This window comes from Triticum dicoccoides, chromosome 4B (assembly GCF_002162155.2).
Source record: "Triticum dicoccoides isolate Atlit2015 ecotype Zavitan chromosome 4B, WEW_v2.0, whole genome shotgun sequence".
Classification (NCBI taxonomy): domain Eukaryota; kingdom Viridiplantae; phylum Streptophyta; class Magnoliopsida; order Poales; family Poaceae; genus Triticum; species Triticum dicoccoides.
In genome coordinates this window covers 470969642-471041730 of record NC_041387.1, presented here as the reverse complement: position 1 = coordinate 471041730, position 72089 = coordinate 470969642, and the positions used below count along the sequence as shown (strand labels likewise).

The 72089-nt window shown below is 44.4% G+C and overlaps 2 protein-coding genes and 1 long non-coding RNA gene across 3 annotated transcripts; 2 read left to right on the top strand and 1 right to left on the bottom strand.

Moving 5' to 3' along the window:
* Positions 1-3378: 3378 nt before the first annotated feature.
* Positions 3379-6549, bottom strand: LOC119293757. Its single transcript, XR_005143204.1, has 3 exons — positions 6249-6549; positions 5671-5758; positions 3379-3555 (listed from the first exon to the last, which is right to left on the bottom strand). It is a non-coding gene; the product is annotated as an uncharacterized LOC119293757 (long non-coding RNA).
* A 27377-nt stretch (positions 6550-33926) lies between these two features.
* LOC119293756 (blue copper protein-like) lies at positions 33927-34826 on the top strand. The gene is made up of 2 exons (XM_037572121.1): positions 33927-34178; positions 34344-34826. The coding sequence occupies exons 1-2, from the start codon at positions 33929-33931 to the stop codon at positions 34697-34699; spliced, it is 606 nt and encodes a 201-aa protein (XP_037428018.1). The 5' UTR covers positions 33927-33928; the 3' UTR covers positions 34700-34826.
* A 4471-nt stretch (positions 34827-39297) lies between these two features.
* On the top strand, positions 39298-41069 carry LOC119292741 (F-box/FBD/LRR-repeat protein At1g13570-like). Its single transcript, XM_037571464.1, has 3 exons — positions 39298-40272; positions 40374-40517; positions 40617-41069. Exons 1-3 carry the CDS (start codon positions 39298-39300, stop codon positions 40989-40991), a joined length of 1494 nt encoding a protein of 497 aa, XP_037427361.1. The 3' UTR covers positions 40992-41069.
* The last annotated feature ends 31020 nt before the right edge of the window (positions 41070-72089 follow it).

Below are 72089 nucleotides of genomic sequence, written 5' to 3'. Positions count from 1 at the left end.
TGATGGAGACTATGATTTCCCCACAAGTCGGGATGAAACTCCGGCCTTTATGAAAAATAAAAGAGGCCAAAGAAGCCCAAATAAAAAAGGAGGCCAAAGAAGCCCACCAAAAAAATAAAAAAAATAAAAAAAAGAAAAAAAATGAGAGAAAAAGAGAGAAGGGTCAATGTTACTATCCTTTTACCACACTTGTGCTTCAGAGTAGCATCATGTTCTTCATATAGAGAGTCTCTTGAGTTATCACTTTCATATACTGGTGTGAATTTTCATTATAGAACTTGGCTTGTATATTCCGATGATGGGCTTCCTCAAATGTCCGAGGTCTTCATGAGCAAGCAAGTTGGATGCACACCCACTTAGTTTTCAGTTTGAGCTTTCATACACTTATAGCTCTAGTGCATCCGTTGCATGGCAATCCCTACGCACTCACATTGATATCTATTAATGGGCATCTCCATAGCCCGTTGATACGCCTAGTTGATGTGAGACTATCTTCTCCCTTTTTGTCTTCACAACCACCACCATATACCACATATAATGCTATGTCCATGGCTTGCGCTCATGTATTGCGTAAGAGTTAAAAAAGCTGAAGCGCGTTAAAAAGTATGAACCAATTGCTCGGCTCGTCATCGAGGTTGTGCATGATGGAAGCATTTTGTGTGACAAAAATGAAGCATGGCCAAACTATATGATTTTGTAGGGATAAGCTTTCTTCGGCTATGTTATTTGATAAGACATAATTGCTTAGTTGGTATGCTTGAAGTATTATTGTTTTTATGTCAAATGATAGACTATTGCTTTGAATCATTCGTGTCTTAATATTCATGCCATGATTAGACATATGATCAAGATTATGCTAGGTAGCATTCCACATCAAAAATTATCTTTTTTTATCATTTACCTACTCGAGGACGAGCAGGAATTAAGCTTGGGGGATGCTGATACGTCTCCGTCGTATCTATAATTTTTTATCGTTCCATGCCAATATTCTACAACTTTCATATACTTTTGGCAACTTTTTATACTATTTTTTGGGACTAACATATTGATCCAGTGCCCAGTGCTAGTTCCTGTCTGTTGCATGTTTTATGTTTCGCAGGAAACCCATATCAAACGAAATCCAAACGGGATAAAAATGGATGGAGAATTATTTTAGAATATTTGTGATTTTTGGGAAGTACAATCAACGCGAGACGTGTCCGAGGGGGGCAGGAGATAGGGGGCGCGCCCTGGACTCTCCTGGCCCCCCCTAAGGCAGTTGACGCTCTTCTTTTGTCACAAAAAAGCTAATTTTATGAGAAAGATCTGGGCGAAAGATTCACCCCAATCGGAGTTACGGATCTCCGGATATAAAAGAAACGGTGAAGGGGCAGAATCAGGGAACGCAGAAACAGAGAGAGACAGAGAGATAGATCCAATCTCAGAGGGGCTCTCGCCCCTCCCAAGCCATGGGAGCCAAGGACCAGAGGGGAAACCCTTCTCCCATATAGGGAGAAGGTCAAGGAATAAGAAGAAGGGGGGCTCACTCCCCCTTGCTTCCGGTGGCGCCGGAACGCCGTCGGGGGCCATCATCATCACCGCAATCTTCACCAACACCTCCGCCATCTTCACCAACATCTCCATCACCTTCCCCCTTTATCTACAGCGGTCCACTCTCCCACAACCCGCTGTACCCTCTACTTGAACATGGTGCTTTATGCTTCATATTATTATCCAATGATGTGTTGCCATCCTATGATGTCTGAGTAGATTTTCGTTGTCCTATTGGTGGTTGATGAATTGCTATGATTGATTTAATTTGCTTGTGGTTATGTTGATGTCCTTTGGTGCCCATCATATGAGCGCGCGCGTGGATCACATCATAGGGTTAGTTGTATGTTGATAGGACTATGTATTAGAGGGCAAGAGTGACAGACGCTTCAACCTAGCATAGAAATTGATGCATACAGGATTGAAGGGGGACCAATATATCTTAATGCTATGGTTGGGTTTTACATTAATGAACGTTAGTAGTTGCGGATGCTTGCTAATAGTTTTAATCATAAGTGCATAGAATTCCAAGTCAGGGATGACATGCTAGCAGTGGCCTCTCCCACGTAAAACTTGTTATCGGTCTAGTAAAGTAGTCAATTGCTTAGGGACAATTCCGCAACTCCTACCACCACTTTTACACACTCGCTATATTTACTTTATTGTTTATTTATCTAAACAGCCCCTATTTTCTATTTACGCGTTCTTTACTACCTTGCAAACCTATCCAACAACACCTACAAAGTACTTCTAGGTTCATACTTGTTTTAGGTAAAGCGAACGTCAAGCGTGCATAGAGTCGTATCAGTGGCAGATAGGGCTTGAGAGAGTATTTGTTCGACCTTTAGCTCCTCGATGGGTTCGACACTATTACTTATCAAAAGAGGCTACAACTATCCCGTATACTTGCGGGTCATCAGACTCCGACCACGAGGCCGGCCCGTCCAGGTATACCATGCACCTCACCTTGTTTGGCAACATCCAGGGCATGGGCTTTGACAAGGACGAGTTGAGCATGAGAGAGTACAGTGCCTTGTGTCCCCTGTGGGCTAGTCTGCGTCCCATTGCCTACTCTTCCTCGCCAACGACCGCACCTTCATTTCCCGGGGCTCACAGATGCCAGACATGGACACGGAAAGGAACTCGGACTTGGAGAACGTACGTCGGCGAAGATTTAGGCTAGTTTTACGTTGCATGTAATTGTATGGATTTTCAACATTTAATAATAATGTACACGGTTGTGGAAGCAGACATTTGAGGGTCTATGTTTCATGCATCAGAGTCAAACACTAGACAATAGGGTCACTTTGATGCCAGCTAACCGCCTATTTGAGGCTTTAGCGATTTGTATTCCTATTTACTTTGATGTTTATATAACACTAGGCAATAGTGATTTTTTTTTGTTTGCCAGTGAAATCAGATGATGTTTCTTCACGAAGAGGGTATTGTTTCTTCATAACACACGCTAAATATCAGATTGTCTTCATCGTATAGCTAATCCTTCTACCCTCTGCATTAGGCGAAGGCATAAGCCTAGGTTCAGAATATATTATTATATGTTGGACAGTTTAGTATTTACCATCTTCCTAGATTCTTCTATTACTGTTGACTGTATAATCATTTCTTAATCAGAATTAAGAAATCTTTCCGACCAAAATAATTAAGCATGTACTCCCTCAGTGGAGTATGAAGTACTCCAGACTAGCGATTTTTACATTTAAATAAAAGAAAACAATATGAAATTTTCATGTAACTGTTACCGTGTAACTAATCTTCATTTCTAACAAAATACGTATGATCCTTCCTTTCAAAATCTAAGGAGAAATTTTCAGCTAGGGAAAACGTAACTGTAATTTTACATGATACAAAAGGAAATTATCGTGTGCCAAGTATATACATGTTTAGCATTTTGTACATCGAATTGCGCACACACATAATTGTTTCCGGTAACTGTTCTATGTAAGGGATATATGAGGTCACCGAGGAGATCCTTACTGCAATCCCATGCCTCAACGCCCAATGGTCCTATAATTTAGGATGTCAGGTAGCATAAGTAGTACCCTATTAGTTGTTCACTGCAAAACATTCATGCTGGGATGATGCAATCTTGTACTTAATTTAGGATTTCTAGACTGCAATAAAACAAACTGATGAAGTTCGCTGTGAATAGGAATGTGCTACCCTCTACGACGGTGATGTAAGGGAGAAGTGGTAACACAAATGAGTTGTTAGGAGCGTTCTAGAATTTGCTACTCCCATTGCAACGCACGGGCATGTTTCCTAGTCGTTGCATAAAAACCTAAACATCGAGCAAAGGAAGGCCTACGACGATATCCTAGCCACGGTTGACCGCCAAAGAGGAGGTATATTCTTTGTCGATGGGCCGGGAGGCACAGGAAAAACTTTTCTTTATAAGACACTCTTGGCCACAATACGCGGACAAGGCAAGATTGCCGTGGCGACGGCCACTTCCGGTGTTGCTGCTTCCATAATGCCTGGAGGGAGGACTGCACACTCGAGGTTCAAGATTCCACTAAAAATAGATGATGGAGCTATTTGTAGCTTCACAAAACAGAGTGGGACAGCAAAGCTACGCCAAGCAGCATCACCAATAATCTGGGATGAAGCATCTATGACAAAGAGACAGACGGTGGAGGCGCTAGACAAAAGCATGCGGGACATAATGGATAGACCAGATCTTCCATTTGTTGGAAAAACGATCGTATTTGGGGGAGATTTCAGACAAGTGCTACCTGTTGTCCGAAAGGGAACAAGAACCCAGATAGTAGATGCATCACTACGCAGGTCGGAGCTCTAGAACTGCATGCGTCAATTGAAGCTTGTGCGCAACATGAGGGCTCAAAACGACCCATGGTTCGCAGAATACCTACTACGCATTGGAAACGGAACCGAGGAGACAAATGATGATGGTGAAATACTTCTACCTACAAGTATATGTGTGCCAAATAAGACGGATGATACCGGCCTGGATAGACTTATTGACAGTATCTATCAAACGGGAAATGCTTACCTAAAAGATCCAAAGTACATCACGTCAAGAGCAATTTTATCCACAAGGAATGACTGCGTAGACAAGATCAACCTAAAAATGATTGATTGCTTCCAGGGGGAGGAGATGGTGTACCACAGCTTCGATTCTGTAGAAGACGACCCACATAACTACTATCCACCAGAATTCTTAAACACCCTAACCCCAAATGGACTGCCTCCATATATGCTGAAGCTCAAAAAAAATTGTCCAATCATACTACTTAGGAACATCGACCCTGCTAATGGGCTCTGCAACGGCACCAGACTGGTCGTACGTGGATTTCAGAAAAATGCAATTGATGCAGAGATTGTGGTAGGGCAGTACTCTGGAATGCGAGTTTTCTTGCCTCGGATACCATTATGCCCATCTGACGACGACATGTTCCCGTTCAGTTTCAAGAGAAAACAGTTTCCAGTCAGACTCAGTTTTGCAATGACAATAAACAAATCACAAGGCCAGACAATACCAACTATCGGTGTCTACCTGCATGAACCTGTTTTCTCACATAGTCAACTATATGTCGCGCTTTCTAGAGCAACCGCGACATCAAACATAAAGGTACTAACAGGTACACATGATGTGAACAAGGAGACAAACAAGAAGAAAAATAAAGGCGACACGTGCACAAAGGAGAAGAAGAAAAGGAAGAATAAGATCACTACAAGCGATACATACACAAAGAATATTGTCTACACAGAAGTCTTGACTAAATAGGTAATGCAATATTTCAATTTTGTGTTTATAAATTCAGTTTGAACTTAGTACGTACATTCATGACCAACTTAATAATTTATATTACACATTGAATCTCTAATTTTCTAACCTTAATATTACTTCTTGCATTCTTCAGAACAATCAAGCTGTCAACTTCGGAGTTAAAATTCAGAACTACTTGATCGTCTTGAAGGAGGATGTCTTCATGTTCTAAACCACTAGCTCATTCATGGATATTTCTTTATATAATATGTCCAATAACTCATTAATTTTTATTTAAATATTTGATCACTTTGATTATCTCTATTATGGTTGTACAATCTATATATGCAAATTTACCAACGATGAGTAGCTAAGGTGAAATTGAGACTTACCAGTCAAAGTAGAGACATATTTCTCGCCTTGGAGCTGATGTTGTTGCACTGATTTTTCTAAACATCGCTTTATCTAAGTCCAAGAAACCTGAAAAATATCTGATACATTGTAAGAAAATACATATCAATTTCACAACTACTGGTGTACATATTAATAGTGTAGCGTTGCATATTTTTGAAGAAATTGTGATGCTCTGTTTCGTCAGGATTAAGGTGCTTGAACATGTAAGCAGTGTACTAGCGGCCAATAGAGAATTTTCTCATGGTGACTACGTGCTATCAATTGTGCCATACACATTATTTAGTAACTAATCAAAAAGTGTCAAAAGCTAACTACCAAAGCAAATGTGAATCTGCTAACTGTGCTACTACTGCCACAACTAACCAAGGTTGGGGCATAAGGAAGGAGCAGCTCCTCCACCAACCGCATACAGGGGGTGACGAGGTGGGACTGAAGGAGATTGGGAGATCCGGAGAGGTTCTAAAACGCTAAACCAGATCAAATATATAATTAATTAATCTCCATTGCAATCAAAATGAGGAAGAAAAGAGAGAAGAAGGGAAATGACACGCATTACCTTTGCAATATTGGAGGCGACGTCACGGAAGCAGGCGGAGGCGGAGAATGAAGAGGCAAGCGGCGGCTGTCGGAACGCTCGCCGGGATGGCAGCAAGGTGGCGGCGCACATGCGAGGTCGGCCAGGAGGACGAGCTATGCAAAGATCTGGAAGGAGGAAGCCGGCGCTATTCTCCATCGAGAAACGAATGCTGCAGCACCACACCCCAGCGGCGGCGAGCCCCGGCGTCGGACGGCGGCGGCGGCGGAATAGCCCTAGGCGAGTCTGCTGCGGCCGGTGTTGTGGAAGCGAGGAGGGTAGTTTTTTTTTTAGGCAAAAGTGAGGAGGGTAGTGCAAGAGGAAGTGCTCGTGGGCTGGAATGGCCAGATGGATTCAGTTCGGCCTTTTCATTTTCTCCACTCACACCGGGCAGACCAAAGTGGGCCAAGCAAATGTATATATCGCATCGAGCCATTTGTTTTCTTCTTTTTCCAAAAAGAAGTAATTCCCCGGACGCGGATATTTGGCTCTGGGAGCATATTCTCTGTAATGAACAGGAAAATCAAAATAAATATTAAATAAATTTTAAAAATTCTAAATTTTTACTACATGTTCATATTAGTGTAGCAAGCGTGCTTGACAATTTTCATGCCATATGGGATAATAGTGCCTCGTCGGTGAAAAAAAAATTAAGTGTAACACTTGGCGTTCGATTTTTTTCCCCACAAGTTAACATGCTTAAGTTTTTCCCCAGTAAGTTTGTATGTACCATTTGGGTGCGACAATGAACATATCTATCTTTTTTCATATTTTTGCATATTTGTAAATTTATTTTTGGCACGCAAGAGCATGTGCTAACTAGAGCCAAAATGAATTCCCGGAATTCCCCCAGCTACTTATCATCATCGAATGAAAGTGTAGAGCTGAAAAACATCCTAACGAACGATGTTAGGGAGACTTTTACTGAAAAGTGATACTCAAGGAAACATGTTCAGTGAAGTTAGTCAAAATTGAATATAACAAGTGTTGAAATGGACCGAATACTAGTCCAATAATATTATTTAAGAGGAAAGAATCTTGGTATAGATATAGATATAGATGTCAAATAATATAATAAAAAACTACATTCAAATACAAATCCAACAAAAAATATTTTAGTTGACATACATTAAATTTTGCTAGTCCAATATATGGTCAAATCTTGACCCAAAATACGATGGACTAATAAACTCAGACCGAGGTAGTACCACTAAGGCGACTTAGGGTATCTCCAAAGCAAACCGTCAATCCCCCTGCAACGTCCCAACCGTGTTGTCCAGATGTGTTTTGCCATTCAACACGGCTTTGTATCCATCCGCTAGCTCGGAAGTTCCTTTTCCCGCAAACCGAAAATAAACTAGGGAGGCTTTGCGGGAGTCCGGACAGTAAACATGTAGGACTCCGACACCCTCGGCCTACCAGAAACACTTCCGAACCCCGTGCCTTCATCCTTCCATATTTCTCTGCATTCGTTTTCTCTCTTGCCAACGCCGCTATTCCACCACCCAGCCGCCCCCGTCACACCGTTCCTGGAACTCCGCGGCCCCGTCACCTACACCGCTACAACCGGGCTTCACGCCACTTGTCCTACGCCGCCGGTCCACGCCTCTTCTCCATTCGCCTCATAGGTACCATCCGCCCCTACGGTAGTCACCAGGCCCAGCAAGTGTTCGGCGAATTTCATGTGCTAAATTTTTATCCCTTCTTCTTTGAAGCAATGGATTCAGATATGGAGTACATATACAAGCACTATGTCGATCGTCTGACGAGAAAGGGACTACATGGATAAGATGATGATGATGTAGGCGGTCCTTGCACGCGCGGAACATGCGAAAGAGCACTAAATTTCAAGGGATTGATCAGGGGTCATCGAGTGCTCAATTGCAACAGGGTGCGCGACCATTTGACGTTGATGGAGGACTATGTTGTTGGGAAACATAGCATGTAATTTCAAAAAAAATCCTACGCTCACGCAAGATCTATCTAGGAGATGCATAGCAACGAGAGTGGGAGAGTGTTGATGTCTACTACGCAACTTTATTCTTGTAGACATGTGTTGGGCCTCCAAGTGCAGAGTTTTGTAGGACAGTATCAAATTTCCCTCAAGTGGATGACCTAAGGTTTATCAATCCCTGAGAGGTGTAGGATGAAGATGGTCTCTCTCAAACACCCTGCAACCAAATACAAGAAATTTCTTGTGTCCCCAACACACCTAATACAACGGCAAATTGTATAGGTGCACTAGTTCAGCAAAGAGATGGTGATAAAAGTGTAATATGGATGGTAGAAATATATTTTTATAATCTAAATAAATAAAAACAACAAGGTAACAAATAGTAAACAGGCACAAAAACGGTGTTGCTATGCTTTAAAAATGAGGCCTAGGGTCCGTACTTTCACTAGTGCAACCTCTCAACAATGCTAACATAGTTGGATCATATGATTATCCCTCAAAGTGCAATAAAGAATCACTCCCGAGTTTCTATTAGTGGAGAACAAAAGATAGGAATTGTTTGTAGGGCACGAAACCAACTCAAAGCTATTCTTTCCGTTCGATCTATTCAAGAGTTCGTACTAAAATAACATAAAGCTATTTTTTCCGTTCGATCTATCCTAGAGTTCGTACTAGAATAACACCAAAGCAAGTTCATATTCATAATACTTAATCCACACAAAGAACTATAAAGAGACCCCAAAGTTTCCGTCGGAGAAAAACGCGCATCAACCGCTATGCATAGATTACCCCAATATCACCCCGGGAATCCGCGAGTTGAATGACTTAACACATATCAAGTGAATCAATAAGATACCTCATTGTCACCTCAAGTATTCATATTGCAAGACATATATCATGTGTTCTCATCTCTGAATATTCAATCCGACAAGACAAAACTTTGAAGGGTAAAGATTCAATTCATCATAACAAGAGTATAGAGGGGAGAAACATCATATGATCCGACTATATTAACAAAGCCCATGACATAGATCACGAGAGAGAGATCAAACACATAGTTACTGGTACAAACCCTCAGCCCTGAGGGTGGACTACTCCCTCCTCATCATGGTGGCCGTTGGGATGATGAAGATGGCCACCGGAGATGATTCCCCCCTCCGGCAGGGTGCTGGAACGGGGTCTAGATTGGCTTTCGCGGATACAGAGACCTTGCGGTGGCGGAACTTCTGATCTAGGGCTACCCCCAAGGGTTTTGGAATATTTGGGAATTTATAGTGCAAAGAAGGGGTACGGGAGGCCAACGAGGTGGGCACAACCCACCTGGGCGCGCCAGGGGGCCCTAGCGTGCCCTGGTGGGTTGTGCCCCCCTCGGGGCACCCTCCAGGTGCTCTCAGGCCCATTGGGTTCCTTCTGGTCCATAAAAAATCTCCAAAAAGTTACGCGGTGTTTGGACTCTGTTTGATATTGATTTCCTACGATGTAAAAAACAAGCAAAAAAATAGCAACTGGCACTGAGCACTGGGTCAATAGGTTAGTCCCAAAAAATGGTATAAAGTTGCCATAAAATGATTGTAAAACATCCAGGAATGATAATATAATGGCATGAATACGTCATAAATTATAGATACGTTGGAGACGTATCAGCATCCCCAAGCTTAATTCCTACTCGTCCTCGAGTAGGTAAATGATAAAAGAAATAATTTATGAAGTGTGAATGCTAGCAAAGTGCATAAGTTTGATCAATAATAATTTAAATCACTTTTCCTAGAATCATAACAACAATTCTTTCTTATAAAACTTTTCATGTTATAGTAGCAACCAATTCACATGTTAAGGTCCAAACAATGAATTCTCTTGAAACTCAACAAACTATATTCTCAGTCACCAAGAAATTGCAATTCAAATTATTTAACAGAGTCTAAGTAAGAGCTCCATATACTCAACCATCATATAGTCTTCTATGATTGCTAACACTCACCGCATACACATGAGCAAAACGTTTCAACTGGACACATAGAAAGATAGGGGCTTATAATTTTGCCTCCCAACGTATTCACCTTTGGGTGATGTCAACAATAATAACTCATGCTACCCATATTCAACTGGATATGTGTACCTAGATCTTTCCTCACCACATGATGATTGCCAAAGGAGGAAAATAAAAAGGAATAGAAAGAAAAACTTTTGACTCTTTGAATAAAAGTAAATACTGAAAAGTAAAAGATAGGGCCTTCGCAGAGAGAAGCAGAGGTTGCCATGCGCTTATTTGTTTGTATGCTCAACCCCTTAGTGCAAAAGAACGTCACGTTATATTGCCCCTTATGATAGCAACCTTTATTATGCAGTCTGTCGCTTTTATTCTTTGCCATCACAAGTACATACAACGGTCAGTTTTCTCTTACACTAAATGATCTCACATTATTAGAAGCAATTTTTATTACCTTATTGCACCGATGACAACTTACTTGAAGGATCTTGCGCAACCCTTAGGTAGGTATGGTGGACTCTTGAAAATAAGATTTGGGTTTAAGGGTTTTTGGATGCACAAGTAGTATCTCTACTTGGTGCAGAGTTTTTGGCTACCAAAGATGGGGGGGGGGGCAAACACCACATGTTGAAGGATCTATGACAATATAACTTCTATGTGAATATGAACAAACATAAATCATTAAGTTGTCTTCCTTGTCCAACGTCAACAATTTTGGCATATAATATTTTGATGGGGGCTCACAATCACAAAAGATTGCCAAGATAGTATATTTGCATGTGAAAGTTCTCTTTCTTATACTAATTATTCGTGAATTGCTTGTATGACCAATATTGTGATTGTCAAGCTTCAAAAGCTTTCACTTCCTAAACCCAATGTGAAGCTACCACTAGGCATGATATGAACATACAATTTCTTCATGATATTTATTTCATTCAACAATTTACTCAAAGGGTATAAGTGAAGCACAAGAGTAAATGACAAACTACTCCAAAAAGATATAAGTGAAGATCAAGCGAGTAGTCATGTAAATGGGTAGCTATTTGAGGACTCTCTTTTATTTAAAAACTTTAAGATCTAAGTATTTTGTTAAAATAGCAAGCAAAACAAAAAAATGACATTCCAAGAATAGCACAACTCATGTGAAGAAGCAAAAATTTAGGCTCAACCGATACTAACCGATAATTGTTGAAGAAGAAAGGTGGGATGCCTACCTGGACATCCCCAAGCTTAGATGCTTGAGACTTCTTGAAATATTATCTTGGGGTGCCTTGGGCATCCCCAAGTTTGAGCTTTTGTGTCTCCTTAATTCTTCTCATATCACGGTTTTCCCAAATCTCAAAAGCTTCATCCATACAAAACTCAACAAGAACTCGTGAGATAAGTTAGTATAAACCAATGCAAAAATCTTATTACTCTCTACTGTAGCAAATTAATAAAATTATTATTAAACATTGCATACTAAACCTCTGCATATATAATAGTCCTATCCTCAAATAGAATCATTAAACAAGCAAACATATGCAAACATAACAACAATCTGCCAAAACAGTACAGTCTGTAAAGAATGCAAGATTCATCATACTTCCATAACTCCAAAAATTATGAGAAAAATATTAAACTGTAGAAAATTTATCATATATTATTTTTAAAAAGTTTTAACAATTTATCATATTCTGAATTTTCTAGGGAATTTTTGCAACATCGATAAACTTTCTGTTTTCAAACAGCAACAAGTATACGTGCAAAATAAGCATGGCAAAGGCTGTCATTGCCACTTTTATTGAAATAAAAGATGCAAAACATTATTCTAAATAACATCAAGCAAATACTAGCAAAATAAATTGACGCTCCAAGCAAAACACATATCATGTGACAAATGAACACATAGCTCCAAGTGAGGTTACCTTTAATGTTGGAGACGAAAGAGGGGATGCCATCCGGGGCATCCCCAAGCTTAGTTGCTTGTATCTTCCTTGAATATTACCTTGGGGGTGCATTAGGAATCCCCAAGCTTAAGGTTTTGTCACTCCTTATTCTCCTCATATCGACATCTCACCCAAAACTTGAAAACTTCAATCACACAAAACTTAACGGAACTTTGTGAGGTAAGTTAGTATGATAAAGAGCAAACCATTTCACTTTGGTACTGTCAAAGACAAGATTCATAATTGTTTCCACACAATGCATACTGTATGATATCATTTCCACAATTTATATTGAGCAATATAAGCCATAGAAATAGGGAAACAAGCAAACTATGCATTGAAAACAGAATCTGCCAAAAACAGAACAGTCTGTAGTAATCTGTACTCAAACCATACTTCCACTACTCCAACAGTTATGAAAAAATGGAACACGTGATAAATTTGTATATTAATCTTTTGCAAAAATAATCAACTCAAAAGCACCCTTCTGTTAAAAATGAGAGCTATTTCCGTGAGCGCAAGAGTTTCTGTTTTTCAGCAAGATCAAATTAACTATCGCCCAACATGATCCCAAAGGCTTTGCTTGGCACTTTATTGAAACAAAAGAAATAAAACATGATTACTACAGTAGCCTAGTAATGTTAACACACAAAAATAGTAGATAAAGGTGTTGGGTTGTCTCCCAACAAGTGCTTTTCTTTAATGCCTTTTAAGCTAGGCATGATGATTTCAATTATCCTCGCATAAAAGATATGAATTGAAACATAACAAGAGCATCATGAAGCATATGACTAGCATATTTAGGTCTAACCCACTTCCTATGCATAGGGGTTTTGTGAGAAAACAACTTATGGGAACAAGAATCATCTAGCATAGGAAGGCAAAACAAGTGTAACTTCAAAACAATAACCACATAGAGAACAAACTTGATATTATTGAGATATGTATGAGCATAAGTTCCTCTCTCATAATGATTTTCATAAGCATCATGAATGGATTCAACAATGTGACTATCACACACAACACTCTTTTCATGATGCACAAGCATAGAAGATTTATTACTCTTTATGGCATACATGTCATCATAATAATCATCATAGATAGCAACTTTATTGTCATAGTCAATTGAAACCTCTTCCAAAATAGTGGATGTATCACTAAATAAATTCATGACCTCTCATAATACACTTTCATCAATATTGTAATAAGATTCAACACCCTCCAAAATAGTGGGATCACTACTACCTAGAGTTGACACTCTTCCAAACCCACTTTCATCATTGTAATCATCATAAATAGGAGGCATGCTATCATCATAATAAATTTTATTATTGAAAGTAGAAGGAATCAAAGGGTCATATTAATTATGCAAAGCATCTCTAAGCTTGGGACAAGCATTATTTTTAGCAAATAAATCTTCAAACATTTCATACTCATCAAACATAGCATCCCCAAGCTTGTGGTTTTGCATATCATCATAATTTTTCTTATCAATAGCATGAATGGCACCAATAGTATAACAAACATTATTATCATATTCTTCCAAGCAAGTGCCAAAAAGATTTTCAAGATCATAAAAGACATCATTGTCTTCCCAAGCATAATCATTACAACAAGTATTAGGCATCACAAAATCATACTCAGTATCATCATCCTCCATCAACATATTTGATTCACTTTCATGAGGCACAATGATGATAGGAGCAATATTACTTGGGAGAGTTACCTTTTTACGTCTACTTTTTCTTCTTCACCACCTCATGTCTGGGTTTAATCAATTTTTCTGAGCACCTTGTTGAAGCTTGGATAGGAAGATCCTCCTCGTTACATCATTCATCATAAGAAACACTAGGAGGGTATTGGGAAATATTTTCCCTTTCATTAATACTCTCTTAATATTCTATTTGTTTTATTTTCTTTATATAGTTGGCAATATAAGGATTCTCAAAGCAATTTACCGCACAAAACATATAAATTTCCTCTAGATCAAAATCAAGAATTCCCTCAAGGGCAAATTGTGGAATATCCTTAGTTATACGTTTCATTTCTTCATAGCCCAGAAGTAAACTAACTTCATTGTGATGCGCAAGGGAAATCAAGTCATCACAATTTTTGGACACGATTCGATCATGAAACAATTTGCATTGGGTATTTAAATGACCACGTTCATTGCAAAGTTCACAAGAATGGCTAAGAAAATATAAATTTTCAGCACAAACATCTAGCTCTCTTACAACCATTTAGTTTCTAAATACTTATGCCTGTTGCAAAATATATCTTCCCTTTTTGGTGTGTGTGTGCACTCCCAATTTACTCCGCAAAAATTGGCATTCTTATAGGAGACATCATTATCATGGCTAGTGCACTCATCATTAGCATTTTGGATATTCAAAGAATTCATACTAACAACATTGCAATCATGCTCATCATTCATGCCAATCATTTTATTAAGTTCTTCTTCTATCAATTGAGCACAATTTTCCGAACCATCATTTTCAAGAAAGATATTATAAAGATGATCAATAAAATGATGCAACCTCAATTCCTTTTTTTTATGTAGTTTTCTTTTATAAACCAAACTAGTGATAAAACAAGAAACTAAAAGATTTGATTGCAAGATCTAAAGATATACCTTCAAGCACTCACCTCCCCGTCAACGGCGCCAGAAAAGAGCTTCGTTGCCGGAGTGTGAGTGTCGGTTTCCTTACCTCCCTGGCAACGGCGCCAGAAAAGAGCTTAGTTGCCGGAGTGTGAGTGCCGGTTTCCTTACCTCCCCGGCAATAGCGCCAGAAAAGAGCTTGATGTCTACTATGCAACTTTATTCTTGTAGACACGTGTTGGGCCTCCAAGCACGGACAATAGCAATTTTCCCTCAAGTGGATGACCTAAGGTTTATCAATCTGTGAGAGGTGTAGGATGAATATGGTCTCTCTCTCGAACGACCCTGCAACCAAATACAAGAAACCTCTTGTGTCCCGAACACACCCAATACAATAGCAAATTGTATAGGTGCACTACTTCGGCGAAGAGATGGTGATAGAAGTGTAATATGGATGGTAGAAATATATTTTTATAATCTAAATAAATAAAAACAGCAAGGTAGCAAATAGTAAACGGGCACAAAAACAGTGTTGCAATGCTTTAAAAATGAGGCCTAGGGTCCGTACTTTCGCTAGTGCAACCTCTCAACAATGCTAACATAATTGGATCATATGATTATCCCTCAAAGTGCAATAAAGAATCACTCTCGAGTTCCTCTTAGCGGAGAACAAACGATAGGAATTGTTTTTAGGGCACGAAACCAACTCAAAGCTATTCTTTCCGTTCGATCTATTCAAGACTTTGTACTAAAATAACACAAAGCTATTTTTTCCGTTCGATCTATCCTAGACTTCGTACTAGAATAACACCAAAGCAAATTCATATTCATAATACTCAATCCACACAAATAACTATAAAGAGACCCCAAAGTTTTCGTCGGAGAAAAACGTGCATCAACCCCTATGCATAGATTACTCCAATATCACCGCGGGAATCCGCGAGTTGAATGCCATAACACATATCAAGTGAATCAATAAGATACCTCATTGTCACATCAAGTATTCATATTGCAAGACATATATCATGTGTTATCATCTCTTAATATTCAATCCGACAAGACAAAACTTTGAAGGGTAAAGATTCAATTCATCATAACAAGAGTATAGAGGGGAGAAACATCATATGATCTGACTATATTAACAAAGCTCATGATATTGATCACGAGAGAGAGAGAGAGATCAAACACATAGCTACTAGTACAAACCCTCAGCCCGGAGGGTGGACTACTCCCTCCTCATCGTGGTGGCCGCCGGGATGATGAAGATGGCCACCAGAGATGACCCCCCCCTCCGGCAGGGTGCCGAAATGGGGTCTAGATTGGTTTTCGCGGATACAGAGTCCTTGCGGCGACAGAACTTCTAGTCTAGGGCTACCCCCAAGGGTTTTGGGATATTTGGGAATTTATTGTGCAAAGAAGGGGTACGGGAGGCCATCGAGTTGGGCACACCCACCTGGGCGCGCCAGGGGGCCCTGGCGCGCCCTGGTAGGTTGTGCCCCCCTCGGGGCACCCCCCAAGTGCATCTCAGGCCCATTGGGTTCCTTCTGATCCATAAAAACTCTCCAAAAAGTTACGCGGTGTTTGGACTCCGTTTGATATTGATTTCCTGTGATGTAAAAAACAAGCAAAAAACAGCAACTGGCACTGGGCACTGGGTCAATAGGTTAGTCCCAAAAAATGATATAAAGTTGCTATAAAGTGATTGTAAAACATCCAATAATGATAATATAATGGCATGAATACTTCATAAATTGTAGATATGTTGGAGACATATCAAGTGTGTCCACATACCCTCGTAGACCGAAAGTGGAAGCGTTATCTTAACGTGGTTGATGTAGTCGAACGTCTTCTCGATTCAACCGATCAAGCACCGAACGTACGGCACCTCCAAGTTTTGCACATGTTCAACTCGATGACGTCCCTCGAACTCTTGATCCAGCAGATGGTCGAGGGAGCAGATGAGTTCCGTCAGCATGATGGCGTGGTGACGGTGATGGTGATGTGATCCGCGCAGGGCTTCGCCTAAGCACTACGACAATATGACCGGAGGAGTAAATAGTGGAGGGTGGCACCACACACGGCTAAGAACAATTGGTGTGCCTAGAGGTGCCTGCCGCCTCTGTATATAAAGGAGGGATAGGGGAGTAGGCCGACCTAGGGTGCACCAAGTGGGGAGGAGTCCCACTTGGACTCCTAGTGGGATTCGGCCCTTATTTTCCTTCTACCGGAGGGGGAAAGGGTGAAGGAGAGGGAGAGGGAGAAGGAAAGGGACGCGCCACCCCCTTCCCTAGTCCAATTCGACCTCCTCCCTTGTGGGGGGGGGGGGCACCAGCCCCTTGTGGGCTGGTTAGCGTCCCTCCTATGGCCCATATCTTCCACCGGGGGGTTCCGGTAACCCCTCCGGTACTCCGGTATGTACCCGATACACTCTGGAACCCTTCTGGTCTCCGAATACTACCTTCCAATATATCAATCTTTACCTCTCGACCATTTTGAGACTCCTCGTCATGTCCGCGGTCTCATCCGGGACTCCGAACAACCTTCGGTCACCAAAACATATAACTCATATAATACATATTGTCATCTAACGTTAAGCGTGCGGACCCTACGGGTTCAAGAACTATGTAGACATGACCGAGACACCTCTCCGGTCAGTAACCAATAGCGGAACCTGGATGCTCATATTGGTTCCCACATATTCTGTGAAGGTCTTTTTGGGTTGAACCATAATGTCAACATACGTTATTCCCTTTGTCATCGGTATGTTACTTGCCCGAGATTCAATCCTTGGTATCTCCATACCTAGTTCAATCTCGTTATCGGCAAGCCTCTTTACTCGTTCCATAATGTATCATCCCGTAACTAACTCATTAGTCACATTGCTTGCAAGGATTCATATGATGTGCATTACCGAGAGGGCCCAGAGATACCTCTCCGATACTCAGAATGACTAACAATAATCTCGATCTATGCCAACCGAAGAAACACCTTCGGAGATACCTATAGTGCATCTTTATAATCACTCAGTTACGTTGTGACATTTGATAGCACACAAGGCATTCCTCCGGTGTCCAGGAGTTGCATAATCTCATAGTCGGAGGAATAAAATTGAGCATCATTATGCTAAGTTAACAGATGGGTCTTATCCATCACATCATTCCACTAATGATGTGATCCCTCTCATCAAATGACAACTCATGTCCATGGCTAGGACTTAACCATGTTTGATCAACGAGCTAGTCTAGTAGAGGCATACTAGGGACACGATGTTTTGTCTATGTATTCACACATGTATCAAGTTTCCGGTTAATACAATTCCAGCATGAATAATAAAAATTTATCATGATATAAAGAAATATAAAAAAACAACTTTATTATTGCCTCTAGGGCATATTTCCTTTAGTCTCCCACTTGCACTAGAGTCAATAATCTAGTTCACATCGCCATGTGATTTAACACCAGTAGTTCACATCTGTATGTGATTAACACCCATAGTTCACATCGCCATGTGACCAACACCCAAAGGGTTTACTAGAGTCAATAATCTAGTTCACATCGCTATGTGATTAACACCCAAAGAGTACTAAGGTGTGATCATGTTTTGCTTGTGTGAGAAGTTTAGTCAATGGATCTGCCACATTCAGAGCCGTATGTATTTTGCAAATTTTCTATGTCTACAATGCTCTGCATGGAGCTACTCTAGCTAATTGCTCCCACTTTCAATATGTATCCAGATTGAGACTCGGAGTCATCTGGATTGGTGTAAAAGCTTGCATCGACGTAACTCTTTACGATGAACTCTTTATCACCTCCATAACCGAGAAATATTTCCTTAGTCCTCTTAGCTAACTAAGGATAACTTTGACCGATATCCAGTGATCCACTCCTCAATCACTATCGTACCCCCTTGCCAAACTCATGATAAGGTACACAATAGGTCTGGTACACAACATATCATACTTTATGGAACCTATGGCTGAGGCATAGGGAATGACTTTCATTCTCTTTCTATTTTCTATTGTGGTCGGGTTTTTAGTCTTACTCAACTTTACACCTTCCAACACAGGCAAGAACTCCTTCTTTGACTGTTACATTTTGAACTACTTCAAAATCTTGTCAAGCTTGTACTTGTTGAAAATCTTATAAAGCGTCTTGATCTATCTCTATAGATCTTGATGCCCAATATGTAAGCAGTTTCACCGAGGTTTTTATTTTAAAAAACTCCTTTCAAACACTCCTTTATGCTTTCTAGAAAATTCTACATCATTTCTGATCAACAATATGTCATTCACATATACTTATCAGAAAGGCTGAGCGCTCCCACTCACTTTCTTGTAAATACAGGCTTCACCGCAAGTCTGTATAAAACTATATGCTTTGATCAATTCATCAAAGCGTATATTCCAACTCCGAGATGCTTGCACCAGTCCATAGATGGATCGCTGGAGCTTGCACACTTTGTTAGCAACTTTAGGATCGACAAAACCTTCTGGTTGCATCATATACAACTCTACTTAGAGATATCCATTTAAGGAATGCAGTTTTGACATCCATTTGCCAGATTTCACAAATGTGGCAATTGCTAATATGATTCGGAGGGACTTAATCATCGCTACGATTGAGAAAGCCTTATCATAGTCAACCCCTTGAACTTGTCGAAAACCTTTCACGACAAGTCGTGCTTTGTAGATAGTAATATTACCATCAATGTCAGTCTTCTTCTTCAAGATCCATTTATTCTCTATGGATTGCCGATCATTGGGCAAATCCACAAAAGTCCACACCTCGTTCTCATACATGGATCTTATCTCAGATTTCAGGGCCTCAAGCCATTTATCAGAATCTGGGCTCATCATAGCTTCTTCATAGTTCGTAGGTTCGTCGTGGTCAAGTAACATGACCTCCAGAGCAGGATTACCGTACCACTCTAGTGCAAATCATACTCTGCTTAACCTACGAGGTACTGTAGCAACTTGATCTGAAGTTTTATGATATTTATCATTAGCTTCTTCTCCAATTGGTGTAGGCATCACGGGAACAGATTTCTCGGATGAGCTACCTTCCAAATTTGAGAGTAGGTACAATTACCTCATCAAGTTCTACTTTCCTCCCACTGACTTATTTCGAGAGAAACTCCTTCTCTAGAAATGTTCCGTTCTTAGCAACAAATATCTTGCCCTCGGACTTGTGGTAGAAGGTGTACCCAATTGTTTCCTTAGGGTATCCTATGAAGACGCACTTCTCTGATTTGGGTTCGAGCTTATCAGGTTGAAGCCTTTTGACATAAGCATCGCATCTCCAAACTTTAAGAAACGACAGCTTAGTTTTGTTGCCAAACCACAGTTCATACGGTGTCGTCTCAACGGACTTTGATGGTGCCATGTTTAACGTGAATGCAGTTGTCTCTAATGCATAACCCCAAAACGATAGTGGTAAATCGGTAAGAGACATCATCAATCGCACCATATCTAATAAAGTGCGGTTACGATGTTCAGACACACCATTACGTTGTGGTGTTCCTGGTGGCATGAGCTGTGAAACTATTCTAGATTGTTTTAAATAAAGGCCAAACTCGTAACTCAAATATTCTCCTCCACGATCAGATCATAGAAAAATTATTTTCTTGTTACGATGATTCTCCACTTCACTCTGAAATTCTTTGAACTTTTCAAATGTTTCAGACCTGTGTTTCATTAAGTAGATATACCCATATCTGCTCAAATCATCTGTGAATGTCAGAAAATAACGATACCCGCCACGAGCCTCAACACTCATCAGAGCGCATACATCGGTATGTATTATTTCCAATAAGACATTAGCTTGTTCCATTGTTCCGGAGAACGGAGTTTTAGTCATCTTGCCCATAAGGCACAGTTCGCAAGTATCACATGATTCATAATCAAGTGATTCCAAAAGTCCATTTACATGGAGTTTCTTCATGCGCTTTACACCGATATGACCCAAACGGTAGTGCCACAAATAAGTTGCACTATCATTATCAACTTAGCATCTTTTGGCATCAATATTATGAATATGTGTGTCATTACGATCGAGATTCAATAAACCATTAACATTGGGTGTATGACCATAGAAGGTTTTCTTCATGTAAACAGAATAACAATTATTCTCTATCTTAAATGAATAACCGTATTGCAATAAACATGATCTAATCATATTCATGCTCAACGCAAACACCAAATAACATTTATTTTAGGTTCAACACTAATCCCTAAAAGTATAGGGAGTGTGCGATGATGATCATATCAATCTTGGAACTACTTCCAACACACATCATCACTTCACCGTCAACTAGTCTCTATTTATTCTGTAACTCCTGTTTCGAGTTACTAATCTTAGCAACCGAATAGGTATCAAATACCCAGGGGCTACTATGAGCACTAGTAAGGTACACATCAATAACATATATATCAAATATACATTTGTTCACTTTGCCATCCTTCTTATCCACTAAATATTTGGGGTAGTTCTGCTTCCAGTGACCATTTCCTTTGTAGTAGAAGCACTCATTTTCAGGCTTGGGTCAAGCTTTGGGCTTCTTCACGGGAGTGACAACTTGCTTGCCATTCTTCTTGAAGTTCCCTTTCTTTCCCCTTTGCCCTTTTCTTGAAACTAGTGGTCTTATTTAATCATCAACACTTGATGCTTTTTCTTGATTTCTACCTTCGTCGATTTCAGCATCACGAAGAGCTCGGGAATTGTTTTCGTTATCCCTTGCATATTATAGTTCATCAAGAAGTTCCAGTAACTTGGTGATAGTGACTAGAGAACTATGTCAATTACTATCTTATCTGGAAGATTAACTCCTACTTGATTCAAGCAATTGTAGTACTCAGACATTCTGAGCACATGCTCACTGGTTGAGCTATTCTCCTTCATCTTGTAGGCGAAGTACTTGTCAGAGGTCTCATACATCTCAACACAGGCATGAGCCTGAAATACTAATTTCAGATCTTGGAACATCTCATATGCTCTGTGGCATTCAAAACGTTTTTTGAAGTCCCGTTCTAAGCCGTAAATCATGGTGCACTAAACTATAAAGTAATCATCATACCGAGCTTGTCAAACATTCACAACGTCTGCATCAGCTCCTGCAACAGGTCTGTCACCTAGCGGTGCATCAAGGACATAATACTTCTGTGTAGCAATGAGGATAATCCTCAGATCATGGACCCAGTCCGCATCATTGCTACTATCATCTTTCAACTTAGTTTTTTCTAGGACCATATAAAAAATAAACGGGGAGCTACAACACGAGCCATTGATCCACATCATAATTTGCAAATACTATCAGGACTAAGTTCACGATAAATTAAAGTTCAATTAATCATATTACTTAAGAACTCCCACTTAGATAGACATCTCTCAAGTCATCTAAATGATACGTGATCCAAATCATCTAAACCATGTCCGATCATCACGTGAGATGGAGTAGTCATCAATGGTGAACATATCTATGTTCATCATATCCACTATATGATTCACATTTGACCTTTCGGTCTCCAGTGTTCCGAGGCCATATCTGTATATGCTAGGCTCGTCAAGTTTAACCCGAGTATTCCGCATGTGCAAAACTGGCTTGCACCCGTTGTATTTGAACGTAGAGCTTATCACACCCGATCATCACGTGGTGTCTATCGGTGTCAAAACCGACAGATCTTGGGTAGGGGGTCCCAAGTTGCGTGTCTTAGGATCGATGGTAACATGGAGACGAGATTTTACCCAGCTTCGGGCTCTCTCGAAGAGATAATACCCTACATGCCGCTTTTGATTGTATTCGATGTGTATGATTACATAGTTGATCTACCTCGAGATCATATGTTGTGGTCTAAACCCTAGATGTATGATGAGCAATGTCATGATGCTCTATCGACTAGCCCGGCCTCGGCTTATATAATGTACCAGAGGCCTAGGATAACAAGATTTCTAGTCGAATACGCCGGTGGAGAGGAGTCCTTGTATTGATCACCAAATCTTGTGGAATCTTCCTCGTATACACATCGGCTGTCAGAACTGGCCCATGAGTAAACAGCCATGGGGGTCCTCGGCCCAATCCAACTGATCGGGAAACAACGTGGTGAGTACCCCCTAGTATAGGACACCGTCACTAGCCCCTGAACCGGTCTTGAAGTTGGGGACGCTCCTCGATTCTTCCAAACTGTTCTTCATATTTGATCGTCGGTCTAGAAAACTGGTTCAACAAATCATCTCATCTTTGATCTTGAGGATCGCCGAAGTGAATCCGAAGATCGAGTTTACATGTCAGGTATCCGAGGAGCCCCTTTAAGTTCTCATCCTTTATCAATGCCTTGTTATTTTTTACGCCACACCTCGGGTTTGAAGTTGCTCCCGTGCGGCGGTGTCCTCTTGCATCCGAGCTCCAACACCGGACTGCATTCGAGATATCTTTTGCAGCCGAGCACCAACGTTGGACTATATCCAAGCTCCAACATCGGACTGTATCCGAGCTCCGATGCCGGACTATATACGAGGTGTCATAGATCACCTTGGCTTGAAAAAGTTTGAAGGAGGTTATCTGAGTTTAACGCTGAAGTTCTCTACGGAACGAGCCATTCGAATCTGAGCTTTATGCCGGACCTCTTCCGAGCTCCAACGATGGTCAGCGTCCGAGGTGTTGCAAACTACCTCGGTCTTTCAAAAGATTGAGCGAATTCAGCCGAGCTTAATGCCGGAAATGCCCTCATGGAGCCAGCCACTGGCGTCCAAGCTTTATGCCGAACTGCTTCTAAGGTGGTGCACCACCTCGACCGCGGGCTGATTTTTTGTGAATATTTTTGATTGGTCCAATTTATTCTCTACCGAGATATATAGCAAGTATATGTATATCCAGTAGCCCTCAAGGTGTGTGTCGGTCTAAAACCCAAGATGCACCTGAAGGAAAACATAAAACTGCTGATCCTAGTAGCCCCTGAGACTTAGATCAATTTGCAAAATCGGCCTCAGAATCAACTCCTAGATCGGTAGCATACGTAGGAATAGAAATGCAGTATAATATATTAGAAATAATGATCGGCGGACAGGACCCTGAGGGGGTTGTGAGAAGTCGCCGTGATATATTAGCTTGATGCCGGATAAGTCCCATATGGTACTTATTATTGTCCGAAGACGCGCTTGCCCATAGTTTGGTCATGCCGAACACTGAGCACTTTGAATTCTCTACATTGAATAAGCAATGCAGTAGCCCCCGAGACACTGGTCGGGTGGCAACACCAGATCAGGGGATCGATGTGCCCCTTTAATATTTATAAATAATGAGCGTGAAGCCTAGTAGCCCCCGAGCCTTAATGTGGGCACGGGTGGCCGAATCAAGGATCAATATCCGTTTGACAGAAAACTTTGTTGTGTTTAACACAAACTTCTCAAAAAGAGAATAAATATCTCTTAAAGGAGCTTAGAGCTGGTCAAAATCCGAGCTCGCCAAGGTAGACCCCAAGGGGTTTAAAAGATGGATTACAGTAAATGGATTTCACTCAAAATTTTTATGTGTAATGATTCTATGTATCCAAGTACTTTACATCATTAATGCTCGGATCCGCATTGTATAAAACTTTGTTGACCGACCATTGGCTTCAAACTCCTCGGCCAGTAGCTGGGGAGTGTTTGTCCTACTTTATAAAGCCTTTACAAGGGCAAAGTTTTATGACAAACAAGGCAACCCGACCATATGGTTTAATAAACAATGGTATGCAGAGAGATATGCTATATTGCTATTAAATGTAAAAAACATCTTCCAAAGAAAATAGTCCCACTATCGGTTCCTTTCTTTGGGTTGTCATGCTGATCATGATCATGAAACCTCACCTCCGATCAATGTGGGAGGAAAATATTGAGGATTTAGTTTGGGGAAAGTTCCCGAACTATGTGGTCTATAGCGAACCTAAATTTTCACTTCCGTCGTTGCCGACCAATATATCCTTTAAGATTGCTAGCTTTCGGCTTCACCCAATCTGAGGTACTAACTCGGATGACCCGGTAGTAACAATCACAGAGGTGCTCCCTTTACCGCCTAGCCGAACAATCGGGAACGTAGGGGTAAGCACAGGAGCCGGGCAATCCAGCTTGGCCAAAATCTTAAGTCAAATTGATGCATATTTATGGCTTTATATAACGATGATTACGGAAGGCAGCCCTCGTATATTAAATACAAATGCAGATGGTATGTTTATTTTGACTCTGTTGCGACCGTTTATCAGTTGAAAGTGCCCCATCGTCGGCTTCCATCCCTTTGTAGATGCTACGCAAGGTGTTTCCGCAATAACAAAACAACCCTTAGCCGACGTCTCGGTGCCCGAAGGCGGTTGTGTTAGCGGAAACAAGGCAATCGGATATGCGGGCTTTATAACTTTCAGTTAGTCATAGGAGCTTAAAGTTGGGAGGCCAGCTACTAGCCCCTGGTTAGTGTTCGGCGACAGCCGAGGTCAAGCCGTAAACACTTCGGCCAATGTTATGCATGGCCCGTCATTTAACACAGTCATCGGATTGCTGAACAATTTACACTTATTGTGACAGTTAGTTTTCAGCTTTCTCCACTAAGGTGCTTAACCATGCGGGCTGGAAGCACAATCACAGTGGTTCTCTCTTTGCAAACCTAGCCGAACAAAGCGGAACGTAGGAGGCAAGCACAGGAGCCAGGCAACCCAACTATTGACCAAAGACACAATTCGAAACCGATGCATATATAGCAATATCCGAGAATGTTTTTGCAGAATCTCTAAAGGTGTCCGACATTGCACTACGAGACTTACGCTGAAAACACACAAATAGTTTAAAAGTGCCATAGGCTCGAAAAGCCAAAACTTATGTAAAAGCTTGATGTCCGGACTAAACCGAGATTTTGATCCCAATCCGGAAATTGGTCCTTTTAGAAAAAAAATTGTGCTCATGTCGTGCTTTAACATGACACATCCGATCTCAAGACTTCAAGCGGGCCAGCCTATGGCTTCAAGCTCCTTATCCCGAAGGCGGAGTGCTACTCTGAGGCCAGTTTAGCAAACTAAACTCGAGCGGCTTTAGAGAGAAGCTAGGCTATCCGACCATTGACCATACACTCGAGTCAAAAAAGGAGCGATAGAAAAAGACTTTGCAACGACCAAGAAGAAAACACATTATTATAGAACAGCTCGTGTAAATTTTAAGAGCCCCCAGTTAACATGGGTAAGAGAAGTTTCGAACAACGTGTGTGAGCATGGTCGAACCGAACACAAGTTAAAAATTTAAAACTTTGAGCATGAAAGCGACTTAGCTGGTTAATGTGTTCGGCATTGATGATGTTGTTCGAGCTTGATGAGGGACAAGGTTCCACCCCCAAGCCGGTCCCGAGGTGGCGGAGCGAAGAGCTCGGCACTCCGAAGTGGTGACATAGCACGACCAATGCAGGCCTGCAGAGTGACGCCAAAGTCCCCGGTGTGGGGTAATGAAGTGTTGACGAAGCCCCCCGTCCAGCCGAGGTGACGTGGTATGTCAGTAGGCCGAGGTGAAAACACTGCCCGACCTGGATCATTTTCCTGTGCACAAAAAATAGTGCAAGACGGAGATAATAGTAATAATAATAATAATAATAAAAATGTTGCATAATAAATAATTTATGCAAAGTGAGTAATAAAAGAAATATGGCCTGTGCGCCGAACACTCAATGAGGTAGAGCTCTCTCGGCGATGCTGAAGTCCCCGAGGCAACCGAACACGTCGATATGGCAACTCGACCAACAAGGTGATCATGCGAGCCGATTTATGCCGATTGGGACAACAACGTCGGCTTGCCGAAGAGACCACGTGATGCAGTCGAAGTCCATTACCTGCACATGTAAAATAGTGCAGGCCAACAATAATAATATAAATATATAAAAATCCTTGCATAATAAATTTATGCAAAATAATTTATTTAAAGATATATGGCCTGGCGCCGAAGTCAATGTCGATGCAGGGCGTCGGCGTGATGCGGTAAAGGCGTGATAAAACCTGAATTCACAGGTCGGTCCGAGTTCCGGATGCGGCATTTGCCGAACTATGTACGGAAACTGACCGAACCACCACGTGACCGTCGTTAATGCGGCCACCATTTGATGGACCTGTGTACAGATGATAGAACAAACCAGAGTAATAATTTCTTGGGAAAAATAAACTCAAACAAGCAAACATTGCTAGGATTAATAGCACCTGGTTTATTTGTTGTAGCAGTCCGAAGAAAAGTGACTTCCAAAATTGGGACTCGATTCGCACACCCATTGCCTGATGGGCGGTGAAGCGATGGCATGGCGATGTTGGTAAAGGTTGGCTCGCCAAGGCAAAGCCCCCAGTCCAGCTAACGTGACGAAGATGGTCGGCGGACGACGCCGAAGTCTCCGGAGTAGGTTGATGAAGGGATGGCGAAGCCCCTGGTCTAGACGAGGTGACGGAGCAGGTCGGTAAGGAGATGTTGCAGCTGCCATGTCAGCCGAGGTGTTGAAGTAGTTCGGCGTGATGGACATAGGCTCGAAGAAGCAACGGTGCGGCCATGCCGATGCAGGTCGTAACTCGTGATGTGGTCAATGCCGGCTTGATGAAGTGACCATGCGGCGATGCTGGTGTGCCCGCTCCGTGTAATCCGTGGGGTGGCGATGTCGGTGATGATTTATCCTTTGCGATGCCAAACTCTTGTTCGGCTTGCCGAGATGATGATCCGAAGAAGTTAAGCTCGGCTCAACAAAATGACAACGTGTCTAGCGTAGGTCAGCAGCCGTGGAGCAACGTTGTCGGGCTGGTTTGACACCGGCGCGATGGTAATGATCATATTGGAAAAGACTTATAGTGGGATGTGTTTGGGAACAAAACTCAATGCCCCATACAAAACTTCCTTCAAAAGGATGTCCGAAATCCCGTTCATAAAAAAGATGAACTCGGGTTGGATTCTTTCTCGCGCATAAAACAGATCTGAAAAGTGATGCACTAATCAGAAGGTTCCCGGAGTTTGGACAGTCGGATCTAGCTGTAATTTTGAGGGCTGGTAGATATAGGAATTCCGCAGCCGGTCAACGGTTGGATCTTCCAAAGGTCGTCTGAGCTAGATGTTGTACACCACGCTCCAAACTCGTCCATATTTCCGTCCTAGTTCGGCGGATCTCCAGTATATCGGAGGCCGGTGGAGATTACTCCATCGGAATGCGATGAAATTTTACAGTGTTGTTGTAGAATCAATTCCACACAATTACACTGAAGGAATCATCAAAGCGATGCTCGAGGAGGTGGTGCTAGAGGATACAAGTTCGCTGTTCGAAAAAACAGCACGGTCGCCCGAGGGCAATGTTGACGTCGAGTCCCCGAGCTCCATGGATGATTCCTCCATGATCTTGATAGAGATCGGAGTTGATGTTGATGAAGGCCCTCGTCCAAACATGATAGTTGGCCGAACATGATAATTGGAGGTAGGGCACAGTCCTCGGTCAAGCGAAGGTGACCAGTCAAGGTGGCGACAAAGACGCCGATGTCGCAGTTGATCTGCAGGCGAGCCATTGATCCTTTTGCCGACCACACAACGGAACTCTCAATGAAAGCACCATTGTTGGTGTCAAACTGGCAGATCTTGGGTAGGGGGTCCCAAGCTGTGTGTCTTAGGATCGATGGTAACATGGACACGGGATTTTACCCACCTTCGGGCTCTCTCGAAGAGATAATATGCTACATGCTGCTTTTGATTGTATTCGATGTGTATGATTACAGAGTTGATCTACCTCGAGATCATATGTTGTGGTATAAACCCTAGAGGTATGATGAGTAATGTCATGATGCTCTATCGACTAGCCCGGCCTCGGCTTATATAATGTACCAGAGGCCTAGGATAACAAGAGTCCTAGTCGAATACGCCGATGGAAAGGAGTCCTTGTCTTGATAACCAAGTCTTGTGGAATCTTCCTCGTGTATACATCGGCTGTCCGAACTGGCCCATGAGTAAACGACCATGGGGGTCCTCGGCCCAATCCAACTGATCGAGAGACGATGTGGTGAGTACCCCCTAGTCCAGGACACCGTTAGTGTCTCAGTACGAAGAACTTTCGCAACAGTGCATACTCGGGGAGAACACTTGTACCTTGAAATTTTAGTAAGGGATCATCTTATAATGCGACCGCTATACTAAGAAAAATAAGAGGCATAAGGATAAACATCACATGCAATCAAAATATGTGACATGATATGGCCATCATCATCTTGTGCTTTTGATCTCCATCACCAAAGCAACGTCATGGTCTCCATCGTCACCGGCTTGACACCTTGATCTCCATCGTAGCGTCGTGGTCGTCTTGCCAACTATTGCTTCTACGACTATCGCTACCGCTTAGTGATAAAGTAAAGCAATTACATGGCATGTGTATTTCATACAATAAAGCGACAACCATAAGGCTCCTGCCAGTTGCCGATAACTTTTACAAAACATGATCATCTCATACAACAATGTATAACTCATCATGTCTTGACCATATCACATCACAACATGCCCTGCAAAAACAAGTTAGACGTCCTCTACTTTATTGTTACAAGTTTTATGTGGCTGCTACAGGATTCTAGCATGAACCGTACTTACCTACGGCACAAAAACCACAACAGTGATTTATCAAGTTTGCTGTTTTAACCTTCACAAGGACCGGCTGCAGTCAAATTCGATTCAACTAAAGTTGGAGAAACAGACACCCGCCAACCACCTTTATGCAAAACTAGTTGCATGTCTGTCGGTGGAACCAGTCTCATGAACGTGGTCATGTAAGGTTGTTCTGGGCTGCTTCATCCAACAATACCGCTGAATCAAAATAAGACCATGGTGGTAAGCAGTATGACGATCACCGCCCACAACTCTTTGTGTTCTAATCGTGCATATCATCGACGCATAGACCTGGCTCGGATGCCACTGTTGGGAAACGTAGCATGCAATTTCAAAAAATTTCCTATGCTCACACAAGATCTATCTAGGAGATGGATAGCAACGAGAGGGGGAGAGTGTGCCCCACGTACCCTCGTAGACTGAAAGCGGAAGCGTGAGCTTAACGCCGTTGATGTAGTCGAACGTCTTCTTGATTCAACCGATCAAGCACCGAACGTATAGCACCTCCGTGTTCTGCACACGTTTAGCTTGATGACGTTCCTCGAACTCTTGATCCAGCAGAGGGTCCAGGGAGTAGATGAGTTCTGTCAGCACGACGGCGTGGTGATGGTGATGGTGATGTGATCCGCGCAGGGCTTCGCATAAGCACTACGACAATATGACCGGAGGAGTAAACGGTGGAGGGGGGCACCGCACACGGCTAAGAACAATTGGTGTGCCTAGAGGTGCCTCCCGCCACTGTATATAAAGGAGGAAGAGGGGAGGAGGCCAGCCTAGGGCGCACCAAGTGGGGAGGAGTCCCACTTGGACTCCTATTGGGATTCGGCCCTCCTTTTCCTTCTACCGGAGGGGAAAGGGGGAAGGAGAGGGAGGGGGAGAAGGAAAGGGGGCGCCACCGCCTTCCCTAGTCCAATTCGGCCTCCTCCCTTGTGGGGGGCGCACCAGCCCCTTGTGGGCTGGTTAGCCTCCCTCCTATGGCCCATATCTTCCACCGGGGGGTTTCGGTAACCCCTCCGGTACTCCGGTATGTACCTGATACACTCTGGAACCCTTCCGGTGTCCGAATACTACTTTCCAATATATCAATCTTTACCTCTTGAACATTTCAAGACTCCTCGTCATGTCCGTGATCTCATCCAAAACTCGGAGCAACCTTCGGTCACCAAAACACATAACTCATATAATACATATCATCATCGAACGTTAAGCGTGCAGACTCTATGGGTTCGAGAACTATGTAGACATGACCGAGACACCTCTTCGATCAATAACCAATAGCGGAACATGGATACTCATATTGGTTCCCACATATTCTACAAAGATCTTTATCGGTCAAACCGTAATGTCAACATACGTTATTCCCTTTCTCATCGGTATGTTACTTGCCCGAGATTCGATCATCGGTATCTCCATACCTAGTTCAATCTCGTTACCGGCAAGTCTCTTTACTCGTTCCGTAATGCATCATCCCGTAACTAACTCATTAGTCACATTGCTTGCAAGGCTTCATATGATGTGCATTAGTGAGAGGGCCCAGAGATACCTCTCCGATACTCAGAGTGACAAATCCTAATCTCGATCTATGCCAACCCAACAAACACGTTCGGAGATACCTGTAGAGCATCTTTATAATCACCTAGTTACGTTGTGACGTTTGATAGCACACATGACATGAACAAAGCAGTAGCAATAAAACTGAACAATCATCATGCTAAGCTAACGGATGGGTCTTGTCCATCACATCATTCCACTAATGATGTGATCCTTTTCATAAAATGACAACTCATGTCCATGGCTAGGAAACTTAACCATCTTTGATTAACGAGCTAGTCTAGTAGAGGCATACTAGGGACATGGTGTTTTGTCTATGTATTCACACATGTACCAAGTTTCCAATTAATACAATTCTAGCATGAATAATAAACATTTATTATGATATAAGGAAATATAAAATAACAACTTTATTATTGCATCTAGGGCATATTTCCTTTATATGTTGCCATTGATGCCATATTTGCTGGCAATTTTTGGCGGCACTTTCAGATGTGAAAAAAATGCCTTTGATCATCTCTACCATGGCATCCGGTCCTTTTGTGACTATTTCATCTTAAAGAAGGATGTCAGAGGAAGGAATGGATTCTTTGGTTACTAGAAGTGCATGGTCACATTGCGGATGCTTGCATATGGCACAACCGTTGATTTGTGGGATGAATACCTACGAATGTCTGAGAGCACATGCCAAGACACCATGGTCAGATTTGCTACTGTCATGGTCTCAGTGTTTGGATCTCAGTACCTGATAGAAGCAACTGTTGCACACACCGAGAGAATCTTGACAATGTTGGAAGTAAGAGGGTGGCCAGTTTGCTCGAATCTCTTGACTATTTGCATTGAAGATGGAAGAACTGCCCAAAAGCTATACGAGGGCAATATCAAGGGCTTGTTAAGAAGCCCACCATCATTACTGAAGCAACTGCATCACAAGATTTGCTGATTTGGTACACCTTTTTGATATGTCTGGGTTTCACATTGACATAAATGTGCTGCAGTGATCACCATTGTTTGCTAGGCTGACCGAAGGGAATGCCCCTCCTTGCAACTATATTGTTAATGGGCATGAATACAACATGGGCTACTACCTGGTTGGTGGTATCCCCCATGGGCTATCTTTGTCAAGACCTTCTCTGAGCCACTTGGTCAGAAAAGGTCTCACTTTTCTCAAAGACAAGAAGCAGCTGGAAAGGATGTTGAGAAGACATTTGGAGTTCTTTAGTCTCGTTTGTAGTTGTTCATGGACATGCTAAACAATGGAATCTGAAGACCTTGTGGGAGATGATGACATTTTATGTGATCACGCACAACACGATTATGGAGGATGAGAGTGAGGATGTTGCCGCAACTCTTGAATTTGAGAACTTCTAGAGTAGAATCCGGCCATGTTTGATGAGTTCGTTCCGATGCATGAACAAATTCGACATCGAGCAACTCATGAGCAACTGAAAGAAGATTTGATTGAGTATCTGTGACCGTGAGCGATTAAAGGGGGCAACTAGTACATATGTGGTAATTGAATTCAAATTTGAACTACTATAATTTGAATACTTTGTTGGATTGTAACATTTAAATTAGAACTACTGCTGCATTTGGATTTTTTTAGCTAAATTGATACTTGATATCTGGTCATTTTGAGCATGCAGATTCTGTTAAAAAAAGCTAATATCTGCAGCGGCCAGCTTCCGTATGAGTGTCCGCGGATAGATACAATATATGATTTTAGGATCAGCGTTGAAGACGGCCTCGTATCCCAAAAAAGGGCGGCTCATAAGCTCCATCACATGCAATTTTTCCTTGCAGGTCTAAGAAAGAATACATTGAACGCATTTACCATTAAAACCCGTCTGATATATTCCATATTACAGCGTCTATAGGAAGATATAGCTAACTTCCCTCAAATGTCCAGGGACACGCCCGCGGACAGTGACCGGCGGGCCTTAATTTTTTTTATTTTCAATCACAAACCCTATTTTCAAAACATTAAATGCATGCAAACACATGCACGTCGATTATTTTGGATTTGGATGTCAGTTCTAGTGTAGATGACCCCAATTAATAGTCTGTGTTGGCCTGGCGAGGTTGTTCGTAATTAAGATTTCCAGTGTAGATGACCCGTGTTGGGCCGGTGGGATTGGGGTTTAGTCCCACCTTGTCGTGTAAGGAGTGAGGCGATTGGCTTAAATAGGCGCGTCATCAAAGGCGATAAGCATTGGTCATCATTGCATCCTTTCTGAAGGTTATGGACTCTTTTTGCTCCATTTCATGAAGCTTCGTTCGGCCGCTAGAGCTCGTCTGACGACTAAAATCTGGTCAGACAATATGTCGAACACATAAGGCAAGGTGCAGTCCGATGCAAGGGTGGCGGCAGAGCTAGCAAACGTCCGGCCGGAGGAGCAAGTGGGAAGGGTAGGTCGGAGGGGATTTGATTCACTTTTTGTGGGGGTCGGGCTGTTAGTTCCACGTGGCGGTCGCACGCGGGTCACTCCATATCCATCCCATATATGGGTTGGATATGAGAGGTGCCGGTCAGTCCAGATGTTTGAGGCCGGTTTAAGGCGTCTGTCTGGGCCGCATTTTTTGAGCAGTCAATAACTGGGGCATCGACATTTACGGTGAGTTTGAGGCGCCCGGCTGTAAATGCTCTTAATATGCAAAAGGTCCAGGCAAGCATCAGTTATTTAATACACTACCTCGATCTATAAAAAGTTTCGCAATTTTGAGTTAACCCTTGTTTAAAAATAGTTCAAAACTGCAGATTTATTTTGGATTGGAGGGAGTAGTTGTTTATGGATCTCATCACCGGCCATGCAGGAGTACCTAGGCTCCTGCATTAGTAATCCCAGGACGGCGCCGACCCCGTCTGGGTGCCGCAGCATACACCGTTGACATCCGAAAAAATAATCATGCGCCACAATGCTAACCATGTCAGTTTACAACCAGATTAGTACAAGACTTATCAGCAACTTAACAGTCGAGTATGAACATAGGCTGTAGCAGCTTAGGCATCAGCGATTTCATCCCATGATGCATGCCATGAGCTATCTTGTGGCAACGTCCATGGCAGTAGGATTACTCCTCGGTGCCGTCTTCCCAACAGTCAAGGCAGCTTCAGGCAATGCAACGGCGAGCCGGAACACGACGGCGTCGGCACTGACACCGTTCGGCACGAACCACACCGTCGGCGACGGTGCCGGGTGGCTGTTTGACGGCAAGGCGAATGCCTCGGCGGCCAACTACTCGGCCTGGGCAGCCAACCGCACCTTCTACCTCGGCGACTACCTCAGTATGTCTTCTTTCACTGCATTTCCTTTGCCTTTCACGTGCAGGGGCAACTCCAAATCTTCTTACGCTCTGTTTGGAACAACTGAATTCGGTGCGGATCTAGCACGAATTTCCCACATTTCTGGGATCATGTTGGTCACATGATCATCTCGTCGTGCATTTACAGGCTTTAGGACCCGCACGGATAACACGGTCGTGCACACGACCAACGCTACGGTATACAAGCTCTGCGGCTACGACGGTGGCACCATCGGTGGCGGGTGGAAGGCAGAGGAGGCCTTCTTGACGGTGATGCTAGCTGCGGAGGGCGCAAATTACTTCTTCTCGGACGCCGGCGAGGGGGAGCACTGCCGGAGGGGGATGCGGTTCGACGTCACCGTGGCGCGCGGCCGCGGCCTCCCACAAATACCACCGTCGTACTACGAGCCGCTGTCCGGCGGGACGGCAGGGAGGGGGCCCGGCGAGGTGGTGCCCATCTGGGTTGCTGTGAACGCTGCCTTTGCTGCTTTGCTGATGCTGTGAATGGTCTTCATTTCCATCAGGTGTTAACACCGCTTTTCCCCCCGTTGAGACGCCCGCAAGTTTTAAGTTTAGTTCTCGTAGCTTGTACTCCCTCCGTTCCGAATTACTCCCTCCGTAAACTAATATAAGAGCGTTTAGATTATTATTTTAGTAATCTAAATACTCTTATATTAGTTTACAGAGGGAGTACTTGTCTTGGATTTGTCTAGATACGGATGTATCTAGACTCATTTTAGTGCTAGATACATCCGTATCTAGACAAATCTAACACAAGTAATTCGGAACGGAGGGAGTAAAATTTAAAATCTTAGTCGCCTATAAAGTTGGTGGCCGAGGTCGACGACCAGAGACGGGCATCTCACGGCGCGGCGGCGGCGGATGCAGCAAGAAGAAGACTTCAGCATCTTCAAAAATTTATATGTATTTCTACATTCTTGTAAATGTGTGTTTGTAAGGACATGTGATACTTAATATATGACCTTAGACCTTTTCGCAAAAACAAGTTTTGCAGCTTTAGAGTAATGTTAGTGCAAAATTTATTTCATAATGCTATAAACAAAGGTGCCTTCCCGAAGCGGTCACACTCACCCATGGAGGCCCGCCGACATGGGATTTGGTCACGTGTCATGTGTGTAGAGGGCATAGCCCCGGAACTTTCCTCTCCCCCAGCCATTGCCAGCCCTAGGCTCCTTCTCTTCCCCCTTCCTGCTCATCGCCACCGCCAGATCTCATTGACGGGCAAAGTCATATCAGCATGGGCGTCGGCGGGGTCTCTTCTTCCCCGACGTCATTGGGCGGAGACGCGGCGCAGCCGGTGATTGCGCCGGCGGCAGCGGCCCCCTGCCTAAGGTAGCGAGCTTAGTGGTGGTGTTCTCCCCCTCGGGTCAGATCTGTTGGTGCTTCTGCACAAGCATGGCTTGCTCTATGGCGGCACGTCCTCGTCCTGCCTTTTGCGCTGATGATAGGACCTCTGCTTCCGTGGACTGGTAGCGCGGGCCAACTAGGTCCAGCGAGGATCCGTCTAGATCTAGTAGGCGGCACCGTGTGCCCATCAGATCCGGCGCGTTCCAGCCTACTTTTGTGTGTGGTGGCATGGATCGGCCAGTTCGGCGTGCTTGGCGCATGTCATTGCTGACGGTTGCGGCGTCACTTGTTGGCTGACGGGACGGTGCAGCGGCTAGGCGGGCTGTAGCACCCTGCCTCTTGGCCGCCGGACAAATTGCCTTCCGTGTCTCAGATCCGCCCATGCCAAAATCGATGGATCTTGGCAGGGCTCTCTCCAATGAGGTGGCATTCAATGGTGGTGTGCTCTGCCGATTGTGTTGGTCCGTGGTGACCACTCTGACCTTCGGCGCCGACCTCACTACGGATTGTGGTGACTACTCCGATCTTTGTGAGGGTTTGTCTCTCTAGATCCGATGGTTGTCTTCAGCAGTGAGATGCAATCCATGGATATCGACTTGACGCAGAGGATATGGTTGCGCAGCATGACGGTCTGTTTTCTAACCCATCGCATGTAATTGCTGAGATTGTGGAAAAATGGTGGCGACAACACATGATTAACTTCGATGATGGTGCTTTTTGAGTATCCGGTTTCGAGCTCCGAGGTGAAAACCTAGGTCATACCCGAGTTGGTTATACCTAGCAATGACAATGTATTTGCGTCGTTACCTTGTTGAAGGCATTGCTCGGATATGCTCGGACTCGTTCTTCCAGGTGGAAACCTAGAATCGGATCGTTGATTATTGGATCCGGTGACGAAAGCGCTCGAGTGTCGCTCCCTTCCATAAGGTGTTGTTGCTGAAGAACATCATTGTCCTTGTGGTCTGATGATAGTTGGTGCGGATATGGTCATTGCTATAGATTGTCGATCCTGATCCCTTTGTTTTTCCCCTTTTTCTCGTTTAGCCATAGCTTTGGTCTATATGACTTTGCTATTGACCAATGTATTTTAGTGTGTGTTGTGATGTTGGTTGTGTGCATCCTAATTAGAGCATCTTCAACAGACGCGCGTTTGCACGGTGCGCTAAAAAACTTTTACAGTGCTGGTATAGCGTCTTCGCGCTCTGGGCAGGTGTTCTGCTTTAGTAGAAGCGCTATATTTCGCGCCACAGGTAGCGCTCCAGCAGGCGCGCTAAAATTACAGCACGCGCGCCCAGCACAAACAACATTTTCCACTCAACTTAGAACCAGAAAGATCAAACACACAAAAAAATCGACAATAAAATAGTTCAATTATTATTACAACTCAAACAAATAGTTTATCTTCCAATACAACAAATAGTTCAACAATACAACATCAAACTAATTTTGTCGCCCATTCCATGCCCACCACTCCTCGATTAGGTCCTTTTGAAAGATTATCGTGCGTTTCGGCACGTCGAATGGCATGATAGGAGGCAATAAATTGGGCCAACCTCGTAGCCCTCCTCCGCACTCGCACGAGACGTCCCAACAACTCATATTGAGAATAGCCTAAATCTTGCCCACGCTCATTCTCGATGATCATGTTATGCATGATCACACAAGTGTTCATGATATACCAAAGGATCTTTTGATCTCAAAATCTAGCTGGTTGGGTTTGCAAAATCCCCAAAACTCTCTCCACATCTTTCCTAGCCGACGCATGAGCATTGTGGAAATCAAAAAATTTCTTACCTTGCGGTGCCATCAACGGCTTCATAAATGTTTGCCACCTTGGGTAGATACCATCCGTAAGATAGTAGCCATAGTTGTATGTATGACCATTTGCTACAAACTCCACCGGTGTAGTTTCACCATTTGCAATCTTATTCATGAGTCGTGATTGATTAAGAACATTGATGTCATTCAAACACCAGGCATTCCCAAAAAAGCATGCCAAATCCGAGTCTCCTGATCGGCCACTACTTCAAGGATTATAGTGGAACCCTTTTTCTGGCCGTGGAATTGTCCATGCCATACCTTAGGACAGTTCTTCCAACTCCAATGCATGCAATCTATTGAGCCAAGCATATCTGGAAGCGCACGATCTTTGTTCATCTCCAAAAGCCTTGTGGTGTCTTCAGCATTAGGAGCTCTCAAATATTTCGGACCAAATACTTGCACAATTCCGACTGCGAAGCGCTTGACACGCATGATGGCTTGACTCTCACCCATGGCCAAGTGGTCATCAACGAGATCCACGCGAATATTGTATGTCGACATACGTAAAGCGGCGGTCACTTTTTGAAAGGTGTTATGCTCGAGTTCTCCGACGACATTCCTCCTTTGCTGAAAAATCCGATCATGGCTCGCCAGTTTCTCCGCAATGCGTTTGAACAACTCGATGCTCATCCTAAAACGACGCAGAAAGTAAGACTCAGGGTATGCAACATTCTTCGCAAAATAGTTCATCATCAATCTGTTGCGGGCATCGATCTTATCCCTCCACAATTTTTTACCACCGACAATCGAACCACCATGCTTCGGCTTTTGATTGACTTGCATAGCTAGGATCATTGCGATGTCCTCCTTTTGAATATCAAATTCTTCGTCGAAAGAATCGTAGAACGAACTCATCTACAATATTGAATTTAAACTAGTTAAAAACTACAAACAACATGCACCAAATTCATCTACAAATAGAAAGTTGAAGCAATACATACCTTGCAAGCGTTTTGTCAAACACCTTGTGGGCGTCGAGCTACAAGAGGCTGCCGGCCGCTGTTCGTTGGAGGAACAATGCACTCGAGGGGCGGCAGCGATGAGAGAAGGTGGAGGAAGCAGCGGCGGTGCATGGACATATGTGGGGGAAGCGCCGACGGGTCGCCGGAATGAATGGGGAAGGTGCGGGCAGCGACGCCAGCGCTTGGAGGTTTCGGATCTGGTGGTTGGTGAGAGTCGCGCGCCCTTGCCATGTCCAGCGCGCGGGAGCGGGCGCAGCAAATACACCGCGAGCGATGTCATTTTCCTCCGCGCGCTGAACCAAGTTTACCGCGCGCGCGATTATTGCATGGCTGCTGGAGCGCCCGTTTCGGCCCCGCGCGCAATAAAGCGGGTTTTCAGCACACGGCTAAGATAACGCGCTTGCTGGAGATGCTCTTATGCTGAGGCCAGCTTTGTACACATTATGTTTGTATCCTCTTGATGCTTTGTTTTTTAATTAATAAAATCCACCCTTGTTGAAATTTGTTTTTTGCAATGTGGAATTTCTCAAAAGAAAAAGTTGAAAAAGCTGAGGGGCATTTAGAGGGTGTTTGTTTTCCAGGGACTTTTTGGTTTAGGGACTTAAAAAAGTTCCTATAAGTCCCATCTAAACCAAATAGGAGGGACTTATAGGGACTTAAAGTGGTCATTTGGGACTTATGAAATAAGACTCTCAAGGAGGGACTTATAGGGACTTATAGTTGTAATATGGTCTTATAGGGATTTATAAGTCCCAGAAACTAAATAGATAGTTATTTTTTAGGGACTTGGGACTTATAAATTGGGATTAAAAAAAGACCTAGCACTTATGAACGAAACCGGGCCCTTATTTCCCCGGGCCGTTCCTGCTCCAGTCCACACACAGAGACAGCACGCGCCGCTCAAAGCCCTCGTCCCCACCCCCGGCTTTCGGCGGCGGCGGCGGCAGCGCCATGGAGCACAACCAGTCCCGGTGTCCGCTTTACGCCCGTCTGCTCAAGATAGCGGTCGAGTTCCTCCGCAGTAAGGACGACATGCAACAGCTATTCCACCGCGCCTACCTACCTACCCACTACGCCCTCCCAGACCCGCCCGTCTCCGCCGCCCCTTGCCTCTTCGCCCTTCCCCCCCACGACGACGTCGACCGCGTCAGCAGCCTCCCCGACGCGCTTCTTCACAACATCGTCTCCCGCCTCCCGGCAAAGGACGCCGCCCGTACCGCCGCGCTCTCCCGCCGCTGGCGCGGGGTCTGGCGCTCCGGCCCGCTCGTCCTCGTCGACTCCAGCCTCTTTCCCGCCACCTCCGCCGTGTCCAGCGTCCTCGCCGCACACCCGGGGCCCTTCCGATGCGTCCACCTCACCAGCTGCTACATGGATGAATTCCATGACCTGCTCACGGGCTGGCTCCAGATCCTCGCTGACAAGGGCATCCAGGATCTCGTCCTCGTAAACCGCCGGTGGCCGTTCGGTGTCGCTCTCCCCGCCACTTTCTTAGGCATGACCACCCTGACCCGCCTCTACCTCGGCCCCTGGATGTTCCCCGACACGGCCGGCCTCCCGAGCGCCACCTGTTTCCGTAACCTCCGTGAGCTCGGGCTCTGCAACGTCGTCATGGAGAGCAGGGATTTGGACTTCGTCCTCGACAGGAGCCCCGTGCTCGAGACGCTCTGTGTCGAAGGGAATATGTTGAGGCTTTGCCTCCGCCTTGTCAGCCAAAGCCTCCGGTGCGTGCAGATCATCGGCTGCTTCCTTGAAGAAATCTTCGTGGTGGACGCCCCACTCCTTGAGCGGCTCATCCAGTCCGAAGGTTTTACCCCTAACGGCAACTTCACCAAGCTGAAGATTGGTCATGCCCCCAAGCTGCAATTGTTGGGATACTTGGAGCTGGACCAAAGGCACGTCCTAGAGGTCGGCAACACCATCATCAAGGTGCCTCATCTTTCCATTCGTTCAATGTAAATTCCTAAGCGATCAATGCAAATGTATGATCTTTCTTGTCTTAATTGGGTGCATTGTGATTGCACTTGCAGGCTGCGTCAAGGGTGAGTCCGAGCACCATGGTGCCAAGTGTGGGAACCCTGGCTTTGGAGGTGTGTTTCGGAGTCCGCAATGATGCCAAGATGGTTCCCGGTGTCCTCAGATGCTTTCCGAATATTGAGACGCTCCACATCAAGGTGAAGCCCCTGACGCCTCTTTTGGCTTCCATTTGCATCCTAATATTGCTATCAATAGCTTGATGAACTGCATGTGCATTTGACTAATCGAATTTTCAGTCTGGAAAAACCGATCAATCCTCTGGCAAGCTGAACCTGAAGTCCTGGCACGAGTCTGGAACCATAGAATGCATCCGGTCGCGTATCAAGCTGCTGGTTTTTCATGATTTTGGAGGGGGCCGCGGCGAGCTCGCCTTCCTCAAATTTTTCTTTGAGAGCGCATTGGTGCTGCAGGAGGTGGTGATTGTGTTTGCCGCTGCCTTCAGTTCGTTCGAAGAGGTAGAATCCAAATTGGAGAGTCTGGTGTCCATGAAACGGACTAGTGAAACCACCATAGTGCTGGTCGCTGCGTGTTCTGATCCTCATGGCGGAGACATTCGGAGCTTCAAAATAGGATCTGGTTTTTCTCCTACCGACCCTTTTGCAAACTACTGAAGTCACAGCAAGTGGCCTATGTACTTCAGAATGCTCTGGAAGTTATTAATGTTCTGCTGCTTGCAAGACAACGTGTAATAGTATTTGATTTCAGTGTTTCAAGACTTGCACTGCCTCTTGTTTCTGCTAACTAGTATAATTAGTACGTAGTACCGTTGTTGATGCACACGACTACCATTCTGTTGTAATAATTGGTTTTTGGTTGCCAGTTACAGACAATTGTATTTGTGTTTTGCTAGTTGTGATTGTTTCCTCTGAAAAATAACGTTAGGGCATTTCCACCGCCGACCCTCAAACCGAACAACCGCCTCTTTCCACAGACAGGGGCCGGTCCGCTCCACGGTCACGGAAGCTATCCGCATGTACTGTCTGTGCCCGGTCCGCTCCGCGGTCACGGATGCGGAAACCGGTTATCCGAAGCTATCCGCGTATACATTTTAAACAAGATTTCAACTAACCGGACGATTTTCACTAAACACGACGGAATTGATTAAAAGTTTGGATAGAAAATAGCACAAATCATTCATAAATAGCATGCAAATATGTCTAGTACAACAATAGTTCAAATTCAATGAGATTAACCCCTTGAGCTTCATAAAACAATGTATGTGCGTGAATGGTCTGCTCACTGACTTGTAGTACATCACGGTAGCGCATGCAGACTACGCAACCTGTAGAGCAAGAATGAGTGAATCAATCAATCAACATGTAGAGCAAGAAGAACCGGAACTTATGATCTCCATGGTTGCTGCACGCAATGGTCATATTGCCTCCAACCGATCAATCGCGCCATAATACTTCGTGACGGAGCTCTGGATGGTATATAATGACCCACAAGTATAGGAGATCAATCGTAGTCTTTTCGATAAGTAAGATTGTCGAACCTAACAAGGAGCAGAAGGAATCGATAAGTAGTTTTCAGCAAAATATTCTCTGCAAGTGTTGTAAGATAGTTTTGATAGATAGATTGATAGCAAGATAATTTGTAACAAGTAGCAAGTAACAAAAGTAACAAGATGCATTAAGTGGCTCAACCCTTAATGTTGCTAAGGACAAGCCGCTGGAACTTCTTATAGTGATTAAAATGCTCTTGAGGACACACTGGAATACTCTCTAGTTACTTTCACCATGAATCCACGATTTACCGACTTATGTTCATTGCCTTGACAAGTTGTTATGTGGATGGATGAGAGCTAAGGTGATGTTCTTGCTTGAACAAACACCTATCTATGACTGTACTCTTCATGCAAGCATCCGCAATTACAAGAGAATTAATTAACATAAATCTAAGCATAACATTAAACATGTGGATCCAAAACAACCCCTCACAGAATAATTCATAAACTCGGGTTTAGTAGTCACTCCCGCAACCCATCATCTACAAACTAATTCCACAATGCCTTCCCCTAGGCCCAAAGAAACACACCTTACCAAAAAAACACCTTACATCACATAAAGGAATGGAGGGAGTATTTTTTAATATTTAAAACGAAGCTTTATTCATTTGAAATAACCAGTACATCGTTTGTGAGGATCATTACAATTTCATTTGGAGGTTCCTCAAACCAGTTAGAAGTCGAAGAAAATCTAGCTAATCTAGCAAGTTCATGTGCTACTTTATTTGCCTCTCTATTACAATGTTCGAATCTAGTCGTGAAAAAATCACAAGCAGAGTGATACCAGTCCTCGAAAACTGCCGCTGCTGCCCCCACTGATTATCCTCCTTCCTGCATGGTCTCAACCACCTCCATGTTGTGTGAGTTGATGGTTAGGTGGTTACACGCCGCCCTTTGCGCCATTGTTAGGCCAAATTTGAGAGCTAAAGCTTCAGCCATTAATACATCCGCACAATAGTCAATCTTTCCATTTCCTCCCGCAATGAACCTACCTTTGTAGTCTCTTAAGACTGCCCCCATCGTACCCTTCAACATATCATGATCAAAAGAGGCGTCAACATTAAGTTTCATAAAACCCCTAGGAGGACAGTACCAGCCCCCCTTTTTCATGGACGCCTTTGGAGATGATGCATTTACAAAATTGGATGTGAGAGCTATGATCCCCATTGCTATCAGATTTGCATTCTGAGTTAATTTCTTATGCACTAATTTTCATCTTTTCCACCATAGGTACCAAGCTGAGATAACTATCATTTCACGTACATTTTGGTACCCCATAATACTCAAGTCTTGGTCTGGAAGAAGTAGAAGGTATTCCAATATTGCCTCCCCAGCAAGATCAACCTCACAAGCTTTATCAATAATCACATCCATCCCTAGCCTCTTCCAAACCTCCTTTGCTTTACTACAGAGGAAAAGCATGTGTTTCTTATCTTCTAAGCCCCGAGAGCAAGTCAGGCAAGAGGGCGAGACCTTCATGTGTCTATTAGCGAGTGTTACCCGGCATGGGAGAGTGCCATGTAATGTACGCCATATAATTTTTTTACCTTTGCTGGGCAGGATAACTTCAATATCTGACACCAAATAGGATTTGGTGTGATTCGCCCCATCCCATTAGAATATTTGAGTCTACTCCCATACTGATAATTCCATTCCACCGAGTAAGCAGATCATACCGAGAACATACCATTTTTTGTGTAACTCTAGGTAATGAAATCTATCATATCATATTGCGAAAGTGGGATTGAAAGAATTCATTGTGTATCAATGGGCCACATAGTTTGTCTAATCAGTTCCTCGTCCCAATTGTTGGAAGCAGTGTCAATCAGGTCACTCACTTTTGATAGCAAATGGCTCCCCCTAGGGGTCACAATCTTCCTAGTGACACAGTTCAGGATCCAGGCATCTCCCCAGATATTGATGTTATTATGTCCGTTACCCACTCGCCAAATATAGCCATGATTCAGAGTAGTTATACCTGCCATAATGCTCTGCCAGGTGAAAGAAGCGCCATGCTTTGTCTTAGACTTCAGCAAATCGCCAAAACCTAGTGAGTTATGCTAAAAAAGTTAAACATATCAGTCAAAATGGGCTAGCATTCAATGGATCTGCGTGGGCTTGATTCTTGTATGCTCCTTTATGGGCCATATCACCTAGGAGTTCTTAGCGTCGCAAGTTAGAGCATCTCCAACAACAACCCAATGTAGGGCACACAAAGAGTAGTTTTGCGCCATCAGAAGGTGCATTTTCATCAGCTGAATCTTTTTTACTCCAATAGTAGCCCTATAATAGGGCACCAATTTGCTCCAGCATATACCCTATATTGAGCACGACAACTGCATACATATTGAACATTCTTATATTGAACTCATTCAAATTATTTCAAATCAACACTATAAACATAAATTATTCATCACACATCACACAAATTGTTCATCAATTTATTACACAAATTGTTCACACACATCACACAAGTTGTAATTCACACAAATTATTCATTGCACGAGAAGATAAAGTAGGGATGTTGTTTCCCATGCCACTTCCACCACTCCTCCATGGCATCTTTTTGAAGATCTACATATGTATCGGCATCTCGAATGTCCTGGTATGCCTACAGAAAGTGTCGGATCCCCGTATCGGCATCTCGAATGTCCTGGTACACTTATAGAAAGTGTCGGATTGCCCCTTGATACGTCTCCAATGTATCTATAATTTATGAAGCATTCATGCTATTTTATTATCTGTTTTGAATGTTTACGGACTTTATTATACACTTTTATATTATTTTTGGGACTAACCTATTAAACGGAGGCCCAGCCCATATTGTTGTTTTCTTGCCTATTTCAGTGTTTTGAAGAAAAGGAATATCAAACGGAGTCCAAACGGAAGAAACCTTCGGGAAAGTTATTTTTGGAACAGAAGCAATCCAGGGAACTTGGAGTGCAAGCCAGGGAAGCTTTGAGGAGGCCACGAGATAGGGGGGCGTGCCCACCCCCGTGGGCATGCCGTCCACTCTCGTGGGCCCCTAGTGGATCCTCCGACCGACTTCTTTCACCTATATATTCCCATATACCCTAAAAACATCGAAGCGAACAATAGATCGGGAGTTCCGCCGCCGCAAGCTTCTATAGCCACCAAAAACCTCTCGGGAGCCCATTCCGGCACCCTGCCGGAGGGGGGGATCCCTCACCGGTGGCCATCTTCATCATCCCGTCGCTCTCCATGACGAGGAGTGAGTAGTTCACCCTCGGGGCTGATGGTATGTACCAGTAGCTATGTGTTTGATCTCTCTCTCTATCTCTCTCTCTCTCTCTCTCTCTCTCTCTCTCTCTCTCTCTCTTTCTCGTGTTCTCTCTATGGCACGATCTTGATGTATCGCGAGCTTTGCTATATAGTTGGATCTTATGATGTTTCTTCCCCTCTACTCTCTTGTAATGGATTGAGTTTTCCCTTTGAAGTTATCTTATCGGATTGAGTCTTTAAGGATTTGAGAACACTTGATGTATGTCTTTCCGTGTTTATCTGTGGTGACAATGGGATATCACGTGATCCACTTGATGTATGTTTTGGTGATCAACTTGCGGGTTCTGCCCATGAACCTATGCATAAGGGTTGGCACACATTTTCGTCCTGACTCTCCGGTAGAAACTTTGGGGCACTCTTTGAAGTACTTTGTGTTGGTTGAATAGATGAATATGAGATTGTGTGATGCATATCGTATAATCATGCCCACGAATACTTGAGGTGACAATGGAGTATCTAGGTGACATTAGGGTTTTGGTTGATTTGTGTCTTAATGTGGTATTCTAGTATGAACTCTATTATAGATTGAACGGAAAGAATAGCTTCATATTATTTTACTACGGACTCTTGAATAGATAGAACAGAAAGGATAACTTTGAGGTGGTTTCGTACCCTACCATAATCTCTTCGTTTGTTCTCCGCTATTAATGGCTTTGGAGTGACGCTTTGTTGCATGTTGAGGGATTGTTATATGATCTATCTATGTTATTATTGTTGAGAGAACTTGCACTAGTGAAAGTTTGAACCTTAGGCCTTGTTTCCTACCATTGCAATACCGTTTGTGCTCACTTTTATCATTTTTTACCTTGCTGTTTTTATGTTTGCAGATTACAAATACTCATATCTACCATCCATATTGCACTTGTATTACCATGTCTTCGCCGAACTAGTGCACCTATACAATTTACCATTGTATTGGGTGTGTTGGGGACACAAGAGACTCTTTGTTATTTGGTTGCAGGGTTGCTTGAGAGAGACCATCTTCATCCTACGCCTCCCACGGATTGATAAGCCTTAGGTCATCCACTTGAGGGAAATTTGCTACTGTCCTACAAACCTCTGCACTTGTAGGCCCAACAACGTCTACAAGAAGAAGGTTGTGTAGTAGACATCAAGCTCTTTTCTGGCCCCATTGCCGGGGAGGTGAGTGCTTGAAGGTATATCTTTAGATCTTGCAATCGAATCTTTTTGTTTCTTGTTTTATCACTAGTTTAGTTTATAAAAGAAAACTACAAAAAAATGGAATTGAGTTTGCCTCATACGCTTCATCTTTTTAATATCTTTCGTGAGTATGATGAAAAGGAAAATTGTGCTCAAGCGCTAGAAGAAGAAGTCTATAAAATGTTTGATACTAAATCTTTGAATGATGAGCATGATTGCAATGTTGTTAGTATGAATTCCTTGAATATCCATGATGCTAATGATATGCAAAGCCAGAAGCTTGGGGAAGCTATGTTTGATGAAGATGATATGTTTAGTCCCCCAAGTTTTGATGAGAATATTTATTATGATGAAAGCATGCCTCCTATTTATGATGATTATATTTATGAAAGTGGATTTGGAGAGGTCATGACTTTATTTAGTGATGAATCCACTATTTCGGAAGAGGTTCTAATTGATTATGAGAACAAAGTTGCTATCTATGATGATTATTATGATGAATTGTATGCTATTAGGAATAATGATAACCACGAAACTTGTCATCATGATTTTAGTTTTCAATTGGATTATGCCTCACATGATAATTATTTTTTTGAGTTTGCTCCCACTACTATTCATGAGAAGAAATTTGCTTATGTGGAGAGTAGTAAATTTTCTATGCTTGTAGATCATGAAAAGAATGCTTTATGTGCTGGTTATATTGTTGAATTCATTCATGATGCTACTGAAAATTATTATGAGGGAGGAACATATGCTTGTAGGAATTGCAATAATGCCAAGTTTCCTCTCTATGTGCTTAAAGTTTTGAAGTTATGCTTGTTTAGCCTTCCTATTCTAGTTGATTATTGTTCCCATAAGTTGTTTGCTCACAAAATCCCTATGCAAAGGAAGTGGGTTAGGCTTAAATGTGCTAGTCATATGCTTCATGATGCTCCCATTATGTTTCAATTCTTATCTTTTATGTGAGCATCATTGTCATCATCATGCCTAGCTAGAAAGGCATCAAAGAAAAGCGCATGTTGGGAGACAACCCAATATTTATACTTACTGTTTTTATGTGTTCACATGATTATGCTACTGTAGTAATCATGTTTTATAGCTTTTGTTTCAATAAAGTGCCAAGTAAGACCTTTAGGATAGCTTACGGTGAGAGTTGTGTTGATCCTGCTAAAAATCAGAAACTTTTGCACCCAGTAAATTAGTTTTGATAATTCACATAAACGTGCTTCGGATATGATTCTTTTTTGCTATGGATTGGTACACAAATTGCTCAGGACTTCCTAATTTGGTAGGATTTTTGGAGTTTCAGAAGTATACGTTTGATACAGATTACTACAGACTGTTCTGTTTTTGACAGATTCTGTTTTCTATGTGTTGTTTGCTTATTTTGATGAATTTATGAGTAGTATCGGAGGGTATGAACCATAGAGAAGTTGGAATACAGTAGATACTACACCAATATGAATTTAGAATTAGTTTATTACAGTAACTAAGTGGTGGTTTTATTTTCTTATACTAATAGAGCTTACAAGTTTTCTGTTGAGTTTTGTGTTGTGAAGTTTTCAAGTTTTGGGTAAAGATTCGATGGAATATGGAATAAGGAGTGGAAAGAGCCTAAGCTTTGGGATGCCCAAGGCACCCCAAGGTAATATTCAAGGACAACCAAAAGCCTAAGCTTGGGGATGCCCCGGAAAGCATCCCCTCTTTCGTCTTCGTTCATCGGTAACTTTACTTGGAGCTATATTTTTATTCACCACATGATATGTGTTTTTCTTGGAGCGTCATTTTATTTTGTTAGTATTTTCTTGCTGTTATTTATAATAATGTTTTGCATCTATATGTTCAATAAAAATGTCAAGGATAGCCTTTTCCATGCTTATTTTGCTAGTATACATGTTGCTTTCTGAAAACAGAAAGTTTACCGCTGTTGCAAAAATTCCCTAGAAAAGTCAGAGAATGATATAATGTTGAAATTTTTTGCATATTGATCTCTGATAAATCTTCTACAGTAAGATATTTTTCTCATAATTTTTGGAGTTAGGGAAGTAGGATGAATCTTGCATTCTTTACAGACTATACTGTTTTGGCAGATTGCTGTTATGGTTGCATTGTTTGCATATGTTTGCTTGTTTAATGATTCTATTTGAGGATAAGAGTGTTAAATATGCAGAGGCATTTAGTATGCAATGTTGAATAATAATTTTAGTGATTTGTTACAGTAGAAAATGATAAGGTTTTGCATTGGTTTATACTAACTTATCTCACGAGTTCTTGTTGAGTTTGTTGTGGATGAAGTTTTTGAGATTTAGGAAACCGAGATATAAAAGGAATTAAGGAGACACAAAAGCTCAAGCTTGGGGATTCACAAGGCACCCCAAGATAATATTCCAAGAAGTCTCAAGCATCTAAGCTTGGGGATGCCCCGGTAGGCATCCCACCTTTCTTCTTCAACAACTAGCGGTTAGTATCGGTTGAACCTAAGTTTTTGCTTCTTCACATGAGTTGTGCTATCCTTGCGATATCATTTTATTTTGTTTTGCTTGCTGTTTGAATAAAATACCAAGATCTGAAATTCTTAAATGAGATAGAGTCTTCACATAGTTACATAATTATTTAGCTACTCATTGTTCTTCACTTATATCTTTTTGGAGTAGTTTGTCATTTACTCGTGTGCTTCACTTATATCCTATGAGTAAATGGTTGAATGAGTTGATTGTCATAAATATGAAATTATATATGTTTCATATGCTTACCCCGTGGGGAGTAATGACTTCACATCTAAGAAGTAGAGGTTGTAAATTTATTAAAGGTTAGCAAGCATTGTATTGGTCATTTGAACAATTCATGAAAGAATATTGAAGGAAGAGAGATTTCACATATAAATATACTATCCTAGACATCTTTTATAATTGTGAGCACTCATTAAGTATGACATGCTAAAGAGTTGATGTTGGACAAGGAAGATAACGTAATGGGTTATGTTTTCTCACATCTCAGTTAAAGTATATTGTCATGGATCATTCAAACATGTTGATCTTGCCTTTCCCCCTCATGCTAGCCAAAATTCCTTGCACCAAGTAGAGATACTACTTGTGCTTCCAAATATCCTTAAACCCAGTTTTTGCCATAAGAGTCCACCATACCTACCTATGGATTGAGTAAGATCCTTCAATTAAGTTGTCATGTTGCAAGCAATAAAAATTGCTCTCTAAATATGTATAACCTATTAGTGCGGAGAAAATAAGCTTTATATGATCGTGTAATATGGAAGTAATAAAAGCGATGGACTGCATAATAAGGGTTCATATCACAAGTGGCAATATAAAGTGACGTTCTTTTGCATTAAGATTTTGTGCATTCAACCCTAAAAGCACATGACAACCTCTGCTTCCCTCTGCGAAGGGCCTATTTTTACTTTATGTCTTTTACTTTTTGCAAGAGTCAAGGTGATCTTCACCTTTCCCTTTTTCATTTTATCCTTTGGCAAGCACCTCGTGTTGGAAAGATCCTGATATATATATATATATATCCAATTGGATGTAAGTTAGCATGAACTATTATTGTTGACATCACCCAAAGGTGAATACGTTGGGAAGCGAAACTATAAGCCCCTATCTTTCTTAGTGTACGATTAAAACTCCATAACCATAAGTATTGTGTGAGTGTTAGCAATTGTAGAAGACTATATGATAGTTGAGTATGTGGAGTTTGCTAAATCAAAGCTCTGACATAGACCCTTCCTGAAAATAAGATGAATTGCAATTGTTTGATGACTGGAATGAAGTTTGCTAGCTTTCAAGAAAGTTTATGGTCTATGCTTTAACATGTGAATAGCTTGTTACTTGATCTTGAGAAGTTTTATGAGATGAACTACTATTTTTGACATATAATCATGCTAGAAAAGGTGATTGAAATTATCATTGATCAAACTTGTGTACCTGCTAGCATTCACACTTCATAAATTCTTTCTTTTATCATTTACCTACTCAAGGACGAGCAGGAATTAAGCTTGGGGATGCTGATATGTCTCCAACGTATCTATAGTTTTTGAAGCATTCATGTTATTTTATTATCTGTTTTGGATGTTTACGGGCTTTATTATACACTTTTATATTATTTTTGGGACTAACCTATTAACCGGAGGCCCAATCCATATTGTTGTTTTCTTGCCTATTTCAGTGTTTTGAAGAAAAGGAATATCAAACAGAGTCCAAACGGAATGAAACCTTCGAGAAAGTTATTTTTGGAACAGAAACAATCCAGGGAACTTGGAGTGCAAGCCAGGGAAGCTTCAAGGAGGCCACGAGATAGGGGGGCGCGCCCACCCCCCTGGGCGCGCCCTCCACTCTCGTGGGCCCCTCATGGCTCCCCCGACCGACTTCTTTCGCCTATATATTCCCATATACCCTAAAAACATCGAAGCGAACAATAGATCGGGAGTTCCGTCGCCGCAAGCCTCTGTAGCCACCAAAAACCTCTTGGGAGCCCATTCCGGCACCCTGCCGGAGGGGGGGGGATCCCTCACTGGTGGCCATCTTCATCATCCCGGCACTCTCCATGACAAGGAGTGAGTAGTTCACCCTCGGGGCTGAGGGTATGTACCAGTAGCTATGTGTTTGATCTCTCTCTCTCTCTCTCTCTCTCTCTCTCTCTCTCTCTCTCTCTCTCGTGTTCTCTCTATGGCACGGTCGTGATGTATCGCGAGCTTTGCTATTATAGTTGGATCTTATGATGTTTCTTCCCCTCTACTCTCTTGTAATGGATTGAGTTTTCCCTTTGAAGTTATCTTATCGGATTGAGTCTTTAAGGATTTGAGAACACTTGATGTATGTCTTGCCGTGTTTATCTGTGGTGACAATGGGATATCACGTGATCCACTTGACGTATATTTTGGTGATCAACTTGCGGGTTCCGCCCATGAACCTATGCATAAGGGTTGGCACACGTTTTTTTCTTGAATCTCCGGTAGAAACTTTGGGGCACTCTTTGAAGTACTTTGTGTTGGTTGAATAGATGAATCTGAGATTGTGTGATGCATATCGTATAATCGTGCCCACGGATACTTGAGGTGACAATGGAGTATCTAGGTGACATTGGGGTTTTGGTTGATTTGTGTCTTAATGTGTTATTCTAGTATGAACTCTATGATAGATTGAACGGAAAGAATAGCTTCATGTTATTTTACTACAGACTCTTGAATAGATAGAACAGAAAGGATAACTTTGAGGTGGTTTCGTACCCTACCATAATCTGTTCGTTTGTTCTCCACTATTAGTGGCTTTGGTGTGAGTCTTTGTTGCATGTTGAGGGATTGTTATATGATCTATGTTATTATTGTTGAGAGAACTTGCACTAGTGAAAGTATGAACCTTAGGCCTTGTTTCCTACCATTGCAATACCGTTTGTGCTCACTTTTATCATTTGTTACCTTGCTGTTTTTATATTTTCAGATTACAAATACTCATATCTACCATCCATATTGCACTTGTATTACCATCTCTTCGCCGAAGTAGTGCACCTATACAATTTACCATTGTATTGGGTGTGTTGGGGACACAAGAGACTCTTTGTTATTTGGTTGCAGGGTTGCTTGAGAGAGACCATCTTCATCCTACGCCTCCCACGGATTGATAAACCTTAGGTCATCCACTTGAGGGAAATTTGCTACTGTCCTACAAACCTCTGCACTTGGAGGCCCAACAACGTCTACAAGAAGAAGGTTGTGTAGTAGACATCACCCCTCCCCCTCTATGTGACTGCACGAGTTTCCCCATGAGCCCGCAATGGTCCATAGCAGCGGGATAGGTTAAGGGGAACGGCGGCAGTGGTGGTGGCCGCGGCGTGCGGTAGGCAGATGAGGTCCGTGTTAGTGTCAAAACCGGTGGATCTCGGGTAGGGGGTCCTGAACTGTGCGTCTAAGGCTAATGGTAACAGGAGACTGGGGACACGATGTTTACCCAGGTTTGGGCCCTCTTGATGGAGGTAATACCCTACTTCCTGCTTGATTGATCTTGATGATATGAGTATTACAAGAGTTGACCTACCACGAGATCATAGAGGCTAAACCCTAGAAGCTAGCCTATGATTATGATTGTTCTTGTCCTACGGACTAAACCCTCCGGCTTATATAGACACCGGAGGGGGCTAGGGTTACACAGAGTCGGTTACAGAGAAGGAGATCTATCATCCGAATCGCCAAGCTTGCCTTCCACGCAAAGGAGAGTCCCATCCGGACACGGGACGAAGTCTTCAATCTTGTATCTTCATAGTCCAACAGTCCGGCCAAAGTATATAGTCCGGCTGTCCGGATACCCCCTTATCCAGGACTCCCTCAGTAGCCCCTGAACCAGGCTTCAATAATGATGAGTCCGGCACGCAGATTGTATTCGGCATTGCAAGGCGGGTTCCATCTCCGAATACTCCAAGGTAAATTTCGAACACTTAAGTCGTGTCCGGCTCTGCAAGACAAATTTCACATACCACCGTAGAGAGAACAATAATTCACAAATCTAATCCGCTGACAACTCTTCGTAGCGTGACATCACGCCACGGCCCGGTCATTATTCGAACCTTTTTTACAACCAGCTACTACGCATATTGCGAGGCGGTTTCCTTGGCACGTCTTGTCAAAGCATAGATCGTGCCCCCCTTATAGCGGGATTCTCATCAATACGGGTGTGGGAACCCAACCGCACCACCAATCGCGGTGAGTGGGGAACGAGCAGGTTTCATCAGGCAAGCAGGGAGGCGCAAAGTTTCACTGCCTCTATAAAGAGGAAAGGCCTCTTCCTTTTCACCCATGCCTTCTCCTTCCGCTCGTCCATTCTCTTTCACTTGAGCCCTAACACTCGAGCGTTCATCTTCTCCACCAACAAAGGTTCTCCGAAAATGTCTGGATCCGGAGCAGGAGGCAGGTGGATGGCCTCTACCATCCAGGAGAAGGATATCAAAAGCTTCGGGAGGCCGGATACCTGGCCCAGAAAATCGGCCACCGCCTTCAGACAGCGGGACAGATTGTCCCTACTTCGGAGTCCCATGAGAGGGTCGTATTCCTCCCTCATTTTGTCCGCGGGCTCGGGTTTCCCCTTCACCCATTTGTTTGCGGCATCATGTATTATTACAAGATCGATTTTCATGATCTATCCCCCAATTCCTTCCTCAACATCTTGACGTTTATCGTCGTGTGCGAGGCCTTTCTCCGCATCACGCCACACTTCAGCTTATGGCTGAAGATCTTCAATGTGAAGCCCAAGGTGGTGAACGGCGAGCACGCCGAGTGTGGAGGCACCATGGTGAGCAGGATGCCCAAGGTCACATGGCCGACAGGTACTCTCAATGATTCCGTCAAGGAGTGGCAGCATCAGTGGTTCTATATCACTAAGCCGCATGGCAAGAAGTGGGCTGCTGCTCCTGAGTTCCGATCCGGAGCCCCTTTACGACTTACGTCCTGGCCCAAGAAGGGCTTGGACTGTTCTTCATCTGACGAACTGTCGGTGATCCATACACGCGTCAAAGGTATGGAAGACAAGGCCATCAGGCTTGTTGACATAGTCCAGGTGATGTTGGTCCGCCTGGTTCTTCCCTGTCAGCACCGAGCCTGCAATTTGTGGGAGTATGACCTGGCCGAGCACCTGACCCTGCGAGAGCTTTACGGCTCCTCGCACAAGGACATCTGGAAGGTGCTTTTTAAGTCTGGCAAACCGTGGCCAGACTCCGCCGCGGATCACGGGTACCAACTATCCCGCCCCGCAAGTCCGGTAAGTAGTCATTATATTTTGTCCATCCATATGTTTCATTGTCATATCCCGGGGAAGATTCCCTAAGGTGCTTCCCAAAATTATATTAGGGATGGACGAAGAAGGCGGGGCGGATACACTGTCCAGCCCCGCTGCCAGAAGAACCAGCCGGACCACTTCTGACGAAGATGCTGGTCCCGGCGCCTTACGAGGCGCCAAAGAAAGAGGCCCACAAAGAGGCCAAGGAGACCAGGAGCAGCCTCTGTCGTCGTGGTTCTTCAGACACAAAATCCGAAGACTCCAATACCCATCTCTCCTCTAAAGAGGAAGAGGAGGAGGAAGAAGACGAGTCCCCCACGGGGGGAGGAAAGAAAAGGACGGCCTCCTCATCTCTGGAGGCCGAATTGCCTAAGAGGGGAAAAACTCTCCTGCTAGAGGCGTCCACTACGGCTACCGACAGCAGCCCGGAGTGGGATCCCAGGGCCCAGCCCCTGGAAAACTCGTAAGTGCACAAAATCCGAACACATTTATGCATCCAGGATTACCGAGGCACAATAAATTAATTGGTGCCATACTTTTTGCAGCCCGGCCAGGTCTCGCGCCAAACAATCCTCATCGGAGGATTCGTTGAGCTCAGATGCCCTAGAGAGCGAGACACCTCCGAAGGGCCTTTCCCCGAAGCTCGGGTGTGACACCGAGGTGTCATCCCAAAAGGAGCTAGACCAGGAGGGGCGTACCTCAGGGGCCGGATATACGGGAGCAGCGACTCCCCTGAGTGTCGACGGCGGGGGCGATCTTGGATTCGGCCCACAGCCGGACACAGTCCCGGAGACCTTTGAGGCTCCGGGATTAGATAGGCAGCTCCCCTTGACTAGAGGAGGTGATCCTGCTCCGCCGGCGACCTCTGTCCAACCAGAGGTGCAGGGCAGCTTATTGACAACGCTAAAGAGTGCTTCCATCGTCGATGAACATCGCGCCCTTATGGGCGTGGTGATTGAGAAGGTTCATGCCACTGAAAGTGGACTGAATGAATCCTGCATCAGCCTTATAAAAGGCTTGGAGGTAAGTTTTAGGAGTTTTTAGAAGATTTGTCATAGTATAGATAGTAGCCCCTGATACACTGTGCGGTGAAAGAAGGAACCGGACAGGGGATCAAATTTCCTTCCACAGGAGACTCAGTGCATGACGTATATCTCTTCCTTTATAAACAGGCGTCTGCAGCAACTGCCGCCTCTCATACTGCGGAAGTATCCGGACTGAAGCAGAGTCTGGAGCGGGCCGAAGAAGAACTTGGCTGGGTGAAGAAGCAGTTGGAGGACAATCAAGGTATGTCAAAACCTTGTTAAGTTTAGCACAATTAAGTAGGTGTGCCTTAATGAAAGTATATATATTGCGCGCTCTAGGGGCGAATGCCGAAATTGAGGCATTGAATAAGGCTGTGGCCTTAGCCGAAAAGAAGGCAGCCGTGGAACAGGCCCTTCGCGAGAAGCACGAGGCCATGGTCATTGAAGCTGAATGAGAGCTTCAGGAGGCCGTGCAGAAAAGCGAGACTTTGGAGCAGAGTCTATCACTGAAAGAATCCGAACTCGCCCAAGCTCTCCAAGCCGCAACTGATGCTCGAGGGGAAGCCCAAGGTGCTCTGAAGGACATTCAAGAAGCGAGGAAGATTGCGGCTGGTAAGGCTTTTTCCTATTCAAAGTGATTGTTTATGCCGTAGCAGGAAAAATTCAAGGTGACAAATGGACTTCTGATTTCTCCAGGGGCATTTGCGGATCTTCCATGTAGCATATATGATGCTGCAATTCTATCGAGCTGAGGAGAAGAAGATTGCGGAAAAGCTTTTCTGGTCATAGTATTTGGCACCGAATTATCCGGTGCCATTCATCGATCAGCTGAAGCAGCTGGTCAAACTGCACTAGGCGGCCGAACTAGCCATGAAGGATTTGATTGTCTGGCTATGGCCCGCCGAGCCTATTCCGAGCAGTTACTTTGGGCTCGTGAAGCGAATTGTGAGTGCCTGTCCTCGGCTTGACGTCATTAAGCGGTCGGTTTGTATAGAAGGTGCGCAAATGGCATTTGCCCGCGTGAAAGTGCACTGGAGAAAGCTGGATGCTGAAAAGCTGATGACGGAGGGACCACCCGAGGGGAAGGAGCACCGCAAGCCCGAACTATATTACGATGGTGTCCTAAAAGGAGCCCGCCTTGTGGCGGAGCAATGTACCAAAGACATTGTATTTCCATGAAGGCAATCATGCTGTCCTTTGTAAGGTGGAACAAAGTCACCTTTATTTATGTATTTGCCTTTTATATGAAAGTTTTTCCTCCCGCGCAACCATTTTATATGTTAATCTTGAGAGTTGGCCAGTCATCGGCTTCTACCCCCACGTAGGAAATATGGGGGTGTTCGGGATACACCTGAACACTCTTTACCCCATTCTTGGGTCCATAAAGGAGGTGTTCAGCACAGCGAACCAGGCAATCAGACTATAGGGCTTTATCACTCTCACTTAGCCATAGGAATTCAAGTATGGTAGGCGCAACCCCTAGTGTTCGGAAGACCACACGAGGGGCTCTAACAGCACCTGATCGGTAGACTGATCCGTCGCACTCTGCATTTATTATGGCATTATGCGGAATAAATCCTTAAAGATTTTACAACCTCTCGAACAGCTGACCAGCTCTCGCCTTATCATGACAGTCAGTTTTCGGCTTTCTCTACTGAGGTGCTCGTCCGGAAGAACCGGGACACAATTGCAGTAGTTCTCCCAACGCTACCTTAGCCAATATTGCGGAACGTAAGGTATGAAAACATGGGAGCCGGGCAAACCCAAGACATGATTCAGAGCTGATGCATATAATGCTATAAGTTCGGGGTGCCGAGCGACCGAGAAGGTGGTCGGACTTTGTTGCCATAGTGCGGGTACAATGAAGCCCCTTGGCATTTTAAGGCATAACACAATATTCAGATGCCGTTATGACTAAAAATGTCAATGAGAGATGATAGCGAATAAGCGTCATATAACTCTACATGTTGTATTCGAGTAATGCGTTTATGCGTATGGGTACTGTTCATGTTGTAAAAAGGAGGTATGATGGCGTAACCTGTTTAGACCGGGCGGGAGGGAGCTGTGTGTGAATCTGAAGTATGTCCGGATTGTCTTCGGGGGAAATGTTCAAAGATTCCCCCTTTGCACGTCCGGGCTGATTTCCTGGCGCCAGTCCTATTATCCGCAAAAGAGATCCTGCAAAGAAAATGCTGAGGGACGTATGTGCTCCACGGAGTGGTTGAATCGCAGGGCGTGCCCTTCCCAACTTATGCCGAGGTGTTTGACTGGCGCCTGGTCGAGCCGAGCTATCCTGCCATGAAGTAGTTCAGACTCCTTTATTGGTGTCCGGGGGGTTGGCTGCCGAATCGAGGTTCGGTAAGGAGGCACAATTCACTGCTTCAGTGGCCGTATGCTCTTCGGCGCCGAAGTGGGGTTCAGTCGTGCCCTTAATTGTGACTATGTCACGTGGGCCTGGTATGGTACCACGTTGAATCGAGCCAATCGTGGTTCGCCCCGGTAGTACGTAATAGTTACTGTATAGGGGGATAGTGTCGAAGACTGACTCTCCGGTATGGTGATCATTCAGTGATCCGGAGACAACCTCTAGGGTGGTGTTTATATTGCTCACCGTGTTGGTTTGCGTAGGAGTTTCTTTTGCTATGTATTGCATTGCTTTGAGACCCCTTTATTGTTTTCGGTGTATGACCGGTCGGCTTGTTTGAAGACCCGGCATTCTCTATTTGTATGATTGGCTACCGATCCTAGAGTACCATGAATTTGGCATGGGCGGTCTAGTATGTGGTCCAGGCCGGATGGGCCCGAATTGCTTTGTTGAAGTGCCTTTTTCCGCTGACTAGACTGGGAGCCGCGGAATCCGTCATTGACTGCCATCTCGCGGGCGTCATCATTATTCTTGGGACGCTTATGTTTGTTGCGTCGATGTTTATGGATGCTATATCTGGCCTCTAATGTGCCAGGGGTGTTAGCTTTGTTGCTGTGAGCCAGCCAGCTATCTTCGCCCGCACAAAAGTGGGTAATGAGTGTCGTTAGGGCCGCCATGGACTTTGGTTTCTCTTGGCCGAGGTGTCGGGTGAGCCACTCGTTCCGGATACTATGTTTGAAGGCTGCTATGGCTTTGGTGTGCGGACAGTCGGTGATTTGGTTCTTTTTTAGTAGGAACCGAGTCCAGAATCTCCTGACTGACTCTCCTGGCAGTTGGGTAATGTGACCTAAGTCATCAGCATATGGTGGTCGCCTATAGGTGCCTTGGAAGTTGTTGAGGAACACGTCCTCTAGGTTTTCCCAACTGTCGATGGAGTTTGCCGGCAGGCTATTCAGCCAGTGTCGGGCTGGTTCTTTGAGTTTAAGGGGAAGGTACTTGATGGCATGTAGATCATCACCGCGGGCCATGTGAATGTGGAGAAGGAAATCTTTGATCCATACCACGGGTTCTGTTGTACCATCGTATGATTCAATGTTTGTGGGTTTAAACCCTCCTGGAAATTCGTGGTCCATTATCTCATGAGTGAAGCAGAGGGGGTGTGCGGCGCCTTTGAGCCGGGTTATGTCGCTACGCAGTGCGACTATGTCTGGCCGGTTATGTTCGGCCCGGCCGGACTTATTATTAGTGTATCTGGCATGACGGTCATCGTTATGTGCTATGGCACGCCCCCGTGATCCATAGATCGATCTTGGTTGTCCTGCATTGTTTTCCAATATGTCTCACAGGTCCTGCGTATTGCCCTGGGCAGTAGTGAACTGGCGTGGGGGTGCGGGCTGGTATTCGGTCTGATACGCCGTTTTATCCTGGCCACGAGGTGTCCGGTCAGCCTTGTCTTATGCTGGTAGTGTAGGCTCTATGACCTCCTCCTCTAGTTGAGGTAGCAACTTGTGCTTTGGGTAACCCTTGGTGGGGGGCTCGAGTCCGTATTCCTCGGCGGCCAGGACCTCAGTCCATCTGATCAGATCTTGATTAGCTTGGAGTTGTTACTGCTTCTTTTTCAGGCTTCTTGCAGTGGCTATAAGCCAGCGCTTAAAGTGCTCCTGTTCTATTGGATCTTCGGGTACACCGAATTCATCGTCACCGAGGTTCACCTCATCTTCGGAGGGAGGCATATAGTTGTCATCCTCCACATATCCGTCCATCGCCTGTTCCTCTGGGCTGACCTGCCCGTGTTCCTGTTCGGCCTGTTCAAAGGTAGGCTGATCAGGATTGTATTCCTCTTCGGCACCATCTGGGTTGTTTTCTTCTCCTGTGCCGGTATTGCTATGGCAGGGCTTAGAGCGGCGCCGATGATGCCCATGCTTTGGTTTCTTCCCTAAGGGGTTATCTTCTGTTGCCTCATCGCCATTGTTTTCTTTGGGGGTGTCCACCATATATATATATATCATATGAAGAGGTGGTTGTCCAGCGCCCTGTGGGCGGTGGTTCCTGTTCTTCTCCCCCATTGTCGTCTATACCGTCGATGTCTTCGGAGTTGAAGTCAAGCATGTCGGTCAAATCATTGAGAATGGCTATTAAGTGGGTGGTGGGTGGGTAACGGATTTCTTCGTCGCCTGCTTCCCACTCGAGCCGGACATAGTTCGGCCAGGAATCTCCTGACAGAGAGAGACCTTAATGAATTTAGCACATCACCAAAGGGGGAGTGCTGAAAGATATCCGCGGCGGTGAGCTCCATGACTGGAGCCCAATCAGACTCAATGGGCCCGGGCGTGCATGGTTCGGAACCCACATCCGGACACAAGTCCGGGGGTCCGGTGACACAGATTCCCTTAACGGCGGAGTCTGTGTTCGGCTCTACCGCCGAAGAGTATGCAACCTCCGTGGCAGGGTCCATCCACCCGTCCTCGGACGATGCGATCTGCCCCGGATTTAGGTCCGAAGCAGTTGCAGGGGCGATATCCCGAATACTGTCCGACAACAGATCTAAGTCGTGCTCGTCGTGACTGTTCGACACTCCTGATGTGGGCCCGAATCCGTCGAAGATCAAGTCTCTGCGGATATTGGCCGTGTAATTCAAGTTGCCGAACCTGACCTGATGGCTAGGGGCGTAGCTGTCGATCTGCTCCAGATGGCCAAGCGGGTTGGCCCACAGTGCGAAGCCGCCGAACACGAAGATCTGTCTGGGGAGAAAAGTCTCGCCCTGGACTGTGTTGTTGAAGGTTGAGGGAGCCATCGAGCCTTACAACAATGACACAGAGGAACTCTCAATGAAAGCACCAATGTCGGTGTCAAAACCGGCGGATCTCGGGTAGGGGGTCCCGAACTGTGCGTCTAAGGCTAATGGTAACAGGAGACTGGGGACACGATGTTTACCTAGGTTTGGGCCCTCTCGATGGAGGTAATACCCTACTTCCTGTTTGATTGATCTTGATGATATGAGTATTACAAGAGTTGATCTACCACGAGATCATAGAGGCTAAACCCTAGAAGCTACCCTATGATTATGATTGTTCTTGTCCTACAGACTAAACCCTCCGGTTTATATAGACACCAGAGGGGGCTAGTGTTACACAGAGTCGGTTACAGAGAAGGAGATCTATCATCTGAATCGCCAAGCTTGCCTTCCACGCAAAGGAGAGTCCCATCCGGACACGGGACGAAGTCTTCAATCTTGTATCTTCATAGTCCAACAGTTCGGCCAAAGTAGATAGTCCGGCTGTCCGGATACCCCCTTATCCAGGACTCCCTCAATCCGCCCGCCCGCGCTTAAACTTCAGTTGGCAGTTTTTTTGTATTTTGGCACGCAACGCGTGTCCAAATTTGGTTCACCTTGGGCTGATTTTTTGGGCAGCCCTAAAATGGGACGACATATTTTTGCGTTTAAGGCAGCCATCGAAGCTCGTTTTTAGGCTCAAGTGATGCAAAAAAATGATCTTTACATCAAATGCCCTATTTTAAGGCTGTCATTGGAGATGCTCTTACTACCATATTATTTGAATGTCCGATTTTGCTTCGGTAACTTGACGGGCGTGTTTCCTCTTGGACGAAATAATAAACTCTGAGTACTAGACAAACGAGGAACGTCCCGTGAGTGACCGCCGCCCGCCGGCTATATTAGGTCGTACTCACCCCACCGAACGTCTCCAGAACCAAGAACAGAAGAAACCCAGACAGTGAATCGGGCGCTGAGGATGCAGATCTTCGTGAAGATGCCGGAGGGGAAGACCGTCACCCTGGAGGTCGAGAGCATCGACACCATCGACAATGTGAAGGCCAAGATCCACGACAAGGAAGGTACTACATAAGCCAACCACATCACTATGTCGCATTGGCGCCGCCATGAACGGTGTCTCTTTGTTGAGTTTGAGACTTGAGAGGTTAACTCTCTGTCGTGTCGTGTGGCCGCATGCGTCTCACCGGAGCAGCAACGCATCATCTTCGCGGGGAAGCAGCTGGAGGATGGTTGCAGCTGCTTTTGCGCCTGTGTGTGAGAATGACCAAAGCAAGAGGAGATAACTCTCTAAACTTCTCCACAAAACTCTCTGAAACTTCTCCCCCATTGGCATCGATTGCCAAAATGGCGGAAAAGCTTAGAAGGCCAATATAAAAAGTGTTCCTCCATAAATTGTGTATTTCTCAACAAGAGAGTGGAATGCCATACACATATCCAAAGGTAAATACTTGGAGGAACACAAACTATATTGAGGCACAAAGATTGCTAAAGAATGATATGCCACGAAGACATAACAAAGAGAGACACAAGCAATCAAGCAATCAAAAGATACCAATTGAAGCAAGCAATCAAAGGATATCACTTGAACCAACTAAACCAATGATCCTTCGAGCCACATGAAAAAAGATATTATGATACACGCAAGGGAGTGTTCTAAAGAAACTAGGGAAGCTCCCCATGATTTGTGCACAAATAAGAATTTTTGTAATTGGACACAACATGCATAAAATAGGAGTTCATCATCACTCCCCCAAAATCAATAGAAACACACGGTGCAAGGTTTGTCATTCCCACACACAACTAGCAAATGGGTTCACAAGCTCACTAATAAGCATATAAAGAACCTATGTTTGTGACAACCCGTGGTGAAGATATAAAAGGAAGCTTCGTTAAGAGGAGGGATACCAATTGAATTGGCAAAGCATCATCATGAGAAGCAAGAGGAAAATAAGATCTTCACCACACAAGAGTGCATCAATATGCAACGAGATATGACCCGCACTCAAGGCAAAAGATTTCGCGGAGCCACCAAAGAAATGACATAAGAAAGACAAGGTGGACATGAAAGAAAGGATATAATCTAGATATGTAATTTCTCTCAAGTGTATAAGGTTCTAGGTAGATGAAATCATGAGATATCAATCGACATAGAAGGATGTACACACGAAATAGTTACAAAAACGAAAGAACAAGATATCCGCAAGGAAGTCATAAATATACCAATAAGATATTTGCGTGAAAGCATAGCACTTGGCTAGATAGGGTCTTATTGTATATAAATGAAGTCCAACCGTACATCCATCAAAGACATCACAACTAGAAACAAGAGATCATTGTTGGGATGCTTTGAGAAAGGAAACAACTATCACAAGATGGAATGAATATCATGCCAAGATGCAACCTACACACGGTTGAATGCAAGAAAATAATGCATGAATAGATACTTGTTACCGAGATATCATTGGAAGGATGTAGAGGACACCAATTGAAGGGAGTAGATAGCAGTTCATTGGGCATCCTAGCTTGACTCTAATAAGCACATGGTGACACCACCTTCCTTGTGGGTGAGCCGAGCATCCAATGTTGGGGAACGTTGCAGAAAATTAAATTTTTTCCTACGGTTTCACCAAGATCCATCTATGAGTTCATCTAAGCAACGAGTCAAGGGAGAGAGTTTGCATCTACATACCACTTGTAGATCGCGTGCGGAAGCTTGCAAGGTGATGATGGAGTCGTACTCGACGTGATTCGAATCACCGATGACCAAGTGCTGAACGGACAGCACCTCCGCGTTCAACACACGTACGGGACGGGAGACGTCTCCTCCTTCTTGATCCAGCAAGGGGAAGGAGAGGTTGAGGAAGACAGCTCCACCGGCAGCACGACGGCGTGGTGATGGTGGAGAGGCAGTACTCCGACAGGGCTTCGCCAAGCACACAACGGAGGAGGAGAGGTATTGGGGAGGGGAGGGCTGCGCCTTGGAGGGTGGTACGGCTGCCCTCCCCTCACCCCTCTATTTATAGGGGGAAGGGAGAAGGGGGCCGGCCCCCCTAGAACCCATCTAGGGGGGTGCGGCGGCCAAGGGGAGAGGGGGAGAGGGTGGCTTGCCCCCCAAGCCAAGGGGGCGCCCCCTCTAGGGTTCCCCCCCTCAACCCTAGGCGCAAGGGCCCAAGGGAGGGGGTGCGGCCAGCCCACCAGGGGCTGCCTCCCTAACCCACGCAGCCCATGTGGCCCCCCGGGAGGGGTGGCCCCTCCCGGTGGACCCCCGGAACCCTTCTGGTGGCCCCGGTACAATACCGGTATGACCCCGAAACTTCCCGGTGCCCGTTTGACAACTTCCCATATATAAATCTTTACCTCCGGACCCTTCCGGAGCTCCTCGTGATGTCCGGGATCCCATCCGGGACTCCGAACAACATTCGGTAGTCACATACTAGTCTTCCTAATAACCCTAGCGTCACCGAACCTTAAGTGTGTAGACCCTACGGGTTCGGGAGACATGCAGACATGACCGAGACGCTCTCAGGTCAATAACCAACAGCGGGATCTGGATACCCATGATGGCTCCCACATGCTCCTCGATGTTGTCATCGGATGAACCACGATGTCAAGGATTCGATCAAACCCTGTATGCAATTCCCTTTGTCAATCGGTACGTTACTTGCCCGAGACTCGATCGTTGGTATCCCAATACCTTGTTCAGTCTCGTTACCGGCAAGTCACTTTACTCGTACCGTAATGCATGATCCCGTGTCTAACACCTTGGTCACATCGAGCTCATTATGATGATGCATTACCGAGTGGGCCCAGAGATACCTCTCCGTCATACGGAGTGACAAATCCCAGTCTCGATCCGTGTCAACCCAACAGATACTTTCGGAGATACCTGTAATGCACCTTTATAGTCACCCAGTTACGTTCTGACGTTTGATACACCCAAGGCACTCTTACGGTATCCGGGAGTTACACGATCTCATGGTCGAAGGAAGAGATACTTGACATTGGCAAAGCTCTAGCAAAACGAACTACACGATCTTTTATGCTATGCTTAGGATTGGGTCTTGTCCATCACATCATTCTCCTAATGATGTGATCCCGTTATCAACGACATCCAATGTCCATAGTCAGGAAACCATGACTATCTTTTGATCACAACGAGCTAGTCAACTAGAGGCTCACCAGGGACATATTGTGGTCTAAGTATTCACACGTGTATTACGATTTCCGGATAATACAGTTATAGCATGAATAAAAGACATTTATCATGAACATTGAAATATAATAATACTTTTATTATTGCCTCTAGGGCATATTTCCAACAGTCTCCCACTTGCACTAGAGTCACCAATCTAGTTACATTGTGATGAATCGAACACCCATAGAGTTCTGGTGTTGATCATGTTTTGCACGCGAGAGAGGTTTAGTCAGCGGATCTGCGACATTCAGATCCGTGTGCACTTTGCAAATCTCTATGTCTCCATCTTGAACATTTTCACGGATGGAGTTGAAACGACGCTTGATGTGCCTGGTCTTCTTGTGAAACCTGGGCTCCTTGGCGAGGGCAATAGCTCCAGTGTTGTCACAGAAGAGTTTGATCGGCCCCGACGCATTGGGTATGACTCCTAGGTCGGCGATGAACTCCTTCACCCAAATCGCTTCATGCGCTGCCTCCGAGGCTGCCATGTACTCCGCTTCACACGTAGATCCCGCCACGACGCTCTACTTGCAGCTGCACCAGCTTACTGCTCCACCATTCAACATATACACGTATCCGGTTTGTGACTTAGAGTCATCCAGATCTGAGTCGAAGCTAGCGTCGACGTAACCCTTTACGACGAGCTCTTCGTCTCCTCCATAAACGAGAAACATGTCCTTCGTCCTTTTCAGGTACTTCAGGATATTCTTGACCGCTGTCCAGTGTTCCTTGCCGGGATTACTTTGGTATCTTGCTACCAAACTTACGGCAAGGTTTACATCGGGTCTGGTACACAGCATGGCATACATAATAGATCCTATGGCTGAAGCATAGGGGATGACACTCATCTCTTCTTTATCTTTTGCCGTGGTCGGTGACTGAGCCGAGCTCAGTCTCACACCTTGTAACATAGGCAAGAACCCCTTCTTGGACTGATCCATTTTGAACCTCTTCAAAATCTTATCAAGGTGTGTGCTTTGTGAAAGACCTATGAGGCGTCTCGATCTATCTCTATAGATCTTGATGCCTAATATGTAAGCAGCTTCTCCAAGGTCCTTCATTGAAAAACACTTATTCAAGTAGGCCTTAATGCTGTCCAGAAATTCTATATTATTTCCCATCAAGAGTATGTCATCTACATATAATATGAGAAATGCTACAGAGCTCCCACTCACTTTCTTGTAAACGCAGGCTTCTCCATAAGTCTGCATAAACCCAAACGCTTTGATCATCTCATCAAAGCGAATATTCCAACTCCGAGATGCTTGCACCAGCCCATAAATGGATCGCTGGAGCTTGCATACTTTGTTAGCGTTCCGAGGATCGACAAAACCTTCCGGCTGCATCATATACAGTTCTTCCTTAAGATGTCCGTTAAGGAATGCCGTTTTGACGTCCATCTGCCATATCTCATAATCATAATATGCGGCAATTGCTAACATGATTCGGACGGACTTCAGCTTCGCTACGGGAGAGAAAGTCTCGTCGTAGTCAATCCCTTGAACTTGTCGATAACCCTTAGCGACAAGTCGAGCCTTATAAATGGTAACATTACCATCCGCGTCCGTCTTCTTCTTAAAAATCTATTTGTTTTCTATCGCTCGCCGATCATCGGGCAAGTCTGTCAAAGTCCATACTTTGTTTTCATACATGGATTCTATCTCGGATTTCATGGCTTCAAGCCATTTGTTGGAATCCGGGCCCGCCATCGCTTCTTCATAGTTCGAAGGTTCATTGTTGTCTAACAACATGATTTCCAGGACAGGGTTGCCGTACCACTCTGGTGCGGAACGTGTCCTTGTGGACCTACGAAGTTCAGCAGTAACTTGATCCGAAGTACCTTGATCATCATCATTGTTTTCCTCTTCAGTTGGTGTGGGCATCACAGGAACGGTTTCCTGTGCTGCGCCACTTTCCCGTTCAAGAGGTAGTACTTCATCGAGTTCTACTTTCCTCCCACTTACTTCTTTCGAGAGAAACTCTTTTTCCAGAAAGCATCCGTTCTTGGCAACAAAGATCTTGCCTTCGGATCTTAAGTAGAAGGTATACCCGACAGTTTCCTTAGGGTATCCTATGAATACGCATTTTTCCGACTTGGGTTCGAGCTTTTCAGGTTGAAGTTTCTTGACATAAGCATCGCATCCCCAAACTTTTAGAAACGACAGCTTAGGTTTCTTTCCAAACCATAATTCATACGGTGTCGTCTCAACGGATTTAGATGGTGCCCTATTTAAAGTGAATGTAGCTGTCTCTAGAGCGTATCCCCAAAATGATAGCGGTAAATCGGTAAGAGACATCATAGACCGCACCATATCCAATAGAGTGCGATTACGACGTTCGGACACACCGTTTCGCTGAGGTGTTCCAGGCGGCGTGAGTTGTGAAACGATTCCACATTTCCTTAAGTGTGTACCAAATTCGTGACTTAAGTATTCTCCTCCACGATCTGATCGTAAGAATTTTATCTTTCGATCACGTTGATTCTCTACCTCATTCTGAAATTCCTTGAACTTTTCAAAGGTCTCAGACTTGTGTTTCATTAAGTAGACATACCCATATCTACTCAAGTCATCAGTGAGAGTGAGAACATAGCGATATCCTCCACGAGCCTCAACGCTCATTGGACCGCACACATCGGTATGTATGATTTCCAACAAGTTGGTTGCTCGCTCCATTGTTCCGGAGAACGGAGTCTTGGTCATTTTGCCCAAGAGGCATGGTTCGCATGTGTCAAACGATTCATAATCAAGAGACTCTAAAAGTCCATCGGCATGGAGCTTCTTCATGCGCTTGACACCAATGTGACCAAGGCGGCAGTGCCACAAGTATGTGGGACTATCGTTATCAACTTTAAATCTTTTGGCATCTACACTATGAACATGTGTAATATTACGCTCGAGATTCATTAAGAATAAACCATTGACCATCGGAGCATGACCATAAAACATATCTCTCATATAAATCGAACAACCATTATTCTCAGACTTAAATGAGTAGCCATCTCGTATTAAACGAGATCCAGATACAATGTTCATGCTCAAACTTGGCACTAAATAACAATTATTAAGGTTCAAAACTAATCCCGTAGGTAAATGTAGAGGCAGTGTGCCGACGGCGATCACATCGACTCTGGAACCATTCCCGACGCGCATCATCACCTCGTCCTTCGCCAGTCTCCGTTTATTCCGCAGCTCCTGCTGTGAGTTACAAATATGAGCAACGGCACCGGTATCAAATACCCAGGAGTTACTATGAGTACTGGTAAGGTACACATCAATCACATGTATATCAAATATACCTTTGGTGTTGCCGGCCTTCTTATCCGCTAAGTATTTGGGGCAGTTCCGCTTCCAGTGACCCTTCCCCTTGCAATAAAAGCACTCAGTCTCAGGCTTAGGTCCATTCTTTGACCTCTTCCCGGTAACTGGCTTACCAGGCGCGGCAACCTCCTTGCCGTCCTTCTTGAAGTTCTTCTTACCCTTGCCCTTCTTGAACTTAGTGGTCTTATTGACCATCAACACTTGATGTTCTTTCTTGATTTCAGCCTCTGCTGACTTCAGCATCGAGAACACTTCAGGAATGGTCTTTTCCATCCCCTGCATGTTGTAGTTCATCACAAAGCTCTTGTAGCTTGGTGGGAGCGACTGGAGGATTCTGTCAATGACCGCCTCATCTGGGAGGTTAATGTTCAGCTGGGTCATACGGTTGTGCAACCCAGACATCTTCAGGATGTGCTCACTGACAGAACTGTTTTCCTCCATCTTACAACTGTAGAACTTGTCGGAGACATCATATCTCTCGACCCGGGCATGAGCTTGAAAAACTAGTTTCAGCTCTTCGAACATCTCATATGCTCCGTGGTGCTCAAAACGCTTTTGGAGCCCCGGTTCTAAGCTGTAAAGCATGCCGCACTGAACGAGGGAGTAATCATCAGCACGAGACTGCCAAGCATTCATAATGTCTTGGTTCTCTGGGACGGGAGCGTCACCTAGCGGTCCTTCTAGGACATATTGTTTCCTGGCAGCTATGAGGATGATCCTCAGGTTCCGGACCCAGTCCGTATAGTTGCTGCCATCATCTTTCAGCTTGGTTTTCTCTAGGAACGCGTTGAAGTTCATGTTGACATTAGCGTTGGCCATTGATCTACAAGACATATTTGAAAAGGTTTTTAGACTAAGTTCATGATAATAAAGTTCTAATCAAATTATGAACTCCCACTTAGATTAGCCATCCCTCTAGTCATCTAAGTGTTACACGATCCGAGTCGACTAGCCCGTGTCCGATCATCACGTGAGACGGACTAGTCATCGTCGGTGAACATTCTCATGTTGATCGTATCTTCCATACGATTCGTGTTCGACCTTTTGGTCTCCGTGTTCCGAGGCCATGTCTGCACATGCTAGGCTCGTCAAGTTAACCCTAAGTGTTTTCGCTGTGTAAAACTGTCTTACACCCGTTGTATGTGAACGTAAGAATCCATCACACCCGATCATCACGTCGTGCTTAGAAGCGACGAACTGTAGCAACGGTGCACAGTTAGGGGAGAACACTTCTTGAAATTTTTGTAAGGGATCATCTTATTTACTACTGTCGTCCTAAGTAAACAAGATGCATAAACATAATAAACATCACATGCAATTATATAGTTGTGACATGATATGACCAATATCATATAGCTCCATTGATCTTCATCTTCGGGGCTCCATGATCATCTTGTCACCGGCTTAACACCATGATCTCCATCATCATGATCTCCATCATCGTGTCTTCATGAAGTTGTCACGCCAACGACTACTTCTACTTCTATGACTAACGTTTAGCAATAAAGTAAAGTAGTTTACATGGCGTTATTCAATGACACGCATGTCATACAAAAAATAAAGACAACTCCTATGGCTCCTGCCGGTTGTCATACTCATCGACATGCAAGTCGTGAATCCTATTACAAAGAACATGATCTCATACATCACAATTCATCATTCATCACAACTTCTGGCCATATCACATCACATGATCAATCGCTGCAAAAACAAGTTAGACGTCCTCTAATTGTTGTTGCATCTTTTATGTGGCTGCAATTGGGTTCTAGCAAGAACGTTTTCTTACCTACGAATCACCACAACGTGATTTTGTCAACTTCTATTTACCCTTCATAAGGGCCCTGTTCATCGATTCCGCTCCAACTAAAGTGGGAGAGACAGACACCCGCCAGCCACCTTATGCAACAAGTGCATGTCAGTCGGTGGAACCGGTCTCACGTAAGCGTACGTGTAAGGTTGGTCCGGGCCGCTTCATCCCACAATACTGTTGAGCAAGAAAAGACTAGTAGAGGCAAGTAAGATGACAAAATCCATGCCCACAACAAAATTGTGTTCTACTCGTGCAAAGAGAACTACGCATAGACCTAGCTCATGATGCCACTAATGGGGAACGTTGCAGAAAATTAAAATTTTTCCTACGGTTTCACCAAGATCCATCTATGAGTTCATCTAAGCAACGAGTCAAGGGAGAGAGTTTGCATCTACATACCACTTGTAGATCGCGTGCAGAAGCTTGCAAGGTGATGATGGAGTCGTACTCGTCGTGATTCGAATCACCGATGACCAAGTGCTGAACGGACAGCACCTCCGCGTTCAACACACGTACGGGACGGGAGACGTCTCCTCCTTCTTGATCCAGCAAGGGGAAGGAGAGGTTGAGGAAGACAGCTCCACCGGCAGCACGACGGCGTGGTGATGGTGGAGAGGCAGTACTCCGACAGGGCTTCGCCAAGCACACAACAGAGGAGGAGAGGTATTGGGGAGGGGAGGGCTGCGCCTTGGAGGGTGGTACGGCTGCCCTCCCCTCACCCCTCTATTTATAGGGGGAAGGGAGAAGGGGGCCGGCCCCCCTAGAACCCATCTAGGGGGGTGCGGCGGCCAAGGGGAGAGGGGGAGAGGGTGGCTTGCCCCCCAAGCCAAGGGGGCGCCCCCTCTAGGGTTCCCCCCCTCAACCCTAGGCGCAAGGGCCCAAGGGAGGGGGTGCGGCCAGCCCACCAGGGGCTGGCTCCCTGCCCCACGCAGCCCATGTGGCCCCCCGGGAGGGGTGGCCCCTCCCGGTGGACCCCCGGAACCCTTCCGGTGGCCCCGGTACAATACCGGTATGACCCCGAAACTTCCCGGTGCCCGTTTGACAACTTCCCATATATAAATCTTTACCTCCGGACCCTTCCGGAGCTCCTCGTGACGTTCGGGATCCCATCCGGGACTCCGAACAACATTTGGTAGTCACATACTAGTCTTCCTAATAACCCTAGCGTCACCGAACCTTAAGTGTGTAGACCCTACGGGTTCGGGAGACATGCAGACATGACCGAGACGCTCTCAGGTCAATAACCAACAGCGGGATCTGGATACCCATGATGGCTCCCACATGCTCCTCGATGTTGTCATCGGATGAACCACGATGTCGAGGATTCGATCAAACCCTGTATGCAATTCCCTTTGTCAATCGGTACGTTACTTGCCCGAGACTCGATCGTTGGTATCCCAATACCTTGTTCAGTCTCGTTACCGGCAAGTCACTTTACTCGTACCGTAATGCATGATCCCGTGTCTAACACCTTGGTCACATCGAGCTCATTATGATGATGCATTACCGAGTGGGCCCAGAGATACCTCTCCGTCATACGGAGTGACAAATCCCAGTCTCGATCCGTGTCAACCCAACAGATACTTTCGGAGATACCTGTAATGCACCTTTATAGTCACCCAGTTACGTTGTGACGTTTGATACACCCAAGGCACTCTTACGGTATCCGGGAGTTACACGATCTCATGGTCGAAGGAAGAGATACTTGACATTGGCAAAGCTCTAGCAAAACGAACTACACGATCTTTTATGCTATGCTTAGGATTGGGTCTTGTCCATCACATCATTCTCCTAATGATGTGATCCCGTTATCAACGACATCCAATGTCCATAGTCAGGAAACCATGACTATCTGTTGATCACAACGAGCTAGTCAACTAGAGGCTCACCAGGGACATATTGTGGTCTAAGTATTCACACGTGTATTACGATTTCCGGATAATACAGTTATAGCATGAATAAAAGACATTTATCATGAACATTGAAATATAATAATACTTTTATTATTGCCTCTAGGGCATATTTCCAACATCCAATGCATGTCCAATTGTTCCTAGACCAACAACACAAACAAAATGGTACCCAAACTCATTGGGACCAAAGATTTAGAGAACCAACAATACATAGGACAAACTCCACATAAATATGTGCATATAGATATGAAAATGAATTTCATGCACATCTCATCAAATTTGAGACTTGGTGGAGTTTCCCCTATATATTGGGTCAAAGAAAGAAAGCATGCCAAAGAAACTACATGAAGTAAATATGCATGCTAAAGACCTTCAAGAACCAACACCAAATAAAAAGGAATACCAAATGGAGAAATCATCAATTGGAAGATATCAATTAAAAGATACATCAAGGAATGAGATATCCATTGATACATGCAAAAAGACAGATATCAAACTCCCAAAAGAGAGAATGGTTCCAAACAAACCAAGCCCTCTACAA

Coding starts and splice junctions, on each gene's coding strand:
- LOC119293756 (XM_037572121.1), top strand. CDS start 33,929: ATGAGCTATCTTGTGGCAACGTCCATGGCAGTAGGATTACTCCTCGGT. Junction 34,179..34,343: donor CTACCTCGGCGACTACCTCA/GTATGTCTTCTT, acceptor GTGCATTTACAG/GCTTTAGGACCCGCACGGAT.
- LOC119292741 (XM_037571464.1), top strand. CDS start 39,298: ATGGAGCACAACCAGTCCCGGTGTCCGCTTTACGCCCGTCTGCTCAAG. Junction 40,273..40,373: donor TCGGCAACACCATCATCAAG/GTGCCTCATCTT, acceptor TTGCACTTGCAG/GCTGCGTCAAGGGTGAGTCC. Junction 40,518..40,616: donor TTGAGACGCTCCACATCAAG/GTGAAGCCCCTG, acceptor TCGAATTTTCAG/TCTGGAAAAACCGATCAATC.